Source organism: Astatotilapia calliptera, chromosome 11 (assembly GCF_900246225.1).
Source record: "Astatotilapia calliptera chromosome 11, fAstCal1.2, whole genome shotgun sequence".
NCBI classification, from domain to species: Eukaryota; Metazoa; Chordata; class Actinopteri; order Cichliformes; family Cichlidae; genus Astatotilapia; species Astatotilapia calliptera.
The window spans coordinates 16,816,724-16,886,928 of record NC_039312.1 but is presented as its reverse complement, the minus strand read 5'-3'; the positions used below and the strand labels follow the sequence as shown (position 1 = coordinate 16,886,928).

The window sequence follows — 70,205 nt, the reverse complement described above, 5'->3', positions numbered from 1 at the left end:
CCCTCATGCTCTCATATGCACTTACTCCACACTCAACCAACGTGGAGACAGACATAAAGAGACGCTGTACACACGATCACACTCCCCAAGCGTACTCTACACACCGGGTCTAGGTACCCTTGCCCCTGGAGGGGAAACTGCACCCAGACCCAGGTGGTGTTACCCTTTTCCCTGCGGTGGGGGGAGGCCCCGACTCCGCAGCAGCAGGAAGGCCCCACACTCCAGACCGCAGTCGGACGGCCAACTCCTCCTCCTAGCCCCCCCACTCCAGCAGGTCGCAGAGGTGGTGAGAGAAGACTCCAAACCTCCCTCTGCACCCTGGTGACATACCCCTACTCCAAGGTCCTGCATGTGTGGGTGGTTGTGGTGGAGCGGGAAGAGGGAGGCAGCTGGAGATGGGGAGGGAAGGAAGGGAGGGGCAAGTGACCCCTCCCTGGGGCCAGCTCCCCCGCTGACCCCAGTAGGCACCCCCATACTCCGCGACCCGCCAGGGAAAGGGGGCCCAGGCCCATCCAGACCGGGGCCCAGCGCAGCAGCGCCTCCCGGCCCCACAGAGCCCGGGACAGTCCACCCAACCCCACCACAGAGAAAACTGCATCCACTCTTCTTCCAGACTACATAAGACAATAAACACCCAGGCTGAGATCTTCTTCCACCTCTCCTGTATCTCCCCCTCCTGCAAAGAGAGCCCCTGAGGAGAGGAAAGCTCCTGCAAGATGTGACAATCTTCCCCACCAGTTGAAGAGCCCCCCAGGTGGCTCGATGCACCGGCAGCACCCCGCTCCAGGGCTGGAGCGGCACCCCGGATGCTTTTGTGGTTTGTGCATAGTATGATTTACATAGTGTGACTCACAGTTAGAGGACCATGAATTTTAACAATGCCATGAAGATCTGGGTGAGTCATAGCCTTCAATTCTATAAAATTGCAAACATGGAAGGGCAACCAGCAGATGAAGAATGTAAAAATGATGGAGAAAATGATTCGGTTTCCTTGTGTCAAGATCCTCTCTCGATTTCTCTGATCCTTTTGTTACTCAGCTGTAAAAAATAAACACAATTGACTCCAAAACATGTGCGATGCAAACTTTCAAAGCACGCTGGCTTCACTTCATTCTTTGTTGGCAAATAGTCATTCACAGACAGTAAAGTTCAACTTCAACCCATTATTTAGCAAAGCATATGCATATGGAGATCACCCATGTCACACTCTAGGCCTGGCAGAGTATGCTCCAAGGAAGCTCTGAAGCATTTCCTCTTAATAGAGCTACTATACTTTTCCACTACCCCCCTCCACATCAATGGGGAGGGTGAGTTCACCCCCCTCTGTGAGCTTATCATAACATGTTTGATTGAGAGGGCTGTACGCATTTACTGTACAGCCATAGAAAGGGTCGCAGGCTTTTGCTGTACAGCCCTTTAAAGGGCCGCCTGCTTTTGCTGTACAGCCATCTAAACGGCTGTTGTACAGCCATGTAAAGGGCTGAACACGCAGTGAAGCACTACAGTTAAATGCAGCTGGATGCAGAGAAGGGGTCCGATGCGCATACTTTAGCAGTGCCAAGCTGAATTAACCCTATGTTAGACTAGTCACAGTTGGCCATAACACTATCAAAGGTTTCTTACTGATCCTCACTGTTACATTTTCAAACAGTACTGATCAGCATGTATTCATACAACAAGTGGCACAAACTTTTTCATTCATATAGTGGTAGATATATTTGACCTAAATATATGGGTCATGTGAGTTGAACATGCAGGTTAATTGCTTAACACAGTGACTCCACTATATAAGACACTTCATTGTAAGTGTGCATAGTATATATAATTGCACAGAATTTATCTGAGTAATTATGATTACATATCTAGTGTATACAGGTATATATGTCATAATAAAATCCATTTCCACTAGCCTACACATAATTTCATATCCTCAATGCCTGGCTCTTTTAACCTTTGAGCAACAACATCTATCTTGCTTAATATTTCCACACTTGTTATTGACATGCGCATTGCACGGATGCCTATGGCCACTTAAGAGACAAGTATTACCAGGAATGGGATCACAAAGCCCACGACATGAGCTGAGCTTTGCAGACTGTCCTCTTGTTGTGTGCCCACACCACCACCCAGATGGACAAATAACGATCCAGACATCCAGGCTGTCAGAAAGAAGATACTGGCAAACATGTTGACTACACTCACAAAAGTGTTGAGCTTGCACATGAATTCTCCAAAAGGCCATTTGGTGACTCTAAGAGAGAGAAATGATCGAGAAAATAAGGAAGGCCGTGAAGAGGGAGTCAGCTAACAGTATTTTCTAAAGATGTCACTTGTTTTAGAGCACTAAGAGATTTTATTCAGATTGTGTTGCTTTGTACTTGGAAGTCCATTGGAATAAAATGATAGTGTTGACAAAAAACAGAAGACAAAAAATGTTTTTTTTTCTTTTTTCTACCTAGCTGTTTTTGATATTATATTCAACAAATTGTGCCTTGGCAGTTGTTGTAAAACCTTTACAACTGTCCTTAACACCTATCCAATCTTTAATCCTCAGAGAGATGTGCTGATAAATGAGCCAGCATTACGTTAAAGATGCTGACTCTGTTTCAAAAATTGTTAACTGTTTGGAATTCTACATGTGTAACATTGATCTTAAAGGTGTTTGCTGTATTGTGTAAAAGAAAAATGCAAGATCTTGTAAAGTTTGGTAGCCATTGAAAGCTAACAAAAATAAGAGAAAGCTAAAATGATGATAACAATGAAGAAAATCAGCAACTTAATATTTTAACTTAAAAAATGATTAAGAGGTTGGGAGCAGAGCAGCAGATTAACTTAACTTTTTTGTAATTGCTGTAATTAATTACATAACACTTAAAATCGTTTTAAATAATGTGGAAAAAGTAATGGAGGAACATAATTTTTACGAGTAAACAACTTAAAAACATGTTTTAAGCTACCAATTATTAAGTAAGCTGGTTCAAAACTCCGCTGACCGCATTATTACCAGAACCCCCTCCTGCCAGCACATCACCGCTGTTCTCCAGGAACTTCACTGGCTCCGTGTGAAATTCCGGATAGTGTACAAACTTCTTCTGCTCACCTTCAAGGCCCTTCATAACCTCGCTCCTCCCTACCTTCCTGACCTGTTAAGCACTATCTCTTCTGCCCGCTCACTTCAATCCTCTTTTTCTATCCAGCTTGCTGTGCCTTCTTTCCGCCTCACCACCATGGGAAGCAGAGCTTTCTGCTGCTCTGCTCCCAACCTGTGGAACTCTCAACCCCCAAATATACACTCAACAAAAATATAAACGCAACACCTTTGTTACTGCTCCCATTCCCCATGGGATGGACGTAGAGACCTAAAATTCATTCCAGATACACAATATAACCATCCCTCCCAAACAGTGGTCACAAATCAGTCCAAATGTGTGGTAGTGGGCACATCTGCTATATTGAGATAATCCATCCCACCTCACAGGTGTGCCACATCAGGATGCTGACATCATGAGTAGTGCACAGGTGTACCTCAGACTGCCCACAACAAAAGGCCACCCTGGAATGTGCAGTTTTTTGCGCTATTGGGGGTCTGGGGACCCAGAACCGGTCAGTATCTGGTGTGACCACCATTTGCCTCATGCAGTGCAACACATCGTCGCATGGAGTCTATCAGATTGTCAATTGTGGCCTGTGGAATGTTGGTCCACTCCACTTCAATGGCTGTGCGAGGTTGTTGGATATTCGTGGGAACTGGTACACGCTGTCGTATACGCCGGTCAAGCACATCCCGAACATGCTCAATGGGTGACATGTCCGGTGAGTATGCTGGCCATGCAAGAACTGGGACATTCTCAGCTGCCATCTGCCCTGAACAATGTGAACCATGATTCATCCGTGAAGCGCACACCTCTCCAATGTGCCAGACGCCATCGAATGTGAGCATTTGCCCACACAAGTCTGTTACGGCGACGAGCTGGAGTCAGGTCAAGACCCCGATGAGGACGACGGGCATGCAGTTGAGCGTCCCTGAGACGGTTTCTGACAGTTTGTGCAGAAATTGTTTGGTTGTGCAAACCAATTGTTCCAGCAGCTGTCTGGGTGGCTGGTCTCAGACGATCTTGGAGGTGAACCTGCTGGATGTGGAGGTCCTGGGCTGGTGTGGTTACACGAGGTCTGCGGTTGTGAGGCCGGTTGGATGTGCTGCCATATTCTCTGAAACGCCTGTGGAGACGGCTTATGGTTGAGAAATGAACATTCAATGCACGGGCGACAGATCTGGTTGACATTCCTGCTGTCAGCATGCCAATTGCACGCTCCCTCATTGCTTGTGGCATCTGTGGCATTTTGCTGTGAGACAAAACTGCACATTCCAGGGTGGCCTTTTGTTGTGGGCAGTCTGAGGTACACCTGTGCACTACTCATGATGACAGAACTGCATATAACTGGAAAGCTAAAATGAGGGATATAAACCATATATTCAGCTATCATAATGGGCAGTGTTACATTCTTGGGCAATTACAAACCCAATTCTTGAAAGGTTGGAATGTTGTGCAAAATGTGAGAAAAAATCAGAATGCTGTCATTTGCAAATGTTTTCAAGGAACCGCTCAGATAATGTTCAGTGACTTTATTTACAGTATGAAGGTGAAACAACAATCCAAACACAAGTTCAACAATAGTGAAGGTCCTGATTCCACAGGGCAAGTTTCTTCAAAAGTCCAGTATCTCCACACATCTCTCAAGAAGCCATATATTAACATGATCTAGAAATGCTCCATCTTCTTTGGGTCAAAGCTCATTTAAAATGAACTAAATGAACTGAGACAAAGTCAAAAACTGTTCTGTATTCAGACGAATTGAAATTTGAAGTTGTGTTTGGAAAACATGCAAACATTTGCATCCTCTGGGTTAAAGAGGGGAGAGACCATCCATCTTGCTATCAGCAGTCAGTTGAAAAGCCTGCATCTCTGATGGTATGGTGGTGCATTACTGTCTGGAGAGGCACCATTAATTCTTTGTAGGACTATTGAGCTGACAATCATGTTCTCTCAGGAAATGGTAGAAAGAAAGAAAGAAAATAAGACAGCACTCCACACCCCAAGGCCTAATGACGTATTTAAAAAAAATCTCAAAAAAGGTTATTTGCATATTTAAAAAAATATACTTGAATACAGAGTAACTGAAATGAAGGCTTTTAAATGTTGCTAAATCTCAAGGATGTACATCTTTTCTAATCTCAGACCTTAAAGTCATAATTCAATTTTTTTTAAAACAGAAAAAGAAAATAAACAACATTTTCATACTAACTTCAGCACATTGCTCCTTGAACTGTAACTATTGCATCTTTTTGTTTACATACTGAATAGTCAATGTAAGAAAACTGACTATTTAGCATGTTTTCTTTATACATTTCTTTATATTTTGTTTCCATGGTGTCAGAATACATTACTGTAATTTTTGAAGGGGTCTCGAGCAATAGTTTTCTTTAGACATGGGCTGCTTTTTTACTCATTCAGTCTCTAACCATTTTCAGAGTAATGTTTTTCGTAACACATTTAACACTGATCTATGAATCAATAAAGAAAAAAAAACTGCAACTAACTTAAGGGACAGACCAGTTCGGTGTCTACACATAACAGCCAACTAAGCAAATAAACTATTGTAATTCATAAATTTTGGCACCTTTTTATTAGCATTATTTGTTCCCATGTATTTATCGATGAAAAAATGCCAAGGATTAGAGCTTGAAAGCTAAATGTTTCCCAAAAAGTAGGCAAACAACATATGAACTGTATCTTAAGGCCATGACATGAAGAATTACGAAAAAAAAATTATTTATTGTATTTTTTGCTTTGCAACATCTACCTTCTAACATAAAAGTCACTTAAAATTAATTTAATGATGAAATCCAAATCATGGAAAAATGACAGCATCAAAGTAAAAAAACAGAAAACAAAACAAACAACACAAAAAAACCATTCATATGTTAAATAGTTTTAGTGAATTTTAATGCAGAGATGCAGCACGCATAAGTTTTAACGTATTCTGACTAATTAAAATTGTAACTCCTCTTTCTTACTATTATAAGTAAATATAGTAAGCATAATGGGATATTCCCTGTCTGTGCAACAATAGATAAGTACCATACTAACAAGCTGACATTTTATATTTCTGTGAAACAGTTTAAAGTTTAAAAAAACAAAAAACAAAAAACCATTTAATGCAATAAAATTCATTAGAAATTGATGTAAAATTCATTACATGAATAAATGAGGGTTTCATTCAAGTCCATATACATGTGAAGGCAGACGAGCAAATTATATTGTGTATGTCTGTTCATGAGCGTAAATATGTAAAACAAAAAACAATGATTCATTTCAAAATTCATTGTCTGGTGGGGCACTCTTCTTCAGTTCTAGGAATCCCCTCAGTGATGATTACTGTGCTTTCTGGGATGTTTTCATAAATGGCTGGGTCGATCTGATCTAAAGTGGCAGCAGTGTCTGATTTTTGGGAAGCTTTTGAAAAGGTTGATGACATGGAGCGGGTGGACAGAAATAACAAATGGTCTTCTGCCAGTGCACTCTCGAGTACAAAACAAATGGACTGTTGAAATTTCTTCTGGAATTCTTCACACATGAAAACATAAAGGATGGGGTTCAAGCAGCTGTTCAGAAAAGCCAGACTCACAGTCAGAGGACCATACATTCTAACAATCCCCTGGAGCTCTAACTTCAATTCTATGAAATTGAAAATGTGGAAAGGCAACCAACAGATGAAGAATGTAAAAATGATGGAGAAAATGACCCGGCGAGATCTGCGTCTCCTTGTTCTCGGCATGCGCATTGCACGGATACCAATGGACACATAAGAGATCATTATTATCAGGAAAGGGATCACAAAGCCCATAACAAAGCGAAAAATGTCGAGAGTCAATTTGTGTTCTTTGATTGTTGCAGAATAACCACAGGAACTTTCCCCTCCGTTCCCCACTGATGCAGTGCGAAAAGTGGCATAAGGAGTGCTGAAGACGCCAGCGATCACCCAGATCCCAGCTGATATGAGCTGAGCTTTGCTGACTGTGCGTTTGTTGTGTGCCCACACCACCACACAGATACACAGACAACGATCCAAACTCATGGCTGTCAGAGTAAAGATGCTGACAAACATGTTGACTACACTCACAAAGGTGTTGAGCTTGCACATGAATGTTCCAAAAGGCCATCGGTGACTCTGAGAGAGAGAAATGATCGAGAAAATAAGGAAGGCCGTGAAGAGGAAGTCAGCTATGGCCAGGTTGAGAAACCAAACCGAGTCGACTGTTTTCTGCATTTTGAATCCCGCCACATAGATAACAAGGCCATTGCCCAGAGTTCCAGCTATAAATATCACACAGTAGATGACAATGGAGGCTGTTTGTATGTGTGTGAAAGGTGCATCTTGTTCAGGTGACTGAGTTGCATTGAAAGTGATGTTATCTGAAAGCAAAAAAGAAAATGTTTTATTAAACAAATCATGTTTCCACAATATATTATATGAACAGATAAAATAAGAGGATTTCATTACATTTGTTGCCAAATTATACAAATTAAGTAATTTTTAATTAACAAAATACAGCTATGCATTTTCATAGTTGGCTCCAACACATGTTCTATGCAATACTAGCTTCTACTTTTGTGATGCACATACAGAATTCTGTGTGCAAGTTGATATTTGCATTTATCTAACTCAGTTTCTTTTGTGATTAATAACATAATTAATAACAGGTATGAGTGCTCATTTTGAACAGTTTAACAAGAACTCAAATAACCTTTACCATATTGCTGCTTAAAGAGAAATAGTAATATATGTCTAGACTAAATTAACTTACCCGTCCCCATGCTCTTTTTAGCTGAGAGAGTCTGCCGTGGTTGTAAGTTGATCTCTATCAGTTGCTGCTTCTACTTGCTCTCTGTCTTTGATAACGCTGCCCTCTCAGTTTTTGCAGCTGCAGATGAAGCAGTATGCAAATACAGAAATGAGCAGATAATTTAATAGTAACGCCTCAGAATATGCTAATGCAACAACATTTGCCTGAACTGAATGAACATTTTTGTGATGACGCTCAAAAGGTTGGACAAATCTTACAAGAGTATTATTTATATCTGTATATTGTGCCAATGTTGTACATATATCACTGTAGACAATCACCGATCGTGGTTAGCTACATCGTTCTTGTGCTGCACTGTACTCACATTCATGCACCCTTACAGACACTCTTTGGCTTATCAGATGAACACAAAAGACAAAGAAGTGCTAAAAATGTAAGAGTTTATTGCATAAAGATTCACCAAATAACATTAAAGTGGCTGTTTGGCAAAGACTGTTGTTATTAAGTGTCGATGCAAACAGTAAAACTGTATATTATTGATTTTGTATGGAAGTAGTCACTGGTGCAGAGATGGAAAAAATGTAAATATGCTTTTGCTTCTTTGTTAGCATTAGCTGTGCTTTAAAAACACAGTAATGCTTCCTGCACACGTGTTGGAAAGTTTCTGTGTGTTTGCACATTAGCTGTAATTATCTGGTTGATCTAGATGTTCAGATAGAACTAAGTAGAGGTGCCCAAGGACACTTTTCAAATAATAGAATACCATATGTCTCAAGCAGTTGATTTTTCTCGGTGGTCATGCATTTAACAGTGTATACCAGTACTATGTAAATGGTAAATGGTAAATGGCCTGTATTTGTATAGCGCTTTACCAGTCCCTAAGGACCCCAAAGCACTTTACACATTCAGTCATCCACCCATTCACACACACATTCACACACTGGTGATGGCAAGCTACATTGTAGCCACAGCCGCTCTGGGGCGCACTGACAGAGGCGAGGCTGCCGGACACTGGCGCCACCGGGCCCTCTGACCATGTATATCATTACTTTCTGCACATGGCACTGGGTAATCATTTGCATTAATAGTGGTTTGTTTATAATTTATTGATACGATCTTGCTATTTCTTTTGTAATTTCTGAACTCTGCACCGAGTACTTGACTTCAGTAATATCATTGAAAAAGATGACATAAATTGTCATATATCAGAATCATTGCCACAAGTGTCCATTTCACGATTCTACTACCACGGTGCCATCCTAAATGACAGCTCGTTACAGGAGTGCGTTTTTATGATGTTCTTCTGTTTATTTATTAATTTATTAGTTTTGCTTTTTTCTTAATCACATATTCAGTTATTCTTATTTCTTAGTAAATTTGTTACTTTATACCAGGGGGGTTGTTAGGGTTTTGAAACACTGAGCCCTTAGCCCAGCTCTGAAATGTTTTGGATTTTCCTTTGATAACAACACCTCTTTAAAGTTTTTTTTAAAATTACTGCTTTGTGCTGGATGGAAAGTTATCTGTCTGGAAGAAGGCAAAAGGTTTATTATAATGGTTATTTCTCAGAGGGCCGCGAAATGAACTGTGGTCTACCCCAAGGCAGCTGCCTCGGTCCACTTCTACCTTCTACTACTCAGTTTTTACAAATGATTTGCCGTATGTCCTGGATAAATCTCATCTTGTAATGTACGCTGATGATTCCACCATGTTTTATTCAGCCAGTAGCCACTCTGAATTGACAAGCGTATTACAACTAGATTTGCTGAATGTGTTTGATTGGATAAGTAAAAACAACATGATTATAAATGTGACTAAATCCAAATCCATGTTAATAGGAAGTAGAGCACGTTTAATCAACAGTCCACAACTAAATCTTTCCATAGCTGGATCGGCATTAGAACAGGTCACCCAGATTAAATTACTTGGTGTTACCATAAACCACCACCTTTCATGGTCTCAGCACATCAATTCTGTTATTAAGAAAATGGGACAGGGCATAGCTATAGCTAGAAAATGCTCCTTTTATATTACTTCTTCAGTTATGAAAGATGTCATTAACGCATTAGTATTATCTCATCTAGAGTACTGCTCAATCATCTGTTCTGCAGCTAATAAGACAGATCTGAATAGACTTCAGTTAGTCCAAAATAGGGCGGCCAGATTAGTGTTAAGGTGTTCATACTATACAAGTATTGACAAAATGCATGATAAACTTTCTTGGCTTTCTGTACAAGCTAAATTATACTATGGCTTACTTGTATTTTTAAAGAAAACAATACTGTTAAACACACCACACTTTTTTTGTGCTCAGTTGCAGTATCCAGATGAAATTCATAATCATGCCACACGATTCTCAACCAACCACAATTTAGTAATTCCTCGTGTTAAAAGTAACTTTTTGAAAAACTCTGTTATATTCAGAGCATCGTTTCAGTGGAATAAGTTGCCTGAGGCAATAAGAGAATTGGCTTCAATTCATAATTTTAAAAATCACCTAAAAGCCTATTTAGGCAGTTTTTAATGTATTTGTAAAAATTGTAGAGGGTAATATCACTTGTAATGGAAATTGCGTATTTTGTTTGAGTGTTTTGTTTTGTTTTTCTGCTTTTATATAATTTTTAATATTCACATGTTTACATTTCAGTATTGTAAAACTTTACTGTAGATCTAATTGTTGTAACATTTTATTTGGAGATATTTGATGGCTTGGGCCCCAGGAAGACTAGCAACCACTGTTGTGGAAGCTAATGGGGTTCCTTATAAATAAACAAATAAACAAATAAACAAAACATTTTATAGTATAATTCATATAACATCTCAAACATTATGAACACTAAAGATTGAATTCTTAGAATGATTCAGAAATAAACAGTAAACAATAAAAAGTTCAATTTGAGTTCTTCTTGTTTGATGCAATAAAAAAAAATTAAGCAGCAGGAATAAAACTTTAAAAAAAATGTTAGAATGTCGATGAAGTATTAATTTGAGAAAGTATTTATCTAGTTAAGTTTTTAAATTTTACCTGCCCTGGTCTCATAACTTCTTTCCTGTTATTTTGGTATCTCGTTGTTCAGCTCCTCTACTCTCCGTGTCACGGCTCGGGGCAGCGGCCGTGTGAAGAGTGGAAAGGAGGACTCAAACGCAGCGCTTCCTTAGATGTGAAGGTGATTTATTGACAATACTGAACATAAAGTGGAGATGGCAAACAGAACTAAGGACGAACTAAACTGGGAGAAACTACACAAAGGGAGTGGCAAACCTGAACATGAAGGGAGAACAGCAGGGAGAGCACGCAGGGGATTCACCGGGTATGAACACAGACGACGCGACGAGGAGCAGAGGAAAACACACACTATAAGTACACAGAGAGACACTGGGAAATCACACACAGGTGGGGGGAAACAGCTGGACCTGATTAACCTGACGAGACAGGGGAACACTAACACCAGGGACCAATAGAGGGAGCACAAACCCAGAACCCAGTATCTAAAATCCCAAAACACAAACCATCCCAAAACAGCCCATGAATAATAAAGAGAATAATAACAAAAAAGAACACAAACACAAAGTCACTGAGTCATGGTCGCAGGACCATGACAGTACCCCCCCCTCAAGGGCTGGCCCCCGACAGCCACAGAAACACACCACCAGATCCGGGCGGGCGGCAGGGGGCCCAGGACGGAGGGACCGGGCCATGACCAAAAATGGAGGCCCCAGAGTCCCAAAAAAAAAAAAAAGGTACACAAAACTCACAGGGGAGCAGAGTCCAAAACACAGTTCAGGTGGCCGGCCTGGGGCCCGATAACACAGGAGGCCAGGATGGAACAGTTCAGGCGAAGAGGGTCCGGGGCCGGCCGTGCGGAAGGCAATGGCGGCCGCTCAGGCAATGGCGGTCCGGGGGCCGGCCGTGCGGAAGGCAACGGCGGCCGCTCAGACATTGGCGGCCGCCATTGGCTAGGCTAGGCTAGGCTACTGGCGCTAGGCTACTGGCCGGGCGCCAGTAGCCTAGCCAGCGGTCCAGAAAATGGCCGTTTAGCTCCAGACCCAAACAAGGCTGGGCCAGGCGAGGCCGAAGGCACGGAAGCCGGGGCCGCAGCGGGCGAAGATGCTGAAGACGCCGCTGCAGGCGATGATGCGGATGCCGAAGACGCCGCTGCAGGCGATGATGCGGATGCTGACACGAAGGCTGGACCAGACGAGGATGCAGACACGAAGGCTGGACCAGACGAGGATGAAGCCGAAGCTGGACCAGGCGAGGATGAAGCCGGACCATGACCAGGCGAGGCTGAAGCCGGACCAGGACCAGGCGAGAATGAAGCCGGGCCAGGACCAGGCGAGAATGAAGCCGGGCCAGGCGAGGATGAAGCCGGGCCAGGCGAGGATGAAGCTTCAGGCTGAGGCGTGGCAGTAGCAGGTGGTAGCGCTGCAGGTGATGGTACTGCAGGAGGCGGCGCTGCAGCCACAGGTGGAGAAGCAGCCACAGGTGGAGAAGCAGCCACAGGTGGAGAAGCAGCCACAGGTGGCCAGACGGGATCCTCGGGCCCCCCAGCTGACGTGGCAGCCGGTGTGGCATGAGGCTGGACGGGCTCCTCGGGCCCCCCAGCCGAAGAAGCAGGAGGCTGGACGGGCTCCTCGGGCCCCCCAGCCGACGTGGCAGCCAGTGTGGCACGAGGCTGGACGGGCTCCTCGGGTCCCCCAGCTAGCGAAGCAGGAGGCTGGACGGGCTCCTCGGGCCCCCCAGCCGAAGAAGCAGGAGGCTGGACGGGCTCCTCGGGCCCCCCAGCCGACGTGGCAGCCAGTGTGGCATGAGGCTGGACGGGCTCCTCGGGCCCCCCAGCTAGCGAAACAGGAGGCTGGACGGGCTCCTCGGGCCCCCCAGCCGAAGAAGCAGGAGGCTGGACGGGCTCCTCGGGCCCCCCAGCCGACGTGGCAGCCAGTGTGGCATGAGGCTGGACGGGCTCCTCGGGCCCCCCAGCTAGCGAAGCAGGAGGCTGGACGGGCTCCTCGGGCCCCCCTGCAGGCGAAACAGGAAGCTGGACGGGCTCCTCGGGCCCCCCAGCGAAAACAGCCGCAGAACCAGTGGGCACCGGGGCCCCCGGCACACATGAAACAAAACCAGTAGGCACGTGGGCCTCTGGCACACATGAAACAAAACCAGTAGGCACGTGGGCCTCTGGCACACATAAGGAGGGCTGCAGCTGCGCAGAGCACTGACCCTGCTCAGGCAGTGACAGCCCGGTGCAGTTCACAGCTGGCATCTTGGCCTCCAGGGGTCCAGAGTAAACTGAGGGCAGTAACCCAGCCTCTGGGGAAGCCCCGGAGTGAGCAATAGTCTCTAATGTTGCCAGCTTTTGGGGAACAGGTCCGTAGTGAAACAGTTTATCTCCCTGCTTAGAAACAGCGGTGGAAAAACAGTATGAATGTTGTGACTCAGCCATTAACTGAACTATGGGTTGTAGCGATGCTAGCGGTGGTGGTGGCTGAGTGGCTAACTGGAGCGGCGGCAGAACAGGTAATTGTGCCCTTAGGGAGGCTAACGGTTGAGCTGCAGACCTGGAAGCTTGTGGCTGGACACAGAACTGAGCCGGAGAATGGCGATACAGTCCTGGCTCGGAGGGAGCGGCAGAGACAGAGTCTGTCGGTTTTCCAGAGGGTTTGTACACGCCCACTTGCGAAGGATCTGTTACCACGAAGGTAGGTAAGCGACCCGTACAGTCTCCCATCCCGCTCTGAATAGCCCCAGAAAACAAAGTCCCGGAATCTGGGGAAGCCAATGCATCCCGCTCACTCACCGCCTCGGGCTGCTCGAAAGTAAATGCAGACGGGGGGTGAAGTCCAAGGTCCAAAAGGAGAAACTCCCGCTCCCACGAACAGAGCGAGTCCAGAAGCCACGGGAGACCAGTCACCAGACGCTGTAGCCGCCTCTCTATAGCGCGCTGGGACGTGCCACCCGGGCTTTCCAGCCACAGGTCGATCAGCTCCTGTGTGGCATCGATGAGCGTCTCCCGTAGCTCCCTGGACGGATTAAGCGCTGCTGGGTCCATCTTGTGGTCACGTCGTACTGTCACGGCTCGGGGCAGCGGCCGTGTGAAGAGTGGAAAGGAGGACTCAAACGCAGCGCTTCCTTATATGTGAAGGTGATTTATTGACAATACTGAACATAAAGTGGAGATGGCAAACAGAACTAAGGACGAACTAAACTGGGAGAAACTACACAAAGGGAGTGGCAAACCTGAACATGAAGGGAGAACAGCAGGGAGAGCACGCAGGGGATTCACCGGGTATGAACACAGACGACGCGACGAGGAGCAGAGGAAAACACACACTATAAGTACACAGAGAGACACTGGGAAATCACACACAGGTGGGGGGAAACAGCTGGACCTGATTAACCTGACGAGACAGGGGAACACTAACACCAGGGACCAATAGAGGGAGCACAAACCCAGAACCCAGTATTTAAAATCCCAAAACACAAACCATCCCAAAACAGCCCATGAATAATAAAGAGAATAATAACAAAAAAGAACACAAACACAAAGTCACTGAGTCATGGTCGCAGGACCATGACACTCCGCACCTTTTCTTCTCTCCTCTGTCCTGCTTATAAGAAGAATGTAATATAAACCGTATACTAAACAGGTTTTCTTTCAGTGGATGGGAGGAGCTGTTAATGAGGAAATTAAAATAGTAAACAAAAACATGCCCACCAATCAATAACAAGGCCGGAGCCATCATACCTATTACGGTATTTATTTTTTGCTTTGCAGTTCTACATCTATCCTTGTGTAAGAAGAATGTGTTTAGTAGCCATTTTTTAAAAAAATAATTCTTGACTTAATTTTATTTTTAGTCTCAGAACGAATAGTGAGGCAATACCATTTTGATTTTGCAACAACCACAAGTCCTAATTGAGAAGGGCACAGCTCATCCGTGCAATAACAAACCTATAATAAGCGGAGGCTATCTCTAGTTCTTTGACTGTATTTCATAGTTTAATAGCCTACAAAAATCTAATGTGTTAATCTGTTGGTTATAATTTTAAAGGATTTATATATATAAAAAAAACCACCCAGCACGCCCCCTGCGGGCGGTTTATCCTTCAAGCTCGGGTCCTCTACCAGAGGCCTGGGAGCTTGAGGGTCCTGCGCAGTATCTTAGCTGTTCCCAGGACTGCGCTCTTCTGGACAGAGATCTCCGATGTTATTCCCGGGATCTGCTGGAGCCACTCGCCTAGCTTGGGAGTCACCGCACCTAGTGCTCCGATTACCACGGGGACCACCGTTACCTTCACCCTCCACATCCTCTCGAGCTCTTCTCTGAGCCCTTGGTATTTCTCCAGCTTCTCGTGTTCCTTCTTCCTGATATTGCTGTCATTCGGAACCGCTACATCGATCACTACGGCCGTCTTCTTCTGTTTGTCTACCACCACTATGTCCGGTTGGTTAGCCACCACCATTTTGTCCGTCTGTATCTGGAAGTCCCACAGGATCTTAGCTCGGTCATTCTCCACCACCCTTGGGGGCATCTCCCATTTTGACCTCGGGACTTCTAGGTTATACTCGGCACAGATGTTCCTGTACACTATGCCGGCCACTTGGTTATGGCGTTCCATGTATGCCTTGCCTGCTAGCATCTTGCACCCTGCTGTTATGTGCTGGATTGTCTCTGGGGCATCTTTACACAGCCTGCACCTGGGGTCTTGTCTGGTGTGATAGACCCCAGCCTCTATGGATCTTGTACTCAGAGCTTGTTCTTGTGCTGCCATGATTAGTGCCTCTGTGCTGTCTTTCAGTCCAGCTTTGTCCAGCCACTGGTAGGATTTCTGGATATCAGCCACCTCCTCTATCTGCCGGTGGTACATACCGTGCAGGGGCCTGTCCTTCCATGATGGTTCCTCGTCTCCCTCCTCTTTCTTGGGTTTCTGCTGCCTGAGGTATTCACTGAGCACTTGGTCAGTTGGGGCCATCTTCCCAATGTATTCTTGGATGTTCCTTGTCTCATCCTGGACTGTGGTGCTGACACTCACCAGTCCCCGGCCCCCTTCCTTCCGCTTAGCGTACAGCCTCAGGGTGCTGGACTTGGGGTGAAACCCTCCATGCATGGTCAGGAGCTTTCTTGTCTTTATGTCAGTGGCTTCTATCTCCTCCTTTGGCCAGCCTGTTACCCCAGCAGGGTACCTGATCACGGGCAGGGCGTATGTGTTGATGGCCCGGATCTTGTTCTTACCATTCAGCTGACTCCTCAGGACTTGCCTGACCCTCTGCAGGTACTTGGTGGTTGCAGCCTTTCTAGCGGCCTCTTCATGGTTCCCATTCGCCTGCGGGATCCCCAGGTACTTGTAACTGTCCTCTATGTCTGCAATGTTGCCTTCTGGTAGTTCAATCCCCTCAGTTCTGACTACCTTCCCTCTCTTTGTTACCATCCGACTACACTTCTCCAGTCCGAACGACATTCCAATGTCATTGCTGTATAGCCTGGTAGTGTGGATCAGTGAATCGATGTCTCGTTCACTCTTGGCATACAGCTTGATGTCATCCATGTACAGGAGGTGGCTGACAACTGCTCCGTTCCGTAGTCGGTATCCGTAGCCAGTCTTGTTAATGATCTCACTGAGGGGGTTCAGGCCTATGCAGAACAGCAGTGGGGACAGAGCATCTCCTTGGTAGATCCCGCACTTGATGGTAACTTGTGCTATGGGCTTGGAGTTGGCCTCTAGTGTTGTACGCCACATCCCCATTGAGTTCCTGATGAAGGCTCTTAGGGTCCCATTGATCTTGTACAATTCTAGGCATTCCAGTATCCAGCTGTGGGGCATTGAGTCATAGGCCTTCTTGTAATCAATCCAGGCAGTGCACAGGTTGGTCAGTCTGGTCTTGCAGTCTCGGCTGATTGTTCTGTCTACCAGTAGCTGGTGTTTTGCGCCTCTGGTATTCTTGCCAATTCCTTTCTGTGTCCCGCTCATGTATTGACCCATGTGCCTGTTCATCTTAGCCGATATGATGCCTGACAGGAGCTTCCATGTAGTACTGAGGCAGGTTATTGGTCGGTAGTTGGAGGGGACCGGTCCCTTCTTGGGGTCCTTGGGGATCAGGACCGTCCGGCCTTCAGTTAGCCATTCCGGGTGTCTCTCGTTAACTAGCAGCTGGTTCATTTGTGCTGCCAGACGCTCGTGGAGTGCAGTCAGCTTCTTCAGCCAGTAGGCGTGAACCATGTCGGGCCCTGGTGCTGTCCAACTCTTCATACTGGAGACCCTTTCTTGGATATCTGCCACTGTGATGGTTACTGGACCCTGTTCAGGGAGGTCGCTGTGGTCTGCCCTCAGATCCACTAGCCACTGAGCATTGCCGTTATGGGTTGCATCCTTCTCCCATATGCTCTTCCAGTATTGCTCCGTCTCCAGCCTTGGTGGTGCTGTTCTCTTATTGTTCCCTTGCCACTGAGAGTACACCTTTGCTGGTTCTGTGGAGAACAGCTGGTTTATTCTCCTGCCTTCTATCTCTCTGGTGTACCTCCTCAAGCGGCTGGCCAAGGCTGTGAGTCTTTGCTTGGCAGTTTCCAAGGCCTCAGGTATGGACAGCTTGCTGTATTTCTTAGGCACCTTATTTGTCGCACCTTTCTGCAACTCCGTTAGTTGGCTAACCTCCCTCCGTGCTACTTTGATCTTGCCCTCTAGCCTCCTTCTCCATGGAGGGTACTGCCCCTTGTGGCTGTTCAACTTGTAGCCAAGCATCTCACTGATCACTGCTGCCGTATTGTAGATCAGCTTGTTAGTGTCGGTAATCGTGGTTGTAGGTATTGCCCGTAGTGCTGCATTAACATCATCTAGCAGACCTTCTGAGGGTACTTCACGTAATCTTGGTAACCGGCTACGGGGGATCCAGGTTTCAAGCTTGGCCATGATCCTATTTTTCAGGTCAGTTCCTCTCGCACTCAACGATCCTTCTCCTATCGCACTTGGGGCTATGTACCCAATCTCGGGTGGGGGTGATGATATCTCCCCCCTGACCTGGCGTCCTGACTCCTCCTTGCCGTAGCATTTGTGTTGTACCTCGTCAATCTCTAGCTGTGAGAGCAGTCCCTTCTTTCGAATGTTGGAACACTGAGCTACTAGTTGTTTCGCCGTCATTGTGGATGTTGGGTAGCGAAGAATCCATAGGTCCCTCATCCTATTCATGTAGCCCCTTCCGCCGGGGTTACTTGCGTAGTAGCATTCCAACAAGGCCCTGTTTTCGTCCCTTGCCCACCGATGCCTTCTTGTTCCAGTGGCCCACTTTTCGTCAGGGTGCCCTGGTTCCTCAACACCTGACGCGGACCTTGTTGATCCGGGCGACGTCCGAGCCGGCATGCCTTCATATTTATCTGTCTCGCTCATGTCTGCGGTAGGCTTGCTTAGCATAGGGGGTCTAGCCTTAGGACCCTTACTGGATACAGACGCCCCAGGCAGGAATCGAACTTGCGATCCTCTGTTCCAAAGGCGTGTAGTTTAACCACTACGCTATCCAGCTTTTTTATATATATATATATATATATATATATATATATATATATATATATATATATATATATATATATATATATATATATATATATATATATATATATATATATATATAAGGATTCCTTTTATTTTTCAATTTGCATAGTGTGTTCAATACTACACTGTGGCATAAAGTATACAGCCTTATAAATATCCAGTGAAATAAAAGAAGAGTATGCAGAGTGTAAGCCAGTTTTGTCATGCAGACAACATCAGCATGTTTTTATTAACAGGTTGATCAAAAAACCCTTAATGATCAATAAAAAGACACAGCTCTCGTGTAAGAGTATGATGCATATTGTTTAAACATGGTTAGAAACATACATACAAAAAAGTGAAAGTAATTTAAAATGAAATGTCATAATGGTATTTCAAATCATGGAAATTGACAGCATGAAAGAAAAAAAAAGAAACTCCCTGGAGTTTGTTTGATGGTTCTCTGGAGTTATGAAACACACTTCTCAGTCTGGAAATATGATGGATAAGTCTGGGTTTGGTTGTTGCCAGGAGAATGGTAATTTTCTGACTGCATTGTGCCAAGTGAAAGGAACTGTAATGAATATTTAATCCTCCCAAATTTTTTGAAACAATTTGGGGATGGCCCCTGCCTGTTCCAATATGACTGTGCAAGAATGCACAAAGCACTGTGTCCATAAAAACATGGATGAACGGGTTTGGTGTTGAAGAACTGGACTGGCCTGCACAGGTTCCTGACCTCAATAGAACATCTTTGCGATGAATTAGAGTCGAGACTGCGAGTCAGGCCTTCTCATCCAACATCGCTGTCTAATCTCACAAGTGGTCTTCTGGAAGAATGGTAAACACATTCCTAAACATCTCAATGAGTTGAAGGGTGGGCTGACATCATCTTAAACACTATACATTAGAATGGGATTTCATTCAAGTTCATATACATGTGAAGGCAGACAAGCAAACACTTTTGGAAATATTGTGTATGTCTGTGCATGAGCGTAAATTTGTAAAACAAAAAACAATGATTCATTTCAAAATTCATTGTCTGGTGGGGCACTCTTCTTCAGTTCTAGGAATCCCCTCAGTGATGATTACTGTGCTTTCTGGGATGTTTTCATAAATGGCTGGGTTGATCCGATCTAAAGTGGCAGCAGTGTCTGATTTTTGGGAAGCTTTTGAAAAGGTTGATGACATGGAGCGGGTGGACAGAAATAACAAATGGTCTTCTGCCAGTGCACTCTCGAGTACAAAACAAATGGACTGTCGAAATTTCTTCTGGAATTCTTCACACATGAAAACATAAAGGATGGGGTTCAAGCAGCTGTTCAGAAAAGCCAGACTCACAGTCAGAGGACCATACATTCTAACAATCCCCTGGAGCTCTAACTTCAATTCTATGAAATTGAAAGTGTGGAAAGGCAACCAACAGATGAAGAATGCAAAAATGATGGAGAAAATGACCCGGCGAGATCTGCGTCTCCTTGTTCTCGGCATGCGCATTGCACGGATACCAATGGACACATAAGAGATCATTATTATCAGGAATGGGATCACAAAGCCCATAACAAAGCGAAAAATGCAGAGAGTCAATTTGTGTTCTTTGATTGTTGCAGAATAACCACAGGAACTTTCCCCTCTGTTCCCCACTGATGCAGTGCGAAAAGTGGCATAAGGAGTGCTGAAGACGCCAGCGATCACCCAGATCCCAGCTGATATGAGCTGAGCTTTGCTGACTGTGCGTTTGTTGTGTGCCCACACCACCACACAGATACACAAACAACGATCCAAACTCATGGCTGTCAGAGTAAAGATGCTGACAAACATGTTGACTACACTCACAAAGGTGTTGAGCTTGCACATGAATGTTCCAAAAGGCCATCGGTGACTCTGAGAGAGAGAAATGATCGAGAAAATAAGGAAGGCCGTGAAGAGGAAGTCAGCTATGGCCAGGTTGAGAAACCAAACCGAGTCGACTGTTTTCTGCATTTTGAATCCCGCCACATAGATAACAAGGCCATTGCCCAGAGTTCCAGCTATAAATATCACACAGTAGATGACAATGGAGGCTGTTTGTATGTGTGTGAAAGCTGCATCTTGTTCAGGTGACTGAGTTGCATTGAAAGTGATGTTATCTGAAAGCAAAAAAGAAAATGTTTTATTAAACAAATCATGTTTCCACAATATATTATATGAACAGATAAAATAAGAGGATTTCATTACATTTGTTGCCAAATTATACAAATTAAGTAATTTTTAATTAACAAAATACAGCTATGCATTTTCATAGTTGGCTCCAACACATGTTCTATGCAATACTAGCTTCTACTTTTGTGATGCACATACAGAATTCTGTGTGCAAGTTGATATTTGCATTTATCTAACTCAGTTTCTTTTGTGATTAATAACATAATTAATAACAGGTATGAGTGCTCATTTTGAACAGTTTAACAAGAACTCAAATAACCTTTCACATATTGCTGCTTAAAGAGAAATAGTAATATATGTCTAGACTAAATTAACTTACCCGTCCCCATGCTCTTTTTAGCTGAGAGAGTCTGCCGTGGTTGTAAGTTGATCTCTATCAGTTGCTGCTTCTACTTGCTCTCTGTCTTTGATTTCTCCTCCCTCTCAGTTTCTGCAGCTGCAGATGAATCAGTACGCAAATACAGAAATGAGCAGATAACAAAACAGTAATTTCTCAGAACACACTAATGCAACAACATTTGCCTGAACTGAATGAACATTTTTGTGATGACAAGTCTTAATAGAGTATTATTTTATAGCTAACTATTGTACCCTTCTTGCATATTTTGCTGTAGAGAGTCCCATTTGTGGTTACCTACATTATGCTTCTGCTACACAAAAAGTCACTTGACTTATCAGATGGACATGAAAGACACACATATGCTAATAGTTTTAGAGATCATTTAAAAATCGTTCATAGATTTACCAATTAACATTATAGTGTATGTTTGGTATGTTGTTAACAAGTGTCAATACAAACAGTAAAATTCAGTTAAAAAATGATGCTGTTGAGTTCAGTCTTATATTTATTGTCAAGGCTGAGTGGCCGGTGTATGGATTGGACCCTAACGCACACAGTCGTGTGATGTGAAGGCCCTGAGTAAATGTGGTTATCCCAGCTGGACTTTTGTCAAAGCTGGGAAGGCGCCAAAAGAAAGCTGCTACAGGCCAGTGGACACTCTTTCAAGGATGAGGATGTACTCATCCTGGACAGGGAGGAACGCTGGTTTGACTTATCTAATTACTGTGTCAGAAAAGTAACTTAATTACTAAATAAGTAATTTAACTAAATACTTCTTAAAATCCCTATAAACCTTGAGCGGGCAAACAATAGAAATTAAACTCTTTAAATAATAAATACTTTTTTTTTTTAAAGACGGAGACTCTACTGTACGCAGCGGTAGCATCTCTTCCACAATATAGACTGCAATAATTTTTTTAAGATCACCTTCAGACGCTTTCTGTGCTGCTGAAATAAAATCAGGTTTTGCCTGCTTAGCAGGAGTTGTCCATGGATGATGAACAAGGATCACTCAGAAGTGTTCGTCTATGCTCTCGTGTCAGGCGCTTCAGTAGATTACTCATGCTATTAACAGCAGCCGATAGTTTTTTTCTCCCTAGGACATAGCTTACATATTACTGTAATATTCTTGTCTGCTTGTTTCAGAAAAGTGAAGAGACGGGAATATTTCTATTTCAAAAAACAGCCACTCGCTTCAGCCGAGTCCTACATATTCTGCTTTAGAATACGACTATGCAGCAAAGTGGCGCGAAATGACGTGCAGCTGCACTACAGCGATGTTAAAGCGGCAGAGTTTACGTCTACATTTAGAAGACAAATGATTGAAATTAAATAATGATTTCAGCGAATTTAATTATTTTACAATGTAACACAAGTACATTGTAAGTAACTGTAATTAAAATACCTAAAAATGAACAGTAATTAGTTACTCTACTTTTTCAGTGGAAAAGTAATTTAATTACAGTAACTCGTTACTTAGTAACGCATTACACCCAACACTGCTCATGGCCTTTGATCGGTGGGTTTTGGTCAGTGGTTGTTGATCAATGGTCATGAGAATCTGCATAATTAAGATTAAGAAACTGACCTCCCAGCCCATTGTTCCTTCAGTGGGCAGGTTTCAGTCATTATGCAAATATACTGTTTAAAAGATTGGGGAAAACTGCAGCCAGCTGAGACTGAAGAAGACAATGGGATGAGTGACGAAACATTTCTCCCACTGAAAACGCTACGTCCAGATAAACAGAATCAGACTCAGAATCAGACTTCATCAGAATGTTTTTATTCTTTTATTTTATATACAAGTGTAACAAAATCATAATGCTCTATTAAAGTTCAGTGTCTTCTGACATCATTATGAATTCTGATCATAAAGAAAAAACTGGTTGATGAGCAGGAGTATTAAAAGCTTACTTAGAAACATATATAACTTCTCAAAGGAAATTTAATGATGGCAATCCAATTTCTATGAACAATATAAAGTTCAAAAAAAGAAACAAAAACAACCCCCTCTCCAAAGAAAGAAAAAAAAAACGCTTCATGTAATACTTCATGTCATCCTTCTCTCACCCCAACCGGTCGCAGCAGATGGCCGCCCCTCCCTGAGCCTGGTTCTGCCGGAGGTTTCTTCCTGTTAAAAGGGAGTTTTTCCTTCCCACTGTTGCCAAAGTGCTTGCTCATAGGGGGTCATATGATTGTTGGGTTTTTCTCTGTATCTATGAAGCGCCTTGAGGCGACTTTTGTTGTGATTTGGCGCTATATAAATAAAATTGAATTGAATTAATCCTTTGTTTTAATCAAGAACTCAATAGCTATAACTCCAAGCTGCAGCACAATAACATGGGTTTTCAGTTACTCTGACTCTTTCTTGCTTGTCTAATAATATGACAAGACAAAAACACGTGCTTTGTGTTTCTGTGCATGAATGTACTTTATGTTATAATCTGATGTGAAAGTTTTGGATTAAAAATCAATGAATTCCTTTTTACATTGCCTTTTGTTACACTGGATTTTGTTGCTGTGTGTTGATTTTACTCGGAGACCGGAATCTCCTCAGTGATGATCACGTTGCTTACTGGGATGTTTTCATAAATGGCTGGGTCAATTATTTTTAAAGTTGCAGCAGGATCAAATTTTTGAGACATTTTTGAAATGGTTGATGACGTACAGTGACTGGACACATGGTCCTCTGCCAGAGCACTCTCAAGTACAAAACATATGGACTGCCGAAGCTTCTTCGTGAATTCTTCACACATGAAAACATAGAGGATGGGGTTCAGGCAGCTGTTCAGAAAAGCCAGACTCAAAGTCAGAGGACCCATGATTCTAACAATGTTCCTGAGGTCTGGGTTATTCACAGCCTTTAATTCTATAAAGTTAAAAACATGGAAGGGTAACCAGCAGATGAAGAATGCAAAAATGATGGAGAAAATGATTCTGTGAGATCTCCTTCTCCTTGTTCTCTGCATGCGCATTGCACAGATCCCTATGGCCACATAAGAGATGACTATTACCAGGAATGGGATCACAAAGCCCATAAGAAAGCGAAAAATGTGGAGACTCCATTTTTGTTCATGTGTCATAGAATAACCACAGTAATATGTCCCATTATCTCCTAACACGGTGCGAAAAGTGGCATAAGGAGTGCTGCAGATCGCAGCAGTCACCCAGATACCAGCACATATGAGCCGAGCTTTGCAGACTGTGCGTTTGTTCTGTGCCCACACCACCACCCAGATGGACAAACAACGATCCAAACTTATAGCTGTCAGAGTAAAGATGCTAGCAAACATGTTGACTAAAGTGACAAAGTTGTTGAGCTTGCACACGAATTGTCCAAAAGGCCACTGGTGACTCTGCGAGAGAGAAATTATCGAGAAAATCAGGAAGGCCGTGAAGAGGAAGTCAGCTATGGCCAGGTTGAGAAACCAAATTGAGTTGACTGTTTTCTGCATTTTGAAGCCCGTCATGTAGATAACCAGGGCGTTGCCCAGAGTTCCAACTATAAATATCACACAGTAGATGAGAATGGAGGCTGTTTGTATGTGTGTGGAAGCTGCTTCCAGCCCAGATGACTGACCTGTTGCGAAACAAAAAAACATGAAAGCAATGCATCACAGACATTAGTTGAAACTTATAAAAACGCTTCTTTACTTAAGTGTACATGGCTATGTAATTGTTATGGTTGTATGTTATAGTGCTTGATTCTAACACATATTCTGTGCAACACTAGCTTCTAGTATAGTATCCAGAATATGTGACATACATACTTCTTTTATCACAAAAAAATCACATAAAATATCAGAAAAACAAGATAAAAAAAGGAACAAAACAACAAAAAAGGTTTGATTGTGTTAGCAGGTTAAAAACATTATATATATATATATATATATATATATATATATATATATATATAATTTTCAAGTGCATATAATTCTATATTACAGTGCTTTGGCCTGGCACATGGGCTACAGTAGTTGCTCAAGATAGAGTACCACATTATGTGAAGTACTCACAGAGTTCCTTGTGCAATTTCACATATTTATTTATTAATTTCTTAATTTCTGTTGTGATCAGAACTAATAACAAGCAGGCATACTCATATTAATCATTTTAGCAAGAAATCCTAATGACATTCACTTAATGCAATTTAAAAGAAATGCTCATAGATGTTTAAATTGTCTTACCTGTCCCCATGGTTCTTTAGCTGAGAGAGTCTGTCTTTACTCCAAGTGGATTTTATCTTCTTTTTGCTTGCTGTCTGTCTTTGCTTAACCCTCCCTCTCAGATTATGCAGCTATAAATGAGGCAGTATGCACATGCAGAAAAGAGTTGGGAAAAGAAAACAGGAACACTCTAGAACATGCTAATTCAGCAAAAACGGCTGCCTGCGAGTGCGCTGTTGGAGAAACGGAGCCAGGCAGACAGAGGAGAACTGAAGTTCGACCAGGTACCAAAGCAAATCATTCGTACTGTACAAATAATGTAAATATGACGGTGTATCACAAAAGATCGATATCAAACTGATCACTTGACCCATATTACGTTACTTGCTCTTCAAGTGAATTAACAAATGGCGAAATGAAAAGCCGAACAACAACAATGCTGTTTCTCTGGTAGTATTTTATATATTATGCTTTGTATGTTGTTCAGTATATTTCTATGCAAAACAAGAGGAATTTCAATACACAGCAGTATATTCACAGTTGAAACCAGATATTTACATACACTTTATGGAAAACACAAGAACATTTTTTTTACTGTACAACATGAGTAAACTTGTTTTGTTTTAGATAAATAAATATTGAAATATCTTTTGAATGAGTTAATTGTCAGAATAAAGAGAGACAGAGCTGTCTATTTTTTTATCACTTTCATCAAATTTAGGAGTACATATACACTAAATTTATTGTTAATTAATAAGAAACTCCAGACGATTCCATTCTGAGCTGAAGAAGCTTCTGATAGGTTAGTAGAGTCCATGTGAGTAAATTGGTGGCACAGCTGTGGATGCTGTGGGATAAAAAGGGGGTGGTTTTTTTGTTATTTTAGTATCGGCATTATTAGTACATCAGAATCATATAACCAGCTTTGCATTAAACATTTATTGAAGCTTTTGACATTACATTTGTCATGATCTGGCTGTGTGGAGGCAGAAGAGGACCCAAACGCAAAACTCACGGAGACAAAAAGCTGAACTCAAAATCACCGCTTTATTGCAGGCTTCACAAAGAAACAGAACTAAACTGGGAATGCTAACAGAAAACCGAGGGAACACAGAAAGACACACAGGTCCGGGGAGGAGACATTGACAACGGGCCAGGATCATGACAACATTAACATTTGTATTACAATGATTGTTATAACCTCAGGTTAATCTTCTATTTACAGGTGGCAGAATAATCATATGATCTTTCATTGCAGGTGTAACCATGATCATCTCATACATATTGCAGTTTGTTGCTCATTATAGAGTTGTGCTCAAGTTAATAAGGGTTAAAAGCTACAGTCAGCGCGATGTCTGGCTGATCTATGGAGGGCAAGGCTGGACTGGGACAAAAAATCGGCCCGGGCATTTTGACTAGAGACCGGCCCACCAGGATAAAGATTGAAAATGTGACGTCATTCAGGGATAAAACCGCAAAGGATTCTGGGAACTTGTGGCAAGAGGTACTAGCGCACGCAGGCTTTCAATTGAACTCAGTTACACAGCGATAAAAAGAAACCCAAAAAATGGCAAGAAACTGTTGTATTATTAACTGCAATAGTCGGTCGCATGACAGCCACGGGAAGCCGACGGGTAAAGAGATCGTTTTTTTTTTTTATCGGATTACGTCGTTGAAGTGAAATTTTTTAAGCCAGTAAGAGCCGACGGATGGTCTGGATATACCAAATATAACATCTCAGAACACTCCAGCTCACATGTTAGTCTGCTCCAAGCATTCCCACAAAGGTCAGAGTTTTGTAGTAGTTAATACGTCATTTTTCTTAACATAATTGGTGATATAGGTTACAAGCAAGTCTGGCGCTGAACAGAAATTGTCACGCTATGCTCCTTTGTTTATTGTGCATAAATAGTGAATTGTCCTGACACAATATTGCGTTTCGCTTCTGTTATTACCATGGTACATTGACAAAAAATATACTTTTATTCACAGGATAAAACAGTTGTTTTGTATCACTAATTGTCCATTGCGATTACAACATACAATATTATTGTCACTGCTACATTTCTGTAATGCTACTGTAACCGGTTTCTGCTTCATCCCGCTGCAACAGTTCGGCCCAAACAGACTCCTCGACTCTGCGTTGTGTAGTGTTTTTAAAAAGACAAGGAGTCTCTGATCGATCGTTGCCACTTTATTTCCTGAATGGAAACAACGGTGCACAGGCTCGCCATACACCACTCCGCACAGCACACTCTCGTATGGCTACGGCAGACTGGCAGCGATTACTGCAGCAATATTACAATTTCTAATATACAATAAAATAACAGCAAGAACAAATGATGTACCTGAATGGAAACAACGGTGTATTATCAGTGCACAGGCTCGCCACACACCACTCCGCACAGCACACTACGGCAGAACATCTCATTAGCATTCCGCTTTAGCATACAGTTTCACACATTAATAAACAAATGAAAAGTACATAAAACTGGTGTTGGACATGTGTCCACTAAGCACTTATTACACTCGGTGCTCGTCAGCTAATCAAACATGTTTTATGTGTCTGTACTACTTAGCTACATTGTGTGCGGAACAATACAACTCACCTCTCGTATGGCTACGGCAGACTGGCAGCGATTACTGCAGCCAGCCACACCGAGAGGGGGGGCGCTGTTTCCCCATTACACTGATATTTGTGGCAAGTGGAATAATACCACATAAACACTGTTACACTACCAGAAATTATTTCCACTACTAATTAATTACCGTTGAGCTCAAAGGTCCTATTAATAAACTGTTAATGAATGTGTATTTATGAAGACGATTTGTGAGACTGGTAAACTTATGATACGTACAATAGTCTTTCGTTCTACATGGTGCATTTCAAGGTCCTGCACCCATCCGTCGGTAAACTGTACCTGGGCTTGTTGCAGTGACCTGAAGTTACTAAACTTCATGAGTGTATGCACTCACTCCAAGAAGTGTATAATTATAAATCTGAGCGTGGTGAAAGTTGGGCAGCACGCTGACGTCTTTTGTCCACTCTTTCACTCCTTTGATTTTTTCCTCGTATCTTTTCTTTGTCTTTTCGTCGAGTCTGTCTTTGTACGGACCGGCATTGTTCTCCTTTTGTTTTGTACATTCCTTTTTTGTGCGGCAAAGAAAAAAAAAAGAAGGTATTGGAACCGGAGAATGAACGTTTTGCGGTGCTGCAAATGTTTGCATTTGATGCGGTCCTTGGATTGTTTTGCCACGAGTTCCCGCATGCAATGCGCGAAAATCACGTGATTGTTAAACAAGGGGGAGGGTGCATCCAGCCTCCTCGGCTGTAATTGGTCCAGCCCAGAGTCGATCATGACCAATTGGCCAATCCAACACCTTTCATTATATATACCCTTCCTAAAAAAAAAAAAAAAAAAATAATAATCCATTGGCCCATAAAAACAAAAAATCGCCAGCGGCCCACCGGGCAAATGCCCGGTATGCCCGATGGCCAGTCCAGCTATGATGGAGGGGAGAGGCTTCGAGCATGGAAGGCCGCACGCGCTTACACAACACTGATATCATGTTATTCTTTGTGATCTTATATTCAGTTATATCTTTTGTTATATTTTACGTAGTGGCAGTTGATTAAACAATATTACATACTTGCTTCAGAGCATTACACACTGATCACCTTAACAAACCTGGAAATCCTTGTAGCTGCAATGTTGTGTCTCCATAGGGGACGGTTGGCTCCAGGAGATAAGCGGGAGTCAGTGCCTGTCCTCGGGATGGAGAGAATGTTCCTTTGCTGTGTCAAATAACTGTCAACATTGATTGTATTGTACCTGTCTTACGCATGAGGGGGCGTTCTAATACCCTGATTTCATAAAACTATTGTGATGTGGTTTTTGAGGTGAGATCTGATGCTGTCTGCGTACGGTGTCCATCTCCCACGCGTGTGATCATTAAAATCATCGTTTGACTCAACCCGGCCGGACCAGTGTTGTTATTTTGGTTTTTCCTCTTGTATTCATCCCCAATATTTGAATCCGTAACAATGCATATAAGGCAAAACACAGAGCCTGTTTCTTTGAAATGGGAAAATCAAGAGATGTCAACCAAAACACCAGGAAAAGAATCGTGGAGCTCCATAAGTGTGGCTCAATTTTGAATACAATTTGGTGCCATTTACAATTAAGAAATACAGATAGTTTCTCTCTTTACTCTTAAAGTTAACAAATATGTTTTTATATTTATCAATCTAAAAAAAATAAACATTTAGTCTGATTTGATATTACAATTAAAAAAGTGTATCTGTTTTTATCTGAAGAGTTTGTAAATATCTGGTTTCAACTGTAGATTTGATGATTGTCAGCACAAAGAGGGAGAGAGAGGAACAGAGATGGAACAAGAGCAGGTGAGACAGACATGTTAGTCAAATGGTTGTTTACCAAAAGTATCAGCGTATCACAGGTCCTCATGTATCTCGTACCTAGTGTTTCTTTTTAGGTTTGTTATTTTTCAAATTCTATATTTATTAAGTTATGCAGGCTTGTTTGCACAACAAGGCTAAATAATTATATGAACTTTTCTCAATCTAAATAGTGCACTTTGGTAGAATTAAAAAATAAGTGTAGTGCAGGTCTATGATGATTTTTAGTGCTACTATCATCTAGTTCTGATTCTGGTTCTGTCTTGGTTAAGTCCTCAGCAGTCCTGATTTTGAACTGTTGTAGTCCTGTTTTAATTCTGGATCAGTTCTGGGTCTGGTTGAATTGGGGTTTAGTCCTCGTGTCTTGATACAGCCCCGACTTTGTTCTACCTTGCTGCTTAATTAAAAAACTAGTTTAACGTGTCCTGCATATGTGATATATATTTTTTTCCTATATGAAGTCATTCTTTTTTGAACAAAACTCAAAACAGAGCCAATTAATCTTTCAGTCATCTCTACCCCCCCCCCCCCCCCCCCCCCAAAAAAAAAAAAAAAATGCATACTACCCTTTAGGGCTAAGCCCCGGGTGTTTCAAATGTCTGGCTCCGCCTCTGCTTGAAGACCTGACCTGAGTATTTCAGAAACTACTGCAGAAACTGCTGCATATTCTACAGTAATTTTCCCACACAGCCATCTTTAGGATTTACAGAGAATCATCTGAAAAAAACGTAACGTGAGTTTTCATTATGTGGTTCGGAATCACCAAGATGGAGATGGATAACGTTCCCAGCAGCACGTTTACTCTCTGCACCTCAACAACATAAAAAACAGTTCCTGTGTAAAGCCTTCATGATAATCCTCTGGCCACTCAGAAGCCAAAAAGCTTTGCCAGGTCTGATGAGCCTCAGTCTCTGTTATAGGATCAGAATTTGGTGTAAATATTATGACAGAATGGATCCACCCATTTTTTTGCACACTTAAATACACTAAGTACCAACCGAGCATTGTTTACATTCCACAGACTACTGGAGGATTGCTGTAGTTTCTTGAACTAGTTTAACATGAGTTCACTGTACTCAAATGGCCTCCACAGTCACTAGATCTCAACCTACGCCGACAGATTGGATGTGCAAGCATTATTAAAGGTCATAAAACCTGTCTTGGTGGATAGAAGGCTGTCACATTATATTGGTCAAATTAACGTGGGAGGTACTAAATGACTCATATGAAATATTTTATTTTCACAATAAGATTAATCTTTTATTTACAGATTTTTCCTGGAGATTCTTTAAAAGGCCCACAATTTCATTTTCTCAATAGTTAACACAAACTTCTCAAGATCATCTGTGCATGTCTGAGTACAAATCCAATCCAGAAAATGAGTGGGTGACAAAGAGGTAACAAATACTGAACTTACTGACCAGCTACACATAGATCCCAACAGGACAGCTCCAATACCACAGTTGCAAATGTGTCTGCATTCATTTTTAGTATTTGTGCTTTTCCTTGTTGTCTTTTGTCGTGGAATTTTGTAAATAAAGTCTGCAACACTGAAAGAGCTGTGATCAAACTGTCACGGACTGTAGTAGGACTCAGGCACAGAGCAGAGGTCAATGCAAGAAACAATGTTTATTTACAAAGTCACCAGGTACAGATATATAGAGTGAGGGAATAGCGGTGGTCCAGGGTCATAAAGGAAAGTCCGGGAAGGGAATCACGTTCACTCTTGCTCCTCTCTTCACAAAGGTTCACACGTCGGGTTGGTCACGGCTCCGGGGAAACTGTGCACAGAAAAAGGTGGGTTACGCTAACGCAGAAATCACAGACAAACTTCACAGAGCTAGAGATGACAAAGCTGAGATTCACTAACGTGTCTCACACAATCATCCAGCGATGAGACTGTCTGCGTCCCTGCCTTAAGTGTCCAACCTGTAATTGGTGCCTGATGAGACACAGGTGTGTACGCCGAGGGCGGGAGCCCGCAGTGAGCTCCGCCCTGGCGGGGAGGCAAGAGGAGAACGTACACAAAAACACATGTGGCCTTGTCAAGCCGGCCGGGCAGACACGGGGACCATGACACAAACTATTTATTACTGCGCAGGAGAATACACATACACACTCCCAAACATGACAGGTTCATAGTAATGAGCATTCTAACCTCGGGACAAGCATGTTTATAACATCCCACAAACTGTATATCGTTTCAGTTACAACAGTCTTTTGTCCAGCATGGGCTGTTGCTGCACAAACAAGACTCCCACTATCCTTTCCCAGGCCACCACCTGGCGCTGGCCGTGCACTTCATCCTTCTGAGCAAAACAGTTAACAGATAACATAGTGAAACATTGTTAGGCCTAGCTAAGCAGTTTTCACAAGCTCATGCTGACACATACTTGCTTCATCTTAAGCAGGTTATACAAAAGTTTATACAGAAATCATACAGTGAAGATGTACCAAAAGCAGCATTAGAGCTTGTGAAGCTTCAGATACTTTAGACACAATAGCCTGCAGAGACCTGGCCTGATGAAGTAGCTCGCCAGAATCGCAATCACAAACAAAATTACATTTATCACCAAGGTTTTACCCAAATGAGGAATTTGTCTGCTTGTCATAGTGCGCCAGTGGTACAAAACTGAATACATGTCTGTCTGTCTCTCTCTCTCTCTCTCTCTCTCTCTCTCTCTCTCTCTCTCTCTCTCTCTCTATATATATATATATATATATATATATATATATATATATATATATATATATATATGTCATCAAATTCCTGTAACACTATTTCCTATAAAGACAAAGGCCCAGTCAGCATTTACTCACATTTGCACAGAAGCCTTCTATATGGTGTTGTTTTGTTTCCATGGCCACTGTGTCTATGGAGATGGTGTTTGCTTGGTATTGCAGTTCTGTGTGTCTCAGTGCATATTGAATCCTTAGCCAGATTAACAGGCGTGCCCAATAAAGTGGCTGATGAGTCTAGGTTGTTGGCTTTCCAAAATCTAATTTTACTGACACTTCAGATCCTCCATGAATGCCACCCGTTAACTTGCTTATATAGAATAAAAGAAACATTAGACAAAGACAATTGCAGTCTTTGGCATTTCGAGTTTTTATATACACATGTTTCATTTCTAAACAGCTTGACAAAGGGAGTGATCACAGATGACCAGTTTTGGGACAATGTGTTCAAAAGGATGGGTTGTCAGGGTTGAGCTTGTAAGCCAACTCTGAATACACTGCTTGTCCTTCTTCTAACATTTTCACACTGGAGAATGGAAAACTGGGTGTGAATGTAGCATTTGTGGAATTGTTTTTCTTGAGCAATATTGGATTTATTGGAATTTTAACAATGACTGAGTTTAATGTGCTAAAGGGACAGATAAATATTGTATAATTTTACAGTTTTTGAATCTAATAATGTAAATCATACAGTCGCCATTGTAGGATTGTAGTTTTGCGTTTAGTGATATTGCAAAATGTTTTTCAGCAACATTGTGGTAAGAAAAAAATGTAACAATGTTTTTATTGCTACTGAGTTCCATTTTTAGTTTTAGCATGAATAGTGAAGCAGGTGTTGTTCTGATAATAAAAAAAACCACAAGAAAAAAGAAGCAAGCACAGCACATCTGTGCAGCAAGATAAGATAGATGCTGTTTAAATCTCAGGTTCATGTACCACACTTCATGGTTTAATAGCTTACAAATAATATTAATGTTGGTCATTTTTGGGACCTGTTTTCATCGTTGTTTTGTTTTAAAAGTGATGTTTTTGTGGTTTGTGGTGTACTTTGATTTACGCAATGTGTTCCATTTTGCAAATGCAAGAAGTATACAGCACCATGATATCCTGTAAGATAAAACAGCGGTTGCCAGGGCGCAAGTAAGGTTTGTCAGTCAAATGCACCCTTTTATCATGTTTTTCTTTACCAGACAAAAGAAAAATGCAAAAAACTCAATCACTGTTCAGTCACTTGTCACAGTTTTATAGATGTTGATAGTGATTTACATGGTTAAAGAAGCTGGAGCAATAAAATGTAGATATATATATACAAATATAAAACTGATGTAAAAATTTTGACATTCAAATGATAGAAATCCAAGACCTTCAAAACCACAGTATAGAAGTCTTATTTTCTTTTTAAAAAACTTGTGTTATATGTTACATTAATTGATTAATCAAGAACTTAATCCGACTGATTTGATTGGATTATGGTTTCATGCATAATTATATTGTGCCTTACCCCAACAGACTTATAGGACACCCATAATAATCAGAGCCAGGGTACCAACATTATACTGTATGTTTCAAAGAGATGAGATGAACATCTTGCATTATTGATTTATTTCATCATCTATTGGTGAGATCTTATTAAGTGCTAAGTGTCTTTTCAGTGATGACTACTTTGCTTTCTGTGCAGGATTCAAAAGCAGCTGGGTTGAGCTTCTCTAAAGTCGTGGCAGCGTCTGACTTTCGGGAAATCCTTGAAAATGTTGATGACATGGAGTGAGTGACGATAAATGACACGTGGTCCTCTGCCAGAGCACTCTCAAGTACAAAACATATGGACTGCCGAAGCTTCTTCGTGAATTCTTCACACATGAAAACATAGAGGATGGGGTTCAGGCAGCTGTTCAGAAAAGCCAGACTCACAGTCAGAGGACCCATGATTCTAACAATGTTCCTGAGGTCTGGGTTATTCACAGCCTTTAATTCTATAAAGTTAAAAACATGGAAGGGTAACCAGCAGATGAAGAATGCAAAAATGATGGAGAAAATGATTCTGCGAGATCTCCTTCTCCTTGTTCTCTGCATGCGCATTGCACGGATCCCTATGGCCACATAAGAGATGACTATTACCAGGAATGGGATCACAAAGCCCATAAGAAAGCGAAAAATGTGGAGACTCCATTTTTGTTCATGTGTCATAGAATAACCACAGTAATATGTCCCATTATCTCCTAACACGGTGCGAAAAGTGGCATAAGGAGTGCTGCAGATCGCAGCAGTCACCCAGATACCAGCACATATGAGCCGAGCTTTGCAGACTGTGCGTTTGTTCTGTGCCCACACCACCACCCAGATGGACAAACAACGATCCAAACTTATAGCTGTCAGAGTAAAGATGCTGGCAAACATGTTGACTAAACTCACAAAGCTGTTGAGCTTGCACACGAATTGTCCAAAAGGCCACTGGTGACTCTGAGAGAGAGAAATTATCGAGAAAATCAGGAAGGCTGTGAAAAGGAAGTCAGCTATGGCCAAGTTAAGAAACCAAATTGAGTTTACAGTTTTCTTCATTTTGAATCCAGTCACGTAGATAACCAGAGCGTTGCCCAGAGTTCCAACTATAAATATCAAGCAGTACATGATAATGGCGGCTCTTTGTATGTATGTCGAAGCTGATTCCAGTGTAGATTGACCTGTGAAGTATTGTATTATTATTTTAACACATAATATAATATAATATAATATAATATAATATAATATAATATAATATAATATAATATAATATAATATAATATAATATAATATATACACGCACACACAAAATAAGTGCTTTGCAGATTTTATATATGTATATTAAAGTATTGGCACATGATCTATGCACCATATCACAAGATCATGCGTTTCAGTTTGTGTAACTTAACATGTGCACAGCTTTAACTAAATTTCTGTTTTAGTGAGAACTGACAACAGGCATGTAAGTATCTTACCAGTCCCCATGTTTCTTTTAGCTGAGAGATTCTGTCTTTACTGCCTCTTCTAGAAGTCTTTGATTACTCTTCCCTTTTAGTTTACGCGGTAGCAAATGAAGCAACGCACGCAGAAATGAGCTGATAGAAAACCAGCAACACCCCAGAATATGCTAATGCTGCAACACTTTTGTAATTATGCTTCAAAAGGGGGAGACGCCTTACATGTGTAATACTGTACAAGGTCTGTCTTGTTATAGTGTGTGGTTTCCAACATTTTAGTTCTGCTATGCAGTCTTTAGTAACCACTTTCACTATCCTACCCAATCACCCTCACTCTCTGGCTTATCAGATGGGCATGAAAAACAACAAACCAACAGTAGCTGTTTTAGAAATCTATTGTTCTGTTTGTCACAAATTCACCAAACATCAGTATTGTGGGATTTGCTAACATCAAATGTCAGTTGTAATAGTAATAACTAGTAAAATACTAGTGCGATTGTTATTCATTTACCGATAATATTGTAATCATTGATGGAAAGATGGGAAACGTGGTGTGCTCTTATTTATTTTGCTAGCAGTATATTAAAGGGAAGCCTACACATGTGTGTTTTGCTGATTTATTTATTTTTTTCTTAAGCTTCAGTTATTAGCAATTGTTTGGTCGACCCAGCTGCGCAGGTAGGACACACGAGAATACACAGCAGGGGTGTAGACATTGCAGTTAGAGGTTCCCCAGGACACAATACCAGTGAGGTACCATACACCACTGCTCTCACAGACCAGAGGGCCACCAGAGTCACCCTAAAGTAGACAAAGGGGATGTTTTTACTTTGTTGATATAAAAGAAAATATTATATTTTTATCATGCTCTTGATATTATTCAGCAGTGATGCATTTAATTTCTGCATTTTCTGAAAATTCTGAGCTACCCCCTAAAATTTGACCTTCTAAGAGTATTTCTGATCATTGTCATAATCATTTTGAAGTGGTTGTTACCTGACAGGAAGACACTCCAGAAGCACCAGCACAGATCATGGCATCAGTGATTCTGTTGTAACCCCAGTAGCTCTTGCACTGATCAGGGCTGATCAGAGGCAGGGCGGTCTGCTGGAGGAAGCGAGGGCTTGCTGAGAAAAACAAAAAAAAGGATAGGAATAAAAAGAATTAGTCTAATTGCAAACAAAGTCTTTCACATTTTTCTCCAGGAACTATGCAGCAGTGTATATTATTCATTTATTTATCTGCATTACCTTTTTGTAAACTAAGTTTTTTACACCAGTGTATTGTGAGATGATTATCTCAATTTACCCGTTGGAAAAAAACTCACATGTTACTCCAGTCCGGCCCCATCCAGTGGTGACACATTTGGTTCCAGAGGGGATGCTGCTGGTGGAGGACATCAGGCACACAGGTGACACACGGGAAGTATACTGTGCTGGGGAGGACAGCCTCAGAAGAGTGATGTCATTGTTAAAGTTCTGGGAGTTGTAGTAGGGGTGAGTGATGGCCTAGATGAAGAGGTGAGGATAAACCACACACAAATATAATACGATTCAGACAAGGGCTTTGATGAAGACAACTTTCATTTTTGTTCTATTATAGCTCACCCTAGAAATGTACATGACCTGAATTGGCTCGCTATTGTACTGCCGATCATGTTCTCCCAGGATCACACGGTGGTGTGATGGACTAAAAAAAAGAAATAAATCAGGTGGATGATCAAAGTGTTGGAAGACTTATTGTGTTGCTACAGCACTCAAGTGACTTACTTCACACCGCAGTGAGCAGCAGTGACAACCCAGTACTGGTTGATCAGTGAAGCTCCACAGAAGTGGAATCCAGTGCTATCCTGCAATAAAGAAAAAAAAATATCTGTAACAAACTTCTACATTTTAATTTAAAATGAAATAAGTTGTTGTAAATTGTGACTGTAGCAAAACCACATTGTTTGTGAGTAGTAAATAACTGAAACTACCTGAAGCGAAACCTGCCAAGGCCAGGAGCCAGACACAGCATTTTCCCCGTTCACAATCTTGTTGTATCCACTCACTTGGGGCTTGATAGCAGGCACTCCACACCCTGAGACCCAGTGACATAAAAAAAGCTCAAAGTTATTTGACAAAAAGTGTCAGAGTTAATTCTGTATGTATTTTTGTACTTGTCTTTTTTGGTGGTGCACAAAATGCTTAACTGTGTTTCCCATTTTCGCACACAGCTGACCAGTGTGTAAAGTGTTTACTTTTGTGCAGCTAGTCAAACAGCAAGAGTAAAATCCACAACTACCACCACAGATCTCAGAGTGTGGTAGCAAATTTCTTTGTCATGAAATCACAAATCACTCACCCAATGCAGAGGCCACAAGAGCAAAGCAACTGATGATCAAGAACATGTTTGTGTTTCGGTCGTGATTCCCGAGTTTCAGATGTGGGGCACACTTGCTTTTATATGCACATCCAATACGCTTGACCCTGAACTGCATGTGTAGGTCTTCATGCCCCACCCACAATCCCCCCTTTCATGTGCCCACAGTATGGGAAAATGGCATCTGGTGATAAACTCAGTTTTTGCTGAATTCTAAATTCATTTTGCTAAAAGGCAAAAGCACCAAGTTGTCATGTAATAGACAGGAAAAACCTTTCATTGACCTTTGATCAAGATGTTCCAAGGTACATGCTCTTGCTTGCATCTTATCTTTCAAACTCACACATTTACAGTCAACATCTCACCTCTTTTTAACATCGACCTTCTTTCATTGTGGCAATATTTCTTGTAAATATTTCTTGTTAATAGGCAGGAAAAAGATACTGATCAGATTACATGTGGTTCGTTTACAGGAACCAGTTTTATCTGCACTTTTCTACAGCTGCAAGTTGAGTGTCTCTGTGCATACCTTAGTTTCACAAATGAGAAGATACACACGTTAAAGTTTTCAAATCAGAATTTTACTGTTGATATTTATTGATTTTTTGCATAAAAAAGCATTGATACAAAGGTGTGACTTTTAAACTATCTAAATATGCATCTGGATATTGAATGTGATGTGTGCTTAGATATTGCAAAACATTTGTTATAAACTTGACTAGATATTTATCAGATGTGTACTAGGTAAGGTGAATATCTATTGGCAAATAGTAAAAAACACTGAGTTCAGTCAACTTCCTCGATAGTTGGGCCAGAAGAGGAGCCACCTCCTGCACCGCCAGGGAAGCCACCGGGCATTCCTCCTGGCATTCCTCCTGGCATTGCTCCTGGCATGCCCCCTTGATATAGTTTAGAGATGATAGGGTTGCACACCTTCTCCAGTTCCTTCTGCTGGTGATCATACTCCTCCTTCTCTGCCATCTGGGGAAAGAAAAGAGCAAATATACTCTACTATGACAGAAGGCTTTGTGGGTCAGGAGTTGACAGGAAGCATATGACAGGAAAAGGAAAAAGGATATTGATTCATAACTTTGATACAATGTAATGCTCACTGCTTTCACAATTTTAGATAAAGAGGAACCTCGGTCTACTTTTAAGGCATGGCTTTTTACCTGGTTTCTGTCCAGCCATGCAATGACTTCGTTGCACTTGTCCACAATAGTCTTCTTGTCCTCTGGGCTGATCTTGTCTTGGAGTTTCTCATCCTCTACGGTGCTCTTCATGTTAAAGGCGAGAGATTCAAGGGAATTCTTGGCTGTCACTTTCTCCCTCTGGACTTCATCCTCAGCCCTGAACTGCTCTGCTTCCTGCACCATGCGCTCAATGTCTTCTTTGCTCAACCGGCCTGTGACAGAATTAAATTTTTTTCCCCTGCATTCATGTATAGGATTTGATTTTTTCATAATAAATTTGCTGCTGGATATATGAATTAGTATGTATTTTTTCATAATTGTACCTTTGTCATTGGTGATAGTTATTTTGTTCTCCTTTCCAGTGCTTTTGTCCACTGCAGACACATTGAGAATGCCATTTGCATCAATGTCAAAGGTCACCTCGATCTGAGGAACCCCTCTTGGAGCAGGTGGAATACCAGTCAGTTCAAACTTCCCAAGGATGTTATTGTCCTTAGTCATGGCTCTCTCACCTTCATACACCTGAAAACAATTATTCATATTGTAGCTTAATGTATCAGAGTCAGGTTTTAGTGTACACAAGTACCTAGAATGCAGCTGGGCATAAGGGTTAAACAGTTACACAACTTTAACCCTGATGTACCTGAATGAGCACACCGGGCTGGTTGTCTGAATAGGTGGTAAAGGTCTGGGTTTGCTTAGTGGGGATGGTGGTGTTTCTCTTGATAAGGACAGTCATTACTCCTCCAGCTGTCTCGATTCCCAGGGAAAGGGGTGTGACATCCAGCAGGAGTAGGTCCTGTACATTCTCAGACTTATCCCCAGCCAAGATGGCGGCCTGCACAGCTGTGGAGATTTTCCACAAAGTTAAACTGATTATGGTTTCAGTCAGCAGCTCTGTTTTATTGAGCCATAGTGCCAATAATATAGCCAAATATATAGTGATAAATGCTGCAGAGACCCACCTGCACCATAGGCGACAGCCTCATCAGGGTTAATGCTCTTATTGAGGTCACGACCATTAAAAAAGTCTTGGAGCAGCTTTTGAATCTTAGGGATACGTGTGGAGCCGCCCACCAGGACAATATCATGGATCTGTGTCTTGTCCATCTTGGCATCCCTCAGGGACTTCTCCACAGGCTCGAGGGTTCCACGGAACAGGTCTGCATTGAGTTCTTCGAAACGGGCCCTGGTGATGGAAGTGTAGAAATCTGTACCTTCATAGAGCGAGTCGATCTCGATGCTGGCCTGGGTGCTGCTGGAAAGGGTACGCTTGGCGCGTTCACAGGCTGTGCGGAGGCGACGCACGGCTCGCTTGTTGTTGATGATGTCTTTTTTGTACTTGCGTTTGAACTCGGAGATGAAGTGGTTCACCATGCGGTTGTCAAAGTCTTCACCGCCCAAGTGAGTGTCACCCGCTGTGGACTTCACTTCAAAGATGCCGTCTTCAATAGTCAAGATTGACACATCAAAAGTACCACCTCCGAGGTCAAAGATAAGCACATTGCGCTCCCCACCGACCTAAATTGAGAGGAGAGAATTACAAAGAGGAAGCCAAAATAGCAAAAGCTGAACATTTTAAAATTAGCTTACCTTCTTGTCCAGTCCATAAGCAATAGCTGCAGCAGTAGGCTCATTGATGATGCGCAGTACATTAAGGCCAGAGATGGCCCCAGCATCTTTGGTGGCTTGACGCTGGGAATCGTTGAAGTAAGCTGGAACTGTGATGACTGCATTGGTCACAGGCTGTAAAGAGAATAAGACACTAAGTTAATATTGCTTCTTTTTTTTAGATCTGAAACTGCAAACATGAAAACTGTAAGGAACCACTTTATCTAACTATAATTTACTATACAGACACCACAGACACTAGATAACCTGGGGAACCTGCTTCATGTCAAAGTCATTAAACTTCAGTGCTATTATATTTTCAAGAAGTATTCATATTTAGAAAGATTAGCCAGTTTAGTTTGCTGATAGTTGCAGGGTTTTTTTCCTGCATAAAACCCAACTTTTCCACCTAATTTCAACGATCCTGTTATCCATTCACTTTTATCTACCTTGCCAAGATATGCTTCAGAAATCTCCTTCATTTTGGTGAGGACCATCGAGGATATCTCCTCTGCGTAGAAGGTTTTGATCTCACCCTTATATTCAACCTCCACTTTAGGTTTGGATGACTCATTAATGACTTTGAAGGGCCAGTGCTTCATATCAGATTGTACCACGAGATCGTCAAACTTACGACCAATCAGACGCTTTGCATCTGGAAATAGATTTAATGGAAAAAATTCGAATTGGTTAATGTAATGTTCAGTTTGGAGTGTATCGACAATATTTACGTGGTTATAAAGTGAGGACACAAAGAATACTTTTATTTGATCACTGCTTCAACCGATTTGTCGGTTGGGTATTGGAGTTCTTACCAAATACAGTGTTGGTTGGGTTCATAGCCACCTGGTTCTTGGCGGCATCTCCAATAAGTCTCTCTGTGTCTGTGAAAGCCACATAACTGGGTGTCGTCCTGTTTCCTTGGTCATTAGCAATGATCTCCACTTTGCCATGCTGGAAGATTCCCACACAGGAATATGTGGTGCCTAGATCAATACCCACTGCTGGTCCTTTAGACATCTGTGACACAGAAGAGAAACGTAGTACTGCAATCCCACATTTTTGCACATACTCATCATTATTGAGCCAAGGATTATTATCTGTTTGTATTTTTATAGTTCTAACATTTTCTGTGTGAAAATGTTATTTAAAATGTTACTGTAAGCATCTAGAAAGGTGAACCTGGTGCTGTTACATAAGCCCAGACACCACTACCACGTGAGGTCCGGTTTGCGGTGGTGTGCTGTCACAGTACCACAGTGACTTAAATGACCAGCTGACACTTGAAACATATACTACTGCTCTTCTGCCTTGGCAACATAATACTAGAGTGTCTTACTCAAGCTTTTAAATGTGCTACACTAATCCTGCAGTAGTGACCGGTGTATCTATTTTCCGACAGCTGGCTCTAAATAGCTTTCACTTATTATATAGAGTATCCTCATGTCTGCATAGTAATGAATGGACTGTGACAAAAAATCTTCAGGGATCAGTTAATCAGAGACTCAAACCTGGCCTGGTTCCTTTTAAAACTAATGATGTGAAAAAAGAAATGGACAGCATTGACATTCAGAAGGATTAGCAAAGTAGTCCTCTTATTATCACAGTTCTTGGAGTCGTGTTTTGAATTAATTGCCAAACTAAGGGAGCAAGACCCTTTTAGGAGCTGTGAAAATCACAAACACCCAGTTGATTATTACACTAAATCACAGAGCATAACGTTTCTTGGCTTATCTCCTGTTTTCTTTCTGCAAATGTGTCAATCATTGTTCCTCCAAGGCTCCAGATATGTTGCAAACAGAACTTATTATTGAATTATCACTTGTTATCCAGTTGGGTAACACAGAGCAGAAAATGCTGACAAACTGTTGTGGCAGCACTGTACCAACATCTGAAACTTGTTGCAAGACTGTTTTTACATGGAAATTAACCACCCACACAGAAACCACCCATGACCTTTGTGGAAATTTGAGAAACGTGAGCACTTTTCTTCATAGAGAATTAGATTTATTTTGTCATGCGATTGTTTGAAAAGAACCATGCAAGCCTCACTTGTTTGTGAATTTGACTTCTGCCAGTTAGACGTTGAAAGCAGTAAGCAAGACAGACTATGAAGCAAGGCCAGAAAGCAATTTATGCTTTTTATTCTTGTTACCTTTGCTGTTGAATTTTCAGCGCTTGACAGTTTACAGAATTAAAATGCTTTTTTTTCGCTCAACACCCAACACAGCCGTCTGAGCTTCTCTCCAGCACTCCTTTCCCCTCTTCTGGCAGGCAGACTAAGAGGACGAGTGTCAGTTCCCCAGTGTATAAAGAGCACTGTGCAAGGAGAGAGGGTGTCAGGTGATCCCATTGAGGAAAGTTCTCGACCCACGTCTTCTCTCTCCGAATCTCCAAATAGATTTCTATGTAAAAGCCTCTATTTTTAACTCTGTGGTTCTCTCCCAGTTTTACAGAACATAGGCATTACAGAACATGCTCTGTAATGAAGAAAGGTAGTTCCTGAACATTGATAATTAGGTTCACATACTCCATAAATGGTGATGAGTGAGGACAAAGTTTTTATTAAAAACAGCTTGTAAATATTGCATGGTGCACATTACCATGTGTCCCGGTCCCGTACCAGCAGACTGAGAGACAGCTTTTTCCATCAGGCCATCAGACTGCTGAACACGTCATAGACACCTCAGCTTCACTACTGGAACTTCAACATTATGCACTCCACACTGTATATAAATGCCACTTGTTTTGCACATATTCAACTCTGTATATTTTATATATTTTATTATTATTTTATTTTTTTACTATTTAATTTGTAAAAATGTGTATACACACACACACACACACACACACAGGAAAATATTTAGTATACACATCCAGAAATGCATACACTATTATATATTGTACATATATTTATTAGTTTCAGGTTGGCCATTCTTGTATTTTGCTCGTTTGTGTTGTTGTGTTTGCACATCTCTGTTGCTTGTGGGGCTCGCACACAAGAATTTCACTCGCATGTGCTGTGCCAGTGTGCCTGCACATGTGATGTGACAATAAAAAGTGATTTGATTTAACTCACTTTAGCAGAACTATTTTTTATAGCACTGACCTCATTTGTGATAATCGCCTGTAAAGTCCATCTTTTTTGTGTCTGAAGTCGCACAGTTATTCAGATTTGATGTTAAGGCTTCTTAGAGGATCTTCTTTTGCATTCCTACATATCAAATGACTTTAATTCAGCTCAATCAATTCACATAGTAAAACAGGGTCTTTCAAAACACAAGGTCATCTTTTATTTAAAAAAAATTCAAAAATGTAAATGAAACAGGTTTATTCACCAGCAGAATAAAAATCTTCAACACTTTTACTGAGGTACATTTTTTTAAAATTCATAGTGTAGTGTGCATGTTTGTCATTCTCTATTTAGGACAGTTATGCAATGTGGTTTCTTGGACACTTTGTGGTACACATACTGTAGGCCCCTCTGACACATGTATCATCTACCATTAAATATAACTGCCAGCGAAGAGACCGGGCCTATTTATAAACTGCTAACAACCTGGAAAAAAAATAAAACAAAGCTCCTACTGTGAAGTAATAAAAGATTAGACCTTGCATAAAAAAATAAAATAAAATAAAAAATCACCGCACAACAACTTGCACCCAGTGTTGGTCAACTATAAGACAATAAATAGTGTACACGTACTCATAGTGATGAGTGAGCAAATTTAAAGTGAGCAGCAACCAGCAGTACATTAGTGTTTCCCTCAGACAAAAAAGTAAGTGGCATCAAAAAGTGCATGTAGGGATTAACTGTCAGCTACAGATTACAACCTGTGAGATCATTAAAAAAAATAAAATCATTTTAAAACAAATAAACTACGGAGATGATAAAAAAAGTCCTCGTGTTTGCTCCGATCAGGCCTGCAGCGACCATTCGTAAAATCCCAAGCACAGCGCTTGCAGTAGTTGTAGAAATGATGCTCGGCTTTCTTCAGTATACTGTTCAGGTCCAGTGTCCCCTGAAGGCTGCACAAAGCACACACACACACACACACACACACACACACATTAACTAACACATGGACATCTTATTTGTGATGAGCTGTGTGATGCAGCACAAAAACAAACCCGTTAGTATATTGGAGGAGCTGAAAGTCATCTGGGCACTGCAACAGAGACTCTCTGTGCTCTAAAAGGATGGCTGCACAGATGAAGAGCTCAAAGGTGAAGTCAGTGTTGATCGCCTGCAGCTCTGACTCTGAACCGTCTTCTGGCAATATCACAAGGCAAGGGCATAATAAGAAGTAGCAAAGAGGTTTGTGTTTTTTGTGGGGGTTTTTCTACTTTTTCTTTTGTGTTTCCGGGCTTTACCTGTGCTGAATTTCTGAGCAACTCTTTCCTGGTAACGAGCTCGGTCGACTTGCTGTGAGATGAGCTCCAGGTGGTCACAGCTCAGGATCTCGAACAAGCGTAGTGCTTCGCTGTGTTCAAACTCCCTCTGGAAACCAAGCAGCAGCCACCTTAAAGGAGGGGCAACATGTGCTTACATGTAAATAAGACGTTTGTGTGGGGGGGAAACAAAACAAAACAAAACAACCTTGCAAAACTGCATTTGAAAACTCAAAATAAATAAATAAAATAGAGCACAGAAAAACAAAGCCTTGCAGATCTACCTGTGACAAAACGTAAACCTCTCCATGTTGCCTTTCATCAGATGAGCATAAAGCGGAGGGTCCAGTTCCTTCAGCAGAGCTGCCTCCAACTCTAGATGTTAAACAAAACTTTTATACTTTAACTAAACTAATTTATACAAAACATTTTTTTGTTTTTATAGAGACTTAATTCTATTTTAATTGGATTTTGGGCTAATATGATTTTGTTCTGCATATCCGACCTACCATCAAATTTCTACCCTGGAAATAAAGTTAGTGTCTTTGTTTGACCACTAGGGGTCATAAAGTAACATATTACTCTTTGGATAAAAAGAAAAAAGCAGGCAGTGCTTGACTGAACTATTAAAATAAGGGTGCATATGAGCACAACGGTGCAGAAGCTGAATGAAATTTATTATCTGAAACAGAAAAGGAAAGTTTAATTTACAGATCTTACACCATGACAACAGTGGGTGTGGCAGACATAAACAAAACACTATTTGGTGTCAAAGTATTTTTTTTAAATATCTGTTTTGTTATCGCTACCCATTTTCCTGTGTAGACCATCGGCCCTGAAGTCCCTGGAGAATTTCTCCATGTAGCACGAAAAACTCCAGAAAGTGTCAACCTCACAGTCGAGGACCTCCAGGAATCGGCTGCACAGGTCATTCATCCCCTGGGCATAACTGACCTCTGGATTTACAGCAAAGGGAGCAATGCATAAAGAGTTAGCCTCTTTTTTATAGCTCAACAAACAACCTTTAAATCCATCTGATCCAGACCGAGTCAGCAAACCTGACACAGGGTCGTTTACCTGGATGAAAAGCAGCATAAGTGATAAGAATTTCTCGCAGAACCAACAGATTGCCTAAGCCTTCATTCCTGCAAACATCCACAGACACAAACAATATTAGTATGTTATAAATAAGCAGAATTAGTTCAACACAGCTGCCAAAACTTGTTTTGATGCGTAACACTGGTGATGCTTTATGCCCCAAATTAAACCTTCACTCATGGAGAGATTGTCAGATGTGACATTTAACTACTAAGTCTTCAATTGAAAGTCAGTTAAATAATTTTAAGTTTCTAAGAAATAAAACGAAGCGAGGGGTTTTTATTCAGTGTTGTCCACTTAGTCATCATTTACCCAACTTCACTTTTCCTTAATAGAGCAAGCTGGATTCCTACCCAAAATTCAAATGTTTAAAATGATTAAGCTCGTCAAGAACAAAATGCAGGTGACAGAAACTGCAAAAAAGGCAGTTTAATTATGAACATTAAATGCTATTCATACCCAGTAACACTGATTTGGGTCATTTGCATAGAAAAGAGGAAAAATTTTGTCAAAATGCATTAAAAATGTACAACTAAATTTTTTAAAATCATCTGTTGGTTAACAGCATTTATTGGCTGTATTTAAAAGTGTGAACATGAATATCTTATTTATGAAAGGCCTTCAGAATATTTCCTTTTCTCCTACTTCCCACCCACTTTGCCAGTTCAGTGTCACACTGGTCTTGGAGCTTACCACCGCTCACTCAGATATCTGTAGCCTCGATTCAAAAACTCATTTTAAGCCGCAGTTAGTCCAAATTTAGAATCTGAAATGTAGTTTAGACTGAAGAATCTACACATCATCATCTCTAACATGATGCCGATACATGACACATTTTTCCAATCAGTGAACAAATGATTATTCACTGACCATTGTGTCATGTGTCTAAATGTTGTCTCATGGTGAGATACAGGAGCTGCACTGAAGCAGAGAGGAGGCTACAGCACATCAATTAATACAGCTCAGAAGATCACCAGGTCCTCTCTGCCCCATTTGACTTGTTCACTTCCTGCTGCCTCAACAGTGTGTAAAATATTTTCAATTCAATTCTATTTATATAGCACCAAATCACAACAATAGCTGCCAAGGTGCTTTATATTGTAATGTAAAGACCCTACCATCATAGACCGAAAAACACCCCTATGAGCAAGCACTTTGGTGACTGTGGGAAGGAAAAACTTTTAATAGGAAGAAATCTAAACCTAAGTGGAAAGTTTTAAGCCTAATCTTAAAAGCACAGACAGCGTCTGTCTCCCGAATCCAAACTGCGGTGGTTCCACAGAGGAAGGACCTTAAAGCTGAATTCTACTTTTAAATATTCTAGAAACCACAAGTAAACCAAAAGTCTGAGGGTGCAGTGCTCTAATGGGGTGACATGGTACTATGACGTCTTTAAGATAACATGTGGCTTGATTATTCAAGACCTTGTATGTGAGGAGAAGGATTTTAAATTCAATTCTGGATGGAACAGGGAAGCCAAAATAGGAGAAATATGCTTTTTCTAGTCCTGGCAGTAGTCTTGCTGTAGCATTTTGGAACAACTGAAGGCTTTTCAGGAGTTTTAGGAAAACCTGATAACGAATTACAGCGTCAACTTGAGACAGGATATTTTTAATTTTGGAGATATTGCCAAAATGGAAGAAATCATTCCTACATATTTGTTCATTATGTCCATTGAAGAACATGGCCTAATTAATAAAGACTCAAAGATTCCTCACAGTGTTACTGGAGATCACGGTACATGACATCCAGAGTAAGGATCTGGTTAGACATCACATTTCTAAGATTTTTAGGGCTGAACACAAAAACCTGAGTTTTATCTGAATTCAGAAGCAAGAAATTAGAGGTCAATAGAGGTCATTAGAGGCAAATCGTTACGTGTATTATCTGGTTTCATGGAGACCTGGGTATCATCTGCAGAGCAGCGAAAATGTATGCTATGCCTTCTGTGTAAACAGACTGTACAGAACTGGTTCTAGTGTGGAACCCTGTGGAACTCCATAATTAACCTTAGTGTTTGAAGAAGACTCCATTAACATGAACAAATTTGAATCTGTTAGATAGATATGACTCATACTACTGCACAGCACATTACCTTTAATACCTACAGGATTTTGTAATTACTGTAGTAAAACATTATGGTGAACAGTATTTAATGTTGCATTTAATGTTAAAGGTCTAGCACAGGGGTAGGGAACTCCAGGCCTCAAGGGCCTGTCCTGCAGGTTTTAGATAAATAAATATTAATTCATTACAAGGCCTCTGGAGACTTCAAGACATGTTGAGGAGGTGTTTTGGCCATTTAAATCAGCTGTGTTGGCTCAAGGACACATCTAAAACCTTCAGTACACTGGAGTTCCCCACTCTAGCAGGACAAGCAGATGTATGAGTCCACTGTCAGAGGCCATAAGAATATAATTTGTAACCCTCACTAAAGCTGTTTTTGTACTGTAATGAGCTCCGAAACCTGACTGAAACTCCTCAAATAAACCATTCTCTGCAGATGATCTGTTCCACTACTTTGTAAGATTTTTTTATTTTTAGATAAAAGAAAGGTTGGAAATTGGGTTATATTTTAGAGGATCCATCACATCCTTGTTCTGACTGATTCAACTTGCTCACCTCTGGCATCAGCTACAGCGACTTGTAGATCAAGGGGGACCAAAAAGAAACTGTTTCTTCTCAAACACCAGTACAACGGTAAACTTTGCACTGACTCCCCTCTCTACCACCACTACCACATCCTCTTTTATTAAGAGTATTCTTCTTGGTGCATTAAGTTCTCTCCTGTACAGTACCACAATGAGTGGTATCTTAAATTTTTAGAATACTCTGTATATTATATTTATCTATACTCTGTGTAATATTGTATTGATATTTGTTAAGTCACTGTGAAATTACAAAATACTTATCTCTACAACTCTCAAATGTACAACTACAGTGGGGCAAAAAAGTATTTAGTCAGCCACCGATTGTGCAAGTCCCCCCACTTAAAATGATGACAGAGGTCAGTAATTTGCACCAGAGGTACACTTCAACTGTGAGAGACAGAATGTGGAAAAAAAAAAAATCCATGAATCCACATGGTAGGATTTGTAAAGAATTCATTCGTAAATTAGGGTGGAAAATAAGTATTTGGTCACCTCAAACAAGGAAAACCTCTGGCTCTCACAGACCTGTAACGTCTTCTGTAAGAAGCTTTTCTGTCCCCCACTCGTTACCTGTATGAATGGCACCTGTTTGAACTCATCATCTGTATAAAAGACACCTGTCCACAGCCTCAAACAGTCAGACTCCAAACTCCGCCATGGCCAAGACCAAAGAGCTTTCGAAGGACACCAGGAAAAGTATTGTAGACCTGCACCAGACTGGGAAGAGTGAATCTACAATAGCCAAGCAGCTTGGTGTGAAAAAATCAACTGTGGGAGCAATCATCAGAAAATGGAAGACATACAAGACCACTGATAATCTCCCTCGATCTGGGGCTCCACGCAAGATCTCATCCCGTGGGGTCAAAATGATCATGAGAACGGTGAGCAAAGATCCCAGAACCACACGGGGGGACCTGGTGAATGACCTGCAGAGAGCTGGGACCAAAGTAACAAAGGTCACCATCAGTAACACACTACAACGGCAGGGAATCAAATCCCGCAGTGCCAGACGTGTTCCGCTGCTGAAGCCAGTGCATGTCCAGGCCCGTCTGAAGTTTGCCAGAGAGCACATGGATGATACAGCAGAGGATTGGGAGAATGTCATGTGGTCAGATGAAACCAAAGTAGAACTTTTTGGTATAAACTCAACTCGTCGTGTTTGGAGGAAGAAGAATACTGAGTTGCATCCCAAGAGCACCATACCTACTGTGAAGCATGGGGGTGGAAACATCATGCTATGGGGCTGTTTTTCTGCCAAGGGGACAGGATGACTGATCCGTGTTAAGGACAGAATGAATGGGGCCATGTATCGTGAGATTTTGAGCCAAAACCTCCTTCCATCAGTGAGAACTTTGAAGATGAAACGAGGCTGGGTCTTCCAACATGACAATGATCCAAAACACACCGCCCGGGCAACAAAGGAGTGGCTCCGTAAGAAGCATTTGAAAGTCCTGGAGTGGCCTAGCCAGTCTCCAGACCTCAACCCCATAGAAAATCTGTGGCGGGAGTTGAAAGTCCGTGTTGCTCGGCGACAGCCCCAAAACATCACTGCTCTCGAGAAGATCTGCATGGAGGAATGGGCCAAAATACCAGCTACTGTGTGTGCAAACCTGGTAAAGACCTATAGTAAACGTTTGACCTCTGTTATTGCCAACAAAGGTTATGTTACAAAGTATTGAGTTGTATTTTTGTTATTGACCAAATACTTATTTTCCACCCTGATTTACGAATAAATTCTTTACAAATCCTACCATGTGGATTCATGGATTTTTTTTTTCACATTCTGTCTCTCACAGTTGAAGTGTACCTCTGGTGCAAGTTACTGACCTCTGTCATCATTTTAGGTGGGGGAACTTGCACAATCGGTGGCTGACTAAATACTTTTTTGCCCCACTGTATATAACTCTGTACCATAACCACATTACCTCATGATCATGACCTCAGTTATTGTCATTCTGATGGTAAGCATAATTACTCAAAAGGACTTCTTACAAGCATGTTTTGTATTGTCAAAATAAATAATTTACCATATAAAGATTTAAAATATGTTAGATTTAAACTCTTACCTCTCCTCCAAAGTCAGACTGATTTGAAGGTCAGCGTGATGATAATAATGCTGTATAGAGTTATTTAAAACAGTTTTTCTTAATGCCATTGTTTGTATTGCCAACATAAATAGGCATATAACTAATGATATATGGGAATTCTAAATATCAAGTTATAGCTTGCATACAAATATCATGTCACATTTTACCTCCGACCTCACTTTTACATTTTCAATCTGTCTACATATCATGCTGAAATTAAAAAGTGTTTTACTTTAAAAGTTTGTTTTTTATGACTTTTATAAAGGGGAATTAGTATGCGTGTTGACCTATATACCCCATTTGTGTTGGCCTACATGCGCAGGTTTTATCTATATTTACATCATATGTTATACTACTTATGCTTGAACACCTGTTGATGCACAGCTGTTATTTTTCAACCTAATAATGGGTCACTTTTGGGTAACTGTGACAGTTTTGTGTTCCATTTTGACAGCAGCTTGCTGTATAATGACAATGAAAGGCCTCTAATTCAAAAGCTTTATACAGTTTTATTTCATTTAAACAGCAATTGGTACAGTAATAAGCAACAAATCTATGTAATATTGAAATCTCAATAAATTTCAGTGCAGGTGTGGACTACCTGATAGCTGTCTCAATGCCGACAAAGTATCAGTGTTAAAAAGATGGAGACCACAGACTTACAGATTCTGAACTCAAAATAAATATGTGACGCCCAGCAGTGGGTGTCTCTGACATTACACTGATGACTCAGTGTTAGTAAAACCCTTGTTTGAAACACACACACGCACAGAGAAATACAGGGAGTGCAGAATTATTAGGCAAATGAGTATTTTGTCCACATCATCCTCTTCATGCATGTTGTCTTACTCCAAGCTGTATAGGTTCAAAAGCCTACTACCAATTAAGCATATTAGGTGATGTGCATCTCTGTAATGAGAAGGGGTGTGGTCTAATGACATCAACACCCTATATCAGGTGTGCATAATTATTAGGCAACTTCCTTTCCTTTGGCAAAATGGGTCAACAGAAGGACTTGACAGGCTCAGAAAAGTCAAAAATAGTGAGATATCTTGCAGAGGGATGCAGCAGTCTCAAAATTGCAAAGCTTCTGAAGCGTGATCATCGAACAATCAAGCGTTTCATTCAAAATAGTCAACAGGGTCGCAAGAAGCGTGTGGAAAAACCAAGGCGCAAAATAACTGCCCATGAACTGAGAAAAGTCAAGCGTGCAGCTGCCAAGATGCCACTTGCCACCAGTTTGGCCATATTTCAGAGCTGCAACATCACTGGAGTGCCCAAAAGCACAAGGTGTGCAATACTCAGAGACATGGCCAAGGTAAGAAAGGCTGAAAGACGACCACCACTGAACAAGACACACAAGCTGAAACGTCAAGACTGGGCCAAGAAATATCTCAAGACTGATTTTCTAAGGTTTTATGGACTGATGAAATGAGAGTGAGTCTTGATGGGCCAGATGGATGGGCCCGTGGCTGGATTGGTAAAGGGCAGAGAGCTCCAGTCCGACTCAGACGCCAGCAAGGTGGAGGTGGAGTACTGGTTTGGGCTGGTATCATCAAAGATGAGCTTGTGGGGCCTTTTCGGGTTGAGGATGGAGTCAAGCTCAACTCCCAGTCCTACTGCCAGTTTCTGGAAGACACCTTCTTCAAGCAGTGGTACAGGAAGAAGTCTGCATCCTTCAAGAAAAACATGGATTTTCATGCAGGACAATGCTCCATCACACGCGTCCAAGTACTCCACAGCGTGGCTGGCAAGAAAGGGTATAAAAGAAGAAAAACTAATGACATGGCCTCCTTGTTCACCTGATCTGAACCCCATTGAGAACCTGTGGTCCATCATCAAATGTGAGATTTACAAGGAGGGAAAACAGTACACCTCTCTGAACAGTGTCTGGGAGGCTGTGGTTGCTGCTGCACGCAATGTTGATGGTGAACAGATCAAAACACTGACAGAATCCATGGATGGCAGGCTTTTGAGTGTCCTTGCAAAGAAAGGTGGCTATATTGGTCGCTGATTTGTTTTTGTTTTGTTTTTGAATGTCAGAAATGTATATTTGTGAATGTGGAGATGTTATATTGGTTTCACTGGTAAAAATAAATAATTGAAATGGGTATATATTTGTTTTTTGTTAAGTTGCCTAATAATTATGCACAGTAATAGTCACCTGCACACACAGATATCCCCCTAAAATAGTTAAAACGAAAAACAAACTAAAAACTACTTCCAAAAACATTCAGCTTTGATATTAATGAGTTTTTTGGGTTCATTGAGAACATGGTTGTTGTTCAATAATAAAATTATTCCTCAAAAATACAACTTGCCTAATAATTCTGCACTCCCTGTAAGTTAAACAGGACTGTAATGTTTGGGGGGGGGGGTTGAAGTTATTCTGTGTTAATTGTGACATGGTATTGTATCAGAAGAACATTCTTAAGGGAATGTTTAGCTGCTTCAAACTGCTGAGATAATCAGATGATCAGAAGTGTGAACAACAACTGCCATGATGCCTTACCACTGCTCAAAACTATTTCCAAGGTGCTCCAGGGGACATTTAACCGCATTCTTTATGCTTTGCAGCCTCCCCAACATGGATAATGTGACAGACCCCCTCTGTAAAGTTTATTTTTTAGCACATGATGGCTCTTTTTGGCTATTCATCTGTAAACTCTCTCCATACTCTTTCACGTGATTCTTGCGTAGGTGGTAGAAGTTTGTCATGTTTGAGTCTGTGGTTAGGACCCATTTGCGGCATAATTTGCATAGTACAGTTTTCTGGTCTGTGTCAGACTTTTTATACCCAAACCATTTCCATGCTACAGAGGTAGCCCCTAGTTTAGGAATAAGGTCCTCAATTTGTTTTGACCGGTCCTTCTGTTTGGAGCTACTTGGTTCTGCCTCATCTTCACTGGCCATGCTGGTATTTTCTGTGCCTGCATCCACGTGTTGACTGTAAGCGCCATTTATAGTTACTTCACGTTTTTATTTGAGGTAATTTTTTTGATGCATATTCTGAAATTTAATATTTGCGAATAATGTATTTTCCCATCATTTCAGCTTATTTTGAAAAATTTCAACAGGATCTTGAGCTTTATTGTGAAAGGTTTATGTGGTAAATAAACAAGTGGACGGCAGAGATACACGATGGTTTTACCGTCATTGTTACTAATGAACCGATACATAAAAACAGTCGCTTGTCCGTCCATAGTGTGATTATTTTAAATATAAATAAAAAAATATTGCCGTAAACAGCTTATTTTGCGACACCACGAAACAAACGATAGCGTATAATATGACACGATAGATGTTTTCATATCGTCATCCGATATGTATATCATCATATTGAACAGCCCTAACTGTGGTGTTCTTTTTTTTTATCGTCTTGCCCCGAACCTTTTAGAGAGCAGAAACTCACTTTGTCCTTCAATTTAAACAATTGGATATTGCCAAGTTTATTTTTTGCTGCTGGCTGCTGTGAAAGATATCTGGTGCTTGATCAGTAGTGACAGACAAACAAAATAAGTGTATGCAGACCTCTTTAAAAAATTATCAAAGTTAGTTAAAAAAAAAAAATACCATAACTGATAATCACTTACTGGTAATAGCTCAGGTCTCTGTTGGTTCGGGGCACATCTTTATCAATGATTCGAATGGCTTCCTGCAGCTCCTCACGGTCAAATGTGACCCGCTCAAACAATATCTGTTTATAGGAAAAGTTAGTACAAAGAGGTAGTAGGTAAATGGCAAACCCTTTAACAAATTTAGATCCTGTTGTTTCATTTGAATAAATATACTGCATTTATTTTATTTCCCTCACTTTAAACTGTTCTTATGTTCTACAAAGAAAAACCAAAGGGAACATTTTAAATATAACTTAACAAAAAACAATGCAGAACAATAGTGAGTAGAGACAAGTATGCGTAAAAGAAGCAAAAAGCCAGACATCAGACAGGTCACAATAATACTCACAGATGTTTAGTTGAACTGACCTGTGCCTGAAGCTCCAAAAAAGCCATTCTAACTCTGACCGCCTCTGACCTGTCCTGAGACTGTTGCTGGGTCTGTGCCTGTCTCTGGTCAAAGTACCTGACGGCTGCCAGCAACTCAGCTTGATCACATATAAGATATTTAGGGAAAAGAGTGAGAAATCACGGCAGTTAAAAACAAACAACAATAGAAAAAAAAATTGGAAAAAGAAGGAATCTACTGTACGTGGCTTTTAACTGACAGCCGTACAACTTACCATCAGTACCATTGAGGCGCATTCGCATGGCTGAGGGGAGGAAGTGCTGCCATTTTCTCTTCATCACCTGATAACGTACGGCCAACTGGTCCTGCAGCAACGAGCGCTCTAAAGCTGTTGAACCACACGGGTACATCCCGAACAAAAACCGCCACGCGAGACCACGCTCAGATGGACACACCCCACCTGGACAGAGAGTGCAGACCTTTCAATCATTGTCAGTGGACAATTGTGCTTGAAGATAAAACATTACGTGACCTCCTAACATTTAGTTAAACCAGTCACCACTGGTCTGAAAGAGAGCATGGGAAGATCAAACCTGAAAGGAACAAATTTTAGATGTAAATCAAAGCAACAAGACTGCAAATACATATTTTAGTGAGCTTGAGCCTGCTGAGACAAATATTTAAGAGGCCATTTGTAACGTCTTAGTCTCTGGTGGAGTTCAACATCCTCCACAAAGAGGACAGATTCAGCAGGATTGCTGAAGTGCTGATAAGTTCTGGCATGAGATGACAGTCTTCTTGCATTTAAGACACTAAAAATACAGCTAGAACACAGACGTATTCTGTCCGTTTTTGCTTCTTCTAGTTCACAGCATATGTTTATGGAGCCATTGACACTCATGTGATCTCACTCCTAGAAATCCTACCAACCCTATAAATGGAGCCGCTTTATCACAGTAGTCACGCTGGACTTCTTTGCTCCAGGCGGTCTGGTGAACAGTGAAATGCTGGACTTTACAGAAGCGTCTGGTTGTGCTTTTCCCCAGAGGCAAAGCGTCACCTGATTTAATCTTAAGAATGAAAACCCATTTAAAAAAAAAAAAAAAATCATGTTAATTTTTACCGTACACCAAAACGGTGCTAAAATGGACACATGTATATTTTGTCAAAACACTATAGCCCATTTTTATTTTTCCAAAGAGTCAAATTAAATTTCTCTAAAAACACACATTGAGCGAATGCAGTCACGCCTTTTATCAGCAGGTGCGGTGCATTCAGGTTTGTTCACAACAACCTGAGGCCTCAGCAACAGTCGGTGTGAGAAACTACAGCTTTAAATCCAGCTGCTTCATGGACTGCGCTGATTGCCAGCCCCTGTCCTGTTATAGTGTATCAATACAGAAAAACGCAATTATCTCTCAAACTTATAATGAACTAGATGAGAAAAGAGTTTGCTTTTCTAAACGTGGATAATTAGATATTTTAAGATTTCTGCTTGGCCTTCCGTACTCACTAAAGTATTAAAACGGAAGTGCGGACAAACAGTCTTACTTCATGTCTCCTGCAAAACTGCACGAATCAAGTTTACATTAAAAACTACTTGCAAGTAAGTTGTGCGTTTTAGAAACCGTTTTTGAAGATATGCATCCTCAGTCTTGACTCGTCGACCCTCCCCTCGGCGTCCATGACTCTGGGTAAAGTGAGGCGCGCTACAGCCAGAGCAGGAGAGCTGATCGCTGCTACTGTCCTCTGAGAGCCTCCATCCAGCTGGGGGCTGCTGGCTGTCAACCGTTCCCCTGCGGTCTGCCTTGGATTTCCTGTGTTTAGATCTTCCATGTGTGGCTGCGGTTTTAAATCACGCAAAGATGAAGTTTGTCATTCGCGCTGCATCCACATAACAGGCAACATAATCATCCTCCTATGGCCCACCGCTTCCTAAACAACACAGCTCGTCTCCCTCCGTGAGCTACAACTGAAAGCATTCAAGACTCGTTTCCAGCAGCGTGGTCGAGTCGTTTTAACTTTGCTAAACCCGTCGGAATGACTTTCAGGAAAGCATATCCAGCGAGCACAACTCTCATTCAGCCATCTGGGAGTCATATGACTGCACCTTTAAGATCCCAGTTTGCCCCACATTCCAGGTGGAGTCAAAACCCATGTGCTAAAGTTCACAGTGGACTTGTGCGTATATCTTGCTCCATCTAGTGGTTGTATTTAGCAAATGTCCCCCAGAAGAGGGATTTCGCTAACTGGCTGATCTGAGTATTTCCCAAACCGTTGACCACTGGGGCTTTCACGCATAACCATCTCTAAGGTTTGCAGAGAATGGCCTGGGTAAAAAAAAAAAAGAAGAAAATATCCAGTGAGTAGCTGTTCATATCAGCTATTTCTTTGAAGTGATAAGAAGGAACTCCAATAATCACTTTACAGCCAAGGGATACAGACGAGCATCTCTGGACACCCAAGCACATGAACTGCAGCAGCAGAAGACCAATTTTTTCATTACAATAGAAAACTCTAAAAATGTCTGGTCAGAATTTGGAGAAAACAACATAAAAGCATGAATCCATCGTGTCTTGTATAAGTAGTTCAGGCTGCTGCTAGTAGCAAAATGGCGGGGGAAATATTTTATAACATTAAAAAAAACAATTTATGATTATTTAGATTTGAAAGCTAACTTGAATATTGATGCAGACCATTTTATCCCCCTGTGACCACAGTGTATCCATCTTGACTGCTACCAGCAGGTTAGCATACCATGTCAAAGAGCTCTAATCATAACTGGTTTCTTAAACATAACGAGTTAATTCATATGAAGTCATTGTTATGTTTAATGACCCCTGCAGTCACCAGATCTCAATCTAATAGAGCACTTTTGGGAGGTGGTCGGCTGGGAGACTCTCATAATGGATGTCTAGCTGACAAATCTGCAGCAACTGCGTGATGCTGTCATGTCAACATGGACCAAAATCTCTGAGGAATGTTTCCAGCATCTTGCTGAATCTATACCATAAAGAATTAAAGCAGCTCTGGAGGCAAAAGGAGGTCCAACTCAGTATCAGCAAAGTGAACCTAATAAAGTGGCCAGTGAATGTTGCTACCACATATATTTTGTGCATAATCAGCCACTCCACACACCAAATAGTACCCAGCTTATGGTAAGAAAGCTGCCACTCTCTCCAAAAGTTGATTCTTTTCCTCTGGACGTAGCGTCTTCAGTGGGAGAAATGTTTCGTCACCCATGCAAGTGACTTCTTCAGTCTTAGCTGACTGCAGGTTTCCCCAATCTTATAAACAGTATATTTGCATAATGACTGAAACCAGCCCACTGAAGGAACAATGGGCTGGGGGATCAGTTCCTTCAACATAATTATGGAAATTCTAATGACCATTGATAAACAACCACTGATCAAAGACCACTGATTAATGGCCATGAGTACCTCGCTCAAACCAGCGTTCCACCCTGTCCAGGATGTTACATCCTCATCACTGAAACAGTGTCCACTGGCCTGTAGGTGTAAATAGACTGTAGAGTCCTGGCCTGACGAGGCCTCTGCAGTCTACTACCACTCATTCACAAGGGGTCACCAGAGTAGGTGGGTCCATATATTTGATTTGACCTCTACGCTGTGCAATTTTTGACATCAATACAAATATTTGTCTAGCTATAATTACTTCTTGTTACCAAAAATATCACATTACAAATTCACGGAATCTCTTCTGTGTGATAAGGAAAAACACAAACCAGGTCTAATCCAACTTGCAACTCAGTCTTTTTTTTTTTTCCAATAACATAATATCATCTATCCTTTGTTCACGTGCCATATAGTCAGGTGTAAAGCTCAATCCTCCTCAATTAATAGAAATTATAGTCTGGTTTAATATTTTTGACAGAGTGGAAGGTCAACTGTAAATGCACTAGACTACACTGTTGGGTTAGAAGTGACAGTTTTGCAAACACCTCTCTGCTGTTGTGACACTGACCTGCTATGTTTTTCACAAATGTTAATCAGAGAGAAAAAAAAGGGAGGAGTTCAGCAAAGTGCGACTTTTACACTTTGGTTAATATGTAAAAATTTAATGATATAAGAGAAGGAAGAGAGTGTTTCTGATATACAGTATATGTGCTTAAAATTTGAAAGTTGAACATAGTTATTGTGGGGACGGCGTTCACTTTTCTTTCCCAACTTCCTTTTTTTTTTTTTTTTTTTTCAAGTGATCATTAGAGTGCAACGGGAAACAGACCCATGTCATTTCACATCAGTGCAGAGATCTAATACATACTGAGAAAGCACAAAGGAACATCATTTTCTTACACCTCCCTCCTCTCATAGTGAGTATTTACTATGTGCTAAATAGTAGACTATAGGCAATTTGCTGTACAGTATGTTGGCTACATGTGATGGGAATTCTGTAAAACTAAATCGGGATTTTGTCTACTAACCTGTGACTGTCTTGCTTTGGCTAGATGCAGCTGCCAGGCCTTATTGGTTTCATTTCAGTATTGATTCTGGCTTGTAATTCAAAAGGTGAGTGAGATAATAAGCTCATGTGTATGATTTAAATTGGAAATGCACTTTCAGTATGTAGTAAATATGGTACTTGGAGCACTTTATATGCTTCTCATTCACCCATTTACACAGATTCATACACTAATGATGGTGAAGCTGTCATATAATGTGCTTTTCTAATGCTGGCCTTGCTTTTGTAATAAACAATTTGTTCTACAATGTAAATTATAGCTTTAAAATTAGCCTTTGAAAAATAAATGCAATTCCTGACTTGCTTTGTTTTTATTTGCAGATACAAAATGGAAAATAAATGTCGAAAGAAAGATCACAGCACAACCTGGATCAACCGTTACCATACAATGCAACTTTAGCTATCCAAAGGAAATCTCCACTAATAATGTTACAGTTTTTTGGAAAACGAAATCAGATGACCAAAGTAACTGCAGTAACGGGGACAAAGACAGGAATGCATTTGTTTTTAACCCAAATAATCACTGTGTGCTTGAGAAGTACCGAGGAAAGACTAAGCTCATCGGAGACCCGAACAAGGGCAACTGTTCTCTCCAGATCACCGACATCACAGATATTGAGCAAGCGATCTATGTAAGAATTGATGTGCAGAAAGATAAATACAGTTTCATCAAGGACCTTGTCCGTGTCTCATTTTCCATAAATGGTCAGAATTTAAATCAATTATTTTAAATTTTTAATTTAAACTATGCATTTATCAAAAAAAATGAAATTAATACCTTGCTTGTTTCCTCCACAGAGACGGGGGCTTCTAAGCCAGGTATTAACTTCATTTCTGCATTATTTATATTTAAATTGAACAGAGCCTTTTAAAAAAATTTGCCATCATGCTGTGTAATATTTTTTCAACAGGTACCGATTCCTATACGACTCAAGACCTTTTAACCACTGAAACAACAATAAGTAAGTTTAATATTCACACAGTTTGTTGAGTATGTCACCCTCTGTACTTCAGCTTTCTTTACTGAACGTATTATTTTTTGCAGCAAAAGCAAATGAAAACGACACGAGCCATGCAACAATACTGTCTGTAGCCATCCCTGCAGCAGTTCTTGTGGTGATCATTCTTCTTGTTGCTGGGATATTTATTTTTATAAAATACAAGAGGTAACTTTTCCATCATTTGTAAACCGAATGTGTGGCCTACAAGCAGCAAACTTGAATGAGCTTTATTTCCCAGATTGATATACTTGATGTACATAGTTTATCATCTGGATACTTTTCAGGCAAATGTGTGGTATGTAAAGCATTTATGTAATCAAAAGACATTTAAATGTGGAAATTTAACTTTCTGTGAAGCATATGTACAGTACGAGAGAGAAATAATCCAAAGCAGATTATATTCATTTATCATAAACATACCAGAGTGCTTCGAATGTTAACCTTGTTTAAATTTTAGTTATCATGTACAAACAACCGCAATAACAGTAATCATAATTGTCCCAGGTCACGCAGTCTCACCAGGGAGGACTCTGGATACTATGCAAACTTTAGCAGAGCACTATCAAACCCACCCAAAAGGTTTGCATTAATGGAAAAAGTATACCATACATGTGTACCCATCTAAGAAGCTTGACATTTCTTTTATTTTTAATTGAATGTGTCATTGTGACGAATCCAAAAGTAATTATTGTAATTTGGTGTTGTACCATTTGATACATTTGTGTCATCAGGATATAATTATGCATTTATTTGTTGCACAGTGACAAAATTCTGATGACCTTTTCCCCAACCTGGCATTTTTAATTTCTTGCTCTCTTTCTTTTTTTGTTCTTTTTAGAGAAGTCAGTTGTGACAGACAAACTAAGAAGCTGCCTGAAGGGAAAGCTATTGATGATCCTGTTTACATCAATGTCAAGGTACAATGCCCACACTGACACAAGTTTTACTGTCCCAAGAAGTTAACAGCAAAGATAAAAATGACTAAAGCCAACTTTTATGTAACCTCTTGTCTCTGCAGGCTCCAACAAATCACTTGGCTCCAAACAGCAGTTGTGCAGACAATATATATGCAAATGTGGATTACAGAACTTAGAAGGACAGCTGCATGTCATTAGTGTACGATGCTTTCTACACATGTTCATGTGTTTGCATTACTATGTGCCTCTATACATTTCATGCAGGTCTTAATATTTTTTGTCTTTTTTGAGAGTGTTCACATATGCCCAAAAAACCCCTGACTAGTCGCTGTGGGTTCAACTGAAGGATGAAAGTGTGAAAACACTCTAAATGACCAAAAAAAAAAAAAAAGCCTGCACAGCATTGCAAAACAATGATAATTCCTTTTTTGCGTACTTGTGATTGCAGACCTTCAGATGGTCAGACAAGAATGTTGTTTCAAAACATGAATTTATGTAAAAATGATATAGCATAAAATCATAAGTGAGATGTCAGTGTTAGAGATGGGGAACAGTAGACACACAGTAACAATAATCTTTCTCCAACCCTAACAACATTACCTTTGTCAGAAAAAGTCTTCTCCTAGCCTTACTTGTGGCATATTGTGTAATTGGAGAATGAAAACCTGTTAGGATTGAAAATTAGGAAGGATTTCATTTTTTTGTCAAATGCTTTGGGGTTTTTTTCTTTTTAAGAAATCTGCCATTGCAATGTTCTTGCCCAGTTTGCCTAATACAGGCAATATATGCTGGTGAGCATAACAATACTGTAACCAATACTGATGACAGTAACTTTGCCAAATAGTCTGTAGCAATAAATAAAAACAGCAACTTTATTAATATACTTGATCTTATGCAGTTTTTTTTTTTTTTGCTTTACATCAGTGTCTTTGACCTTGGTAAATAAACCTGCCAGTGTTACACCACCAAGTAACTAAGGAAATGAAATCAAGCAGCATCAGTTTTGCAACTTTGCGGCAATATCGCTTGAGTGGAGTTCTCTTTTCGTTGGAACTTTGGAACCCATTTTAACTAAACTAGTTAAAATACAGAAGTGAGGGGTGAAAATTACATTCACTTTGGGTACATCCTGTGTCATGTCTGCTGAAACTTATTTAAAGGGTTGAAAAAGATGGATGCACTGCAGTTTTAAAGAGAATTAGCGAAAATGTGTAGAGGCTATTTGTAATTTAAACTGAGTGAAACTGTAACTGCTGCTAATACCTTTTGCTTTCTGTTTTAACTTTGATGGGCAATGCTTACTGAGAGGCAGAAGTCCTGGAACGTTGCATTACTTAAGAAGTGTAGTGAAAACTCTGTTATCTACATGCACTGACTATTCAGATAAATTGAAGAATATACAGTCATGACGGAGTGTACATTATTTTAGTATCACTGAAAGTATTGGCTGCATACATTTAATTGCATTTAGCAGCGAAATGTAATGTTTGGATGTTCTTGGACTCAAAACCAAGTTCAAGACAAACAACACGTGTCCTTGTATCCACTTTTAGCCAGTTCAAAGGGCATTAAAAATGAAGCACTGATTGATGTTCGAATAATTCAAGGTAATCTTGCCACAAGCAGAAGTAAGATCTCATCATTGAAACAAACCCATTCAAGTCCATTCACTGATATTTTCATGTAAACCGACATTGAAAGTAAATACAAGGAGCCTGACAAGATTGTGCTGACGACTCAATGTTCTCGACCTTGGCTGTATCAGTGCCCTGATTACTGGCACTGGCTCATCATCATAGATGGGATTAAGATAAGATAAGACAAGATAAAATAGAACTTTATTAATCCCTCAGGTGGGTTCCTCTGGGAAATTCGATTTCCAAAAAGCACAGCACCGACAAAAGTTACAGTTACAGAATATTATATATATATATATATATATATATACACACACACACACACACACACACACATATAAATACAGAGACAAATATAAATAAAATATACAAAGGGGATAAATAGAATAAATAGGAATAAAAATAAAAATACAAGTGAATTGCACATTTCAAGTATTGAGGTCTATTGCACCATTGACTATTTACAAAAAGTATTGCACAGGCTGTTTTCATGCACTAAACTAAAGAAATGTACAGGTCAATATTATCTTCAAATGTAAAAAAGTTAGTTACATTCATTATTTACACATTTACTTTATAAACACTAACAAGAAAACTGTGTCCAGAGATAGAGAAACATACTTAATTGGCCATCAATGAAAAATACTTACAATAAAGAATATTCTACATCTTCTATGAGAGGGTTATATTATGTAGAATGTTGACTTAAAAATGTAACACAATGCATACAACAAAGGAAGCTAGGACAAGAAACACTTACTTCCTCTGATTTAAATGTGGTAAATGTATCTTTTCTAGTACCACATTTAGATGTGGTAACATTATAAATGAACAGTTCATTACATCATTATGCAGCTTTTAGTTTTAAAAAGGCCTGCAGTAACATCACATGAGAGCCTTTTTTTAAACAACACATCTTTGTATACACATCTTTGTAATTTGTCACATGGTATTTTTCATGAAACTGTAGCTTTTGTGCACTCCTGGGTCTCAGTGTTCTCTGAAATGTTCATTTGCTTGCAAAAAGACTAACCAAAATGTAACAGGTGCTTTTTTATGCTTTTTAACTATTTTATTTTCAGGTCCTCATCAGTGATGGAACTAAAGTTGTGCCTTTCATTTCTGATGTTTTTTGGTGAGTGTCTAACTTTAATGTGGTGGAACCACACACTACCTTCTACATAACACAACATAATAGTATAATTCAATGCTATCTTTTTTATTAGTGATTCATGATGTCCAGTCAGCCAAAAGCCAAAAGTGTGGTTATTCCCTGCACCTATAATTACCCCAGACCTAGCTCCAAAAAGATCATAAACAGCTGGTTAGGATTCTGCAAGAAAGGGAACAAGGTTGTGGCAACCTCTATCCAAAAACGGAAACTGCCTGTGGAGTACAAAAAACGAACTCAATTTCTGGGAAAACTGAGAACACGGAACTGCACGATGCTACTGGATAGTGTCCGGAGCACTGATGTTGGACCTTTTTACTTCAGGATTGAAATGCCACAATACAAAAGCTTTTCCTACACACAAAACGCTGTATCCATTGATGTTATACGTAAGTAAGTTATCGATTTATAAAGAAAATGCAAATTTAAAAAAATGATGTTTTTATAATAGTGGTGTCATATTACAACTCTGCAGGCAACCCCCCACCGCCAACTCTGTCTGTGGAGGTGAATAATCAGGCATATGCTACCTGCTCTGTTTTTCACTCCTGCCCATCTATTCCTCCTCAATTCTCCTGGAGTCACACTGGAGTCATCAAAAGCCAGTGGAAGAAAGTGAATGCATGGAACTGGCAAACAGTGTCAACTCTGACCTTTCCGCTTTTAGCCACCGATTTCAACAAGCCTTTAAACTGCACAGTGCGACACAGAGGGGGGGAGGAGGCACAAAGCTCCATTATTCTTCTAATATGAGCCCAGTGCATGATCGAAGTATAACTTCTTACTCTACACAATAAATTAATTCAAGGTTTTAATTTAGCATTTGAGGTATATAGCGTCTTTAAACTACTTAAAGTGAATCTTAAAACAGATAGCTTTGCTATTTGTGAAGCCCGAAGGGGTTTTGTGATTGTTTGGTTTAAGTGGATGTCAAAGAGTGTGTCTGCACTAAAAACACATGTTTTAGTGTTATCTATGGTGAATGATAAGTGATCAACAGCTTCTCCTTCTTAAAGTTGTATTTCTCCAAATGTTTACGTTAAAATACAGTTAAAAAAATTGATACATATATATTCTTAAATAATATTCTTAGAAAGAGGTGTTGTTATGTGACAATGTGAAAATAATAAGGTAGTTATGAAACATATTTTGCAATTCAGAAACTTTTGTCCACAAGAGTACTGTCAGGGACTAGAAAGAGAGCATATTTTGCCATAATCTGTAAAGATCTGTATAGAAATACAAAATTTATTAATTTTTTTCATGTATGATTTAAAGTAAATCAAATGAAAGCAAAATGGCATCAGTATGAATGCCTTGGATCAGACAGTCACGGTCCTGGGTCGGTGACCAAGTGTTTTATGTATTGTTATTTTATGATTTAGTGTTTAATGTTGTTTTTGTTCTGTGCCAGTTTGTTTCCTGCTTTACTTTGACAGTCTGTGCCCTACATTAGCGTTTCTAGTTTGGTGTCTCCCTGTCCTGTTGATGTCAGCTGCGTCTTCCAGGTGTTTTCCCTTTGCCCTGCTTTCCTCTTGTATTCAATGTCTGTGTCTGCTCCTGCTTGTCGTCACATCGTATCCTCATTCTGACCAGTTTAGTTCAGTTTCATGCCCTCATCGTTCTGTTCCATTTCCTAATTTAAGCCTGCAATAAAGCAGTCGGTTTTTTAGCTTAAATTCCACCTCCACGAGTCTGCATTTTGGGTCCTTTTTCCTGCCTGCCCACAAACAGCCATGACACAGACCTGTTTCATCCATCCATCCATCCATCCATCCATCCATCCATCCATCCATCCATCCATCCATCCATCCATTCGCTTTCACTAAACCTAAAATAGTCAGAAATGCCAAACACAGTTGTTGAGGTCTCCCAGCACCTTTCTCAGATTTCGAAACTGTCCCAGAGTTTTAGATGACTTGATTATGGACATTTATTACAAATCCATCTGAGTTTTCTGACCTTCCCCTCTGGTTCTGGGTAGTTATTAGGGGTGCAATGATACTCGTATCGATATTGAACCGTTCGATACAGTGCTTTCGGTTCGGTACGCATATGTATCAAACAATACAAAATCTTTAATTTATTTTATCAACTTTTCTTCTGACGATGCTGTCTGTGTTGAGCGCTCAGTGGATCTGCGCTCGACAGTGCAGCCTAGGCGGTGTAGTCGAACGCAGATTCACTGAGCGCAGGGCAAGCTAGCCAGACAGAAGTTAAGCTCTCGTTGCAACATGGCAAATTGAACCTCCCCCACCCTAATTCAGATCTGGTGTTTGGAACTATTTTGGTTTTCATGTGAAGCATGACCCTGAAGGTAAGCGCGTCATGGACTAAAGCAAAATAGTATGTTGGATGTGCCACGCAATGCTCAATTACATGGTGGGAACTACTGCGTTAGCGCAGTTAGCTCGTTAACGTGTTGGCCGTCTAGCCCCATGCACGGGGCGATCCGCGGTAGCTCGTTAACAGAGATTTGCCATGTTGTGGGGTTAACGTCATTTCAACGAGATTAACGATGACAGCACTAGTGGGAACACAATGAATATGACTGCACATTTACTCCGACATCATCCTAGTGCAAAGACAAGTGGAAGCAGACAAAAACAACAAGCACGCATGCTACAAACTTTACCCGAGTCATTTAGACAGCTGTTAGCACATGATTCTCCTTATGGGGACCTGATATGTTTAATATGCTGCTGAGAATATAGCCCAGAAGAAACGTATAGTATAGCTTTTATTTTGGAAAGAGCCATTTCTCTGTAATAAACTCTCTTTTCCAAAGATGAGTGATTTCGTGATCTGATATTTATTTTTTTATTACTTTGTTATTTCAGCAACATTAAATTTAAAAACTGTACTTTTGAGTTAAAATATATATTTATAATTTTAATAAATGACAAATTAAAAAGGCATGAACAGTTTTTGTTGCATCGAAAAAATATTGAACCGTGACACCAAAGTATCGAACCGAACTGAACCGTGAATTTTGTGTATCGTTGCACCCCTAGTAGTTATATGAGCAGAGGATCACAACTAATCAACCCAGGAGACCTTTCACTGAGAATGGCACATCAACTGTCTAAGATGAGCTTTCTGTTTGGGGATCTGTGATAAAAGTGCACAATGAAATATGATAAAGTGAAGCACAGAAATAAAACAGCCAATAAGACTGTTACGCCCCTAGTCTAGGCGGGTAGGGACGCACATAAGGTTGGAGGAGAGAGAGACAAATCCCCGCCCTGGTTCCCAAGCCAAACATCCAAACCAGTTGTGAGTAAAAAAAGTGATTTTATTTAAGGACAAGAAGCATAGCTCCAGGGTGAGCCCAGGCCAAAATAATAAACAAAACCAACTAAGTCCCACCAGAAAAGACTAACTAAACCCTAAGAAAGAAAAAAGAACAAACAAATGACAGAGCTATCCCTCGCTCCCTGACCAAGAAAACAGGAGAAAACGATTCCAAAAGAAAAGGCAGCTCACCCCTTCCGCTTCAGCCCACGAGTGCCTAAGCTCTCAGCTAATGCACTAGGAGCGGCTTTTACAATTCACACTCCCACAAATACACAAGATAAACACAGGCTGGGAAAACCAGGGTCAGGACTGCGACGGCTGTCAGGCTACTCGCTCGTTCCACACTCTCTCTCTCTCTCTCTGGAGCTGTCAGAGCGGCTTTTTGAATGTGGTCACCTGTTCCATGGTCCAATCAGCTGCTCACTACTCTTCATTAGGGGAGGGACCTGTAAAGAGTCTTAAACACAGTAAAGAGACAGAACAAACAGCCCACACAGTGTTCTTATGGCCACAGCCGTAACACCCCCCTTCCCCAAAATCAAAGACATCTCCTTTGTAGATGTTTTGGACAGTCATGTTTAAGGGAAAACACGGGATAGGGCATCCGCTAACACATTCTCTGTGCCCTTTTTATGACGGATTTCCAAATTGAAGTCCTGCACCAGGAGGGACCACCTCATCAGCCTTTGGTTCGAGTTCCGCATCCGCATTAGGAATACCAAGGGATTGTGGTCGGTATAAACAATCACAGGCGAGGGACTGCCACCGACATACACCTCGAAATGCTGCAATGCAAACAGCAGAGAGAGGGCCTCTTTCTCAATCGTGCTGTACCCTCGCTGATGGACATTGAATTTCTTTGAGAAATAGCCGATTGGGTGATCCACACCATGATGGTCTTCCTGCAGCAATACGGCACCTGCCCCGTTTGCACTGGCGTCCACTTCCAACTTAAAAGGGCGTGCAAAATCAGGGGCGGCCAGCACTGGCGCACTGCACAGGAGAGTCTTAACAGCCCGGAACGCACTCTGACACGCAGAGGTCCACACAAAAGGTCTCAACACACTAGTGAGGCTAGTGAGAGGTGCGACCACGTCCGCGAAGTTTTGACAGAAACTCCGGTAGTAGCCCACCATGCCGAGGAAACGGCGAAGCTCACGCCTAGTCTGAGGGGCAGGAAAATCCAGTATGGCCTGGATTTTGGCCGAGATAGGGCGCACTTGCCCCTGACCCACCTGCTTTCCTAAGTACGTTACCATGGCTTTACCAAAATCACACTTGGCGAGGTTGAGGGTGAGGGATGCCCTTTCCAAGCGATGGAACACATCAGTGAGTGTCTCCATATGCTCTGACCAGGTGTCTGAATAGACGACAATGTCATCCAAATACACTTCACACTTGCAGACGCCGCCCAGCACGATATTCATGAGCCGTTGAAATGTGGCGGGAGCGTTGCGCAACCCGAAAGGCATGACAGTGTACTGGAGAAAATGGTCAGGAGTAACAAAAGCAGAGATTTCGGCCGCACGTGATGTTAGGGGAACTTGCCAATAGCCCTTTAACAAGTCCAGCTTGGTAACGAAGGTCGCAGAACCGACCCTATCAACACAATCCTCCATTCTGGGCAGAGGATAGGAGTCAGGCTTGGTCACACTGTTCACCTTCCGAAAATCTGTACAAAACCGTGGGGTCTTATCCGCTTTAGGCACTAGGAGACATGGGGAACTCCACGCACTAGAGCTAGGGACAGCAAGACAATTCTCCAACAGATAAGAGACTTCTGTCTGGAAAAGAGCACGCTTAGTGGGATTCACCCGGTAGGCATGCTGTTTGATTGGAGGATGGTCCCCCACATCGATATCATGCTCCAACACGGTGGTACAGGATGGAGTGTCCGAGAAAAGATTAGGATGATTTTCAATCAACCGACACACGTCATTTCGGACATCATCGTCTACCCCAGTTAAATGTGACCTTAAATCACGTAGGATTTCAGAATTCCTAAGTCGTGCGCAGCCCACAGCACAACCGAAAACCAAATCGTCACCTACTGGGTCATACCGAGTTTCGGAAACCGGCACCCCCACAGTCGCAACTGTTGACACACCACCAGCAAAGTAGGGCTTCATCATATTAATATGACACACACGGCACTTTTTCCTTCGCTCTGGGGTGTCGATGACATAATCCGTGTCACTCAATTTCGCCTGCACTGTATATGGACCACTGAACTTGGCCTGGAGGGAAGATCCAGGGACCGGTAAAAGTGTTAAAACTTTATCACCAACCTCAAATTTTCGCTGCACAGCCTTCACATCAAACTTCCTCTTCATCCTACCTTGTGTTGCACTGAGAGCATCCCGTGCAATTGCGCACGCTTTATGCAAACGCTCTCTGAAAGAGCTCACATAGTCTAACACATTTTCCTTAGGGGCAACAGTGTCGGACAGGAAGTTCTCCTTAAGCAATCGCAAGGGGCCACGCACTGTGTGACCGAACACCAGCTCAGCAGGGCTAAACCCTAACGACTCCTGCACACTTTCTCTCACTGCTAAAAGAAGCAGCGGCAACCCCTCATCCCACTCCTTTTGAGACTCAAGGCAAAATTTCCGCATCATCGATTTCAATGTCTGATGAAACCGCTCGAGCGCACCTTGCGACTCCGGATGATAGGCACTAGATTTCCGATGTTTAATGCCAAGTGACTGCAAAACCTGAGCAAAAATCCTAGACATGAAATTAGAGCCTTGGTCAGTTTGAACAGCTTTTGGTAAACCAAAAATAGAGAAAAAGTTCACCAATGCCTTAACAACTGGTTTAACCTTAAGGGTGCGCAACGGAATTGCCTCGGGAAAACGGGTAGCAACACACATCAGAGTCAAGAGGTACTGGTGACCCGATTTTGTTTTAGGGAGCGGACCAACGCAGTCGATGAGGATGTGTTCAAAAGGTTCCCCTAAAACTGGAATAGGGTGTAATGGAGCGGGTGGAATGACTTGGTTAGGCTTACCACTAATCTGACAGGTGTGACAAGAACGACAATACTGAGCAACGTCATTCTTCAATCCTGGCCAAAAGAAATGACGCAGAATGCGGTGATAGGTTTTCCTAATACCTAAATGTCCAGAAAA

General features: G+C 41.2%; 7 protein-coding genes, 1 long non-coding RNA gene and 1 pseudogene across 11 annotated transcripts; 1 reads left to right on the top strand and 8 right to left on the bottom strand.

Moving 5' to 3' along the window:
* Positions 1-6,278: 6,278 nt before the first annotated feature.
* On the bottom strand, positions 6,279-7,877 carry LOC113032610 (formyl peptide receptor 2-like). Its single transcript, XM_026185603.1, has 2 exons — positions 7,868-7,877; positions 6,279-7,475 (listed from the first exon to the last, which is right to left on the bottom strand). Exons 1-2 carry the CDS (start codon positions 7,875-7,877, stop codon positions 6,382-6,384), a joined length of 1,104 nt encoding a protein of 367 aa, XP_026041388.1. The 3' UTR covers positions 6,279-6,381.
* An 11,554-nt stretch (positions 7,878-19,431) lies between these two features.
* Positions 19,432-20,937, bottom strand: LOC113032656 (chemokine-like receptor 1; annotated as a pseudogene).
* A 2,265-nt stretch (positions 20,938-23,202) lies between these two features.
* Positions 23,203-25,210, bottom strand: LOC113032476 (chemokine-like receptor 1). The gene is made up of 2 exons (XM_026185416.1): positions 25,116-25,210; positions 23,203-24,508 (listed from the first exon to the last, which is right to left on the bottom strand). The coding sequence occupies exons 1-2, from the start codon at positions 25,123-25,125 to the stop codon at positions 23,460-23,462; spliced, it is 1,059 nt and encodes a 352-aa protein (XP_026041201.1). The 5' UTR covers positions 25,126-25,210; the 3' UTR covers positions 23,203-23,459.
* Positions 25,211-31,124: 5,914 nt separating this feature from the next.
* LOC113032508 (uncharacterized) lies at positions 31,125-32,157 on the bottom strand. The gene is made up of 2 exons (XR_003273890.1): positions 31,385-32,157; positions 31,125-31,295 (listed from the first exon to the last, which is right to left on the bottom strand). It is a non-coding gene; the product is annotated as an uncharacterized LOC113032508 (long non-coding RNA).
* Positions 32,158-33,670: 1,513 nt separating this feature from the next.
* On the bottom strand, positions 33,671-35,755 carry LOC113032783 (chemokine-like receptor 1). Its single transcript, XM_026185890.1, has 2 exons — positions 35,229-35,755; positions 33,671-34,934 (listed from the first exon to the last, which is right to left on the bottom strand). Exons 1-2 carry the CDS (start codon positions 35,236-35,238, stop codon positions 33,883-33,885), a joined length of 1,062 nt encoding a protein of 353 aa, XP_026041675.1. The 5' UTR covers positions 35,239-35,755; the 3' UTR covers positions 33,671-33,882.
* Positions 35,756-35,815: 60 nt separating this feature from the next.
* On the bottom strand, positions 35,816-37,639 carry LOC113032784 (chymotrypsin-like protease CTRL-1). Its single transcript, XM_026185891.1, has 7 exons — positions 37,554-37,639; positions 37,186-37,289; positions 36,980-37,059; positions 36,818-36,899; positions 36,538-36,718; positions 36,207-36,337; positions 35,816-36,011 (listed from the first exon to the last, which is right to left on the bottom strand). Exons 1-7 carry the CDS (start codon positions 37,597-37,599, stop codon positions 35,850-35,852), a joined length of 786 nt encoding a protein of 261 aa, XP_026041676.1. The 5' UTR covers positions 37,600-37,639; the 3' UTR covers positions 35,816-35,849.
* A 491-nt stretch (positions 37,640-38,130) lies between these two features.
* On the bottom strand, positions 38,131-42,681 carry hsc70 (heat shock cognate 70). The gene is made up of 9 exons (XM_026184547.1): positions 42,531-42,681; positions 41,191-41,395; positions 40,825-41,030; positions 40,358-40,510; positions 39,730-40,285; positions 39,408-39,610; positions 39,088-39,286; positions 38,744-38,976; positions 38,131-38,552 (listed from the first exon to the last, which is right to left on the bottom strand). Exons 2-9 carry the CDS (start codon positions 41,393-41,395, stop codon positions 38,358-38,360), a joined length of 1,950 nt encoding a protein of 649 aa, XP_026040332.1. The 5' UTR covers positions 42,531-42,681; the 3' UTR covers positions 38,131-38,357.
* A 962-nt stretch (positions 42,682-43,643) lies between these two features.
* Positions 43,644-56,745, bottom strand: LOC113032732 (TBC1 domain family member 15). Of its 4 annotated transcripts, none has more exons than XM_026185798.1 (10): positions 56,198-56,740; positions 54,844-55,029; positions 54,590-54,708; positions 54,197-54,300; positions 45,845-45,912; positions 45,577-45,723; positions 45,052-45,142; positions 44,750-44,898; positions 44,507-44,645; positions 43,644-44,404 (listed from the first exon to the last, which is right to left on the bottom strand). In XM_026185798.1, the coding sequence occupies exons 1-10, from the start codon at positions 56,403-56,405 to the stop codon at positions 44,236-44,238; spliced, it is 1,380 nt and encodes a 459-aa protein (XP_026041583.1). In that variant the 5' UTR covers positions 56,406-56,740; the 3' UTR covers positions 43,644-44,235. The 4 variants fall into 4 exon arrangements, with proteins under 4 accessions (XP_026041583.1, XP_026041582.1, XP_026041585.1 ...); XM_026185797.1 differs by having other exon boundaries at positions 44,507-44,648; positions 56,198-56,739; XM_026185800.1 differs by lacking the exon at positions 56,198-56,740 and adding an exon at positions 55,500-55,641 and having other exon boundaries at positions 44,507-44,648.
* Positions 56,746-58,843: 2,098 nt separating this feature from the next.
* LOC113032509 (uncharacterized) lies at positions 58,844-61,848 on the top strand. Its single transcript, XM_026185462.1, has 9 exons — positions 58,844-58,902; positions 59,038-59,098; positions 59,373-59,756; positions 59,850-59,870; positions 59,963-60,013; positions 60,097-60,217; positions 60,557-60,631; positions 60,891-60,969; positions 61,071-61,848. Exons 2-9 carry the CDS (start codon positions 59,038-59,040, stop codon positions 61,143-61,145), a joined length of 867 nt encoding a protein of 288 aa, XP_026041247.1. The 5' UTR covers positions 58,844-58,902; the 3' UTR covers positions 61,146-61,848.
* Positions 61,849-70,205: the final 8,357 nt, after the last annotated feature.

Coding starts and splice junctions, on each gene's coding strand:
- LOC113032784 (XM_026185891.1), bottom strand. CDS start 37,599: ATGTTCTTGATCATCAGTTGCTTTGCTCTTGTGGCCTCTGCATTGG. Junction 36,719..36,817: donor AGGTCATGTACATTTCTAGG/GTGAGCTATAAT, acceptor CTCTTCATCTAG/GCCATCACTCACCCCTACTA. Junction 36,012..36,206: donor CTGGAGTGTCTTCCTGTCAG/GTAACAACCACT, acceptor TGTCTACTTTAG/GGTGACTCTGGTGGCCCTCT.
- hsc70 (XM_026184547.1), bottom strand. CDS start 41,395: ATGTCTAAAGGACCAGCAGTGGGTATTGATCTAGGCACCACATATTCC. Junction 41,031..41,190: donor CCCAACCAACACTGTATTTG/GTAAGAACTCCA, acceptor ATCTATTTCCAG/ATGCAAAGCGTCTGATTGGT. Junction 39,287..39,407: donor AGCCCGGTGTGCTCATTCAG/GTACATCAGGGT, acceptor AATTGTTTTCAG/GTGTATGAAGGTGAGAGAGC.
- LOC113032509 (XM_026185462.1), top strand. CDS start 59,038: ATGCAGCTGCCAGGCCTTATTGGTTTCATTTCAGTATTGATTCTGGCT. Junction 60,014..60,096: donor AACCACTGAAACAACAATAA/GTAAGTTTAATA, acceptor TATTTTTTGCAG/CAAAAGCAAATGAAAACGAC. Junction 60,218..60,556: donor ATTTTTATAAAATACAAGAG/GTAACTTTTCCA, acceptor TAATTGTCCCAG/GTCACGCAGTCTCACCAGGG.
- LOC113032732 (XM_026185797.1), bottom strand. CDS start 56,405: ATGGAAGATCTAAACACAGGAAATCCAAGGCAGACCGCAGGGGAACGG. Junction 45,724..45,844: donor TTATGCTGCTTTTCATCCAG/GTAAACGACCCT, acceptor CTGTAAATCCAG/AGGTCAGTTATGCCCAGGGG. Junction 44,899..45,051: donor AGGTTTACGTTTTGTCACAG/GTAGATCTGCAA, acceptor CCCTCCTTTAAG/GTGGCTGCTGCTTGGTTTCC.